We start from the raw sequence: 52,337 nt of genomic DNA, 5'->3' as shown, positions 1-52,337 counted from the left end.
AGTTTTGGGGGGACACGGCCCCCCAAGACTATATGTACCTTCGCCCCTCCTGTTATCTTATAAATGGTAGCACCTTGTGGACTGTAAGCAAATTCTTACACTAGCGGGCTCACTGGCTTTAATTTCAATTGCTTTGGGCAAGGCTTTGGGGTCAGCCATTACTGAACTGGAACTGCCCAAGCAGTGGTCTGTGAAGTGGTTGTAGAATTAGCTTTTAGCCATGAATGTGTTGGGGAGAAAATACCTTGAGGAGACTCTAATGGAGTAGTACTTATGAGCAAAAGTAGAAAAAAAAAGAAAAAAAAACTCAATTGAGTAAACTTAATACAACATATAGGGATACAATTTAATCCAAAAGCTTAAGTCAATGAGTTTAGCATAAACTATGTTATATTAAGTACTCAATTTTGTTATTATTATTTAATGCAAGACTTCATTCACACGTGTATACCCAACAATAGGATCATGGGGAAGCGGGTGTTGGTGTTGGCAGCAAAATTTTGTTAATCTATCTTTGGATGAAAACTATACACAATTAGTTGATTGAAAGGTATGCAATATATCTACCATCTGTTCTCATTACAAATTTTAATTGTCAATTCATTCAAAAAGCTGGATTAGAAGGGAATGGCATACACCCAAGTTTTGTGGGGGGTAAGTTTACGGATAAATTGAAAATAATGTTGCCAATGATGTCGTGTATTATTTAATATGAATCTGGGTATGCAGAAAAAAGAGCTTCCCTGGACAATGCCTTCTATTTGTTAGGTATGTCAAAATATGAAATTATTTCAAAATATCAAAATGTTATTCTATATCATTATAAGAAAGTGAAATGGCCAAATATTGAGCTCAACAGAAATGGCTGAGATCTGAATTTTATAACTGAAAAATTGTTGCGCAGACCATAATCCAGATCTTAGCATATTGCAACAGTGAAAACATTTTTATTTGTTAGTAATATTAATTCAACTAGCCGTAAGCTCACACGATATGTGGGAAAATATAATAATATTATTTTATAAGAAAATAAAATTTTTAAGTTAAATAGTGTACGTGGTATTTAAATTTTTTTAATGTTTTTATAAGTTTTTTGTAATAGAACATATAATATATTTTGCATTCAACAACAATACATAGGGATTGAAAAAGAACAATACATAGGGATATGTGTATATATATATACATATAAATATGAAAATTTTAATTTAATAAAAAGATTTAAATTACATAAGGATAATATTGTTTGTATAACTGGAGAAGATGTTATTAAAATGGCTTTTTTTTTAATATACCATAATCGGTTGACAAATTTGTACATATCCAAGAATATTAAAAAAAAAATTCAAAAAAACGTACACTCCAATTTCCTGGAACACATGTAACATGTTACATTAAATTTAAATTATTATATAAGTATAGAATTGTAACATTTTTTTTTTTTTCTAAATATATGTACGAATACCTATATTATTAAAACTTGAATTTTAATGTAATCTTATGAGTATTTATCATTTTTATTATTTTTTTAGAGTCCATATCTCTAATTTCTAATACCTATTTTGTTTATATTTTAGCCAAAAACCAAAGAGTTTGGACCTAAAAAGTAAGAAAAAAAATTGAAAAAACAACTTACAAAAAGAAAAAATTTAAGGCTCAATTAGTTTAAAATTGACCGAATAAACCAAAATAGATTGAAATGGACCAAGACTAGTGGACCTAAATGTTACGTAGCTTATTAGAAGTCTAACAATGTTACGTTTTAACTTTTAGATATTAATAGATATAGATATTCCATTCATGATTTGTTTGCATTCTTGCTCCACATTTCTTTTGAAGTAGATTAATTCAAGCAAGATCTCAAGAAAAGGGAAGGAAAAAAAAGTGCTCAATGCCAACTTTTCTATGCTTTCATCCACTCTATGAAATTCTTCAAATTTTTATGAGAGCCACCACCTTCTTTGATACTAGCCATGACTATATTCTTGAGGTCCAATGCGCTTGCTTTTAATTTTCCATTGCCTAGCAGTTGCTCCACCTTACTTTTGATTTCTCCTCGTGTTATGATGCCACTTTCATTTCTGTCTAAACCCAGCCCAACCTTCCAAACATCACAAATATAGCTCCGGTTAAGGAACTGATCAGCAAAGTATGGCCAGCACAAGAAGGGGATCCCATTGCTTACACCTTCCATGGTGGAGTTCCAACCACAATGGCTGAGGAAGCAAGCGACTGATGGATGTCTCAGAACCTGCTGTTGTGGTGCCCAGCCCACCATCCTCCCACGAGTTGCTACTCTGTCTAGAAATTCTTTTGGGTATGCATTATTTGTCCCATCTGCGATATCTGGCCGCACAACCCACAGGAATGGTCTGTTGCAGAGTTCAAGCCCCAAAGCCAATTCTTGGAACTGAGTTTGGTCAAAAATTGTGTAGCTTCCAAATGCAACATATATCACTGAGCGTGATGGCTGTTGATTCAGCCATTTCAAACAAGTTGCATCCTCCGGCCAGAAGTTTCCTCCTGAGTCTCCTAGCCTGTTGTTTGCCAAAAGTGGACCTATGGGTAGAATATTTGGAGCCAAGGTAAATGCAGCAGGCTCAAGATCATAAGTAGAGTTGCATAGCAGCCACTCAATCACCTCCACAGACTGGTTATTTCTTACCAGAAGTTCAAAAATATGTTTCTGCATAGTCAGGTTGCCAACGCTGGTCCACACAAAGTTTTCTGGGCTCATGGCAGGCATTCCTGGTGAGAGATGAATTATCTGTTTTTTCACGGGAGTTCCTGCGAGGAGAATTTCAATTGAAGGTTGAGACCATATGGCCTACCGTTAACATTGGTATGTATCACTACTACTGTTGCTTTGTAGTTTTTTTATGACTAGGTTAGATAAATGAGGGGTTACCATTTAAAAGGGTCCGTACTCTAACTTATTTTCAGCAGTATTTGTTAGACGTATGCGGTAAAATAATTAAGTTTACTATATTCTAATAATTTAAACTTTTAGAACAATCAGTAATTTAACAATTTTCATAAAAAAAAAAAGGGTTAATAGTTGGTAACATAGGAACTCACCATCATCGGTGATAATTCCATCTTCAATCAAATTTGGGATGCTAAATACCATGACCAATTGTGCAGCTGCTGCAGGACAGAAGGCAGCTCGTCGTATTTTCTTCTTCTCTGCAATTTCTAGGGCCCATCCAATGCTCTGATCAGCAAGGACACATGTGATTTCTTCACCATTGGACCCATTAATCTGTTCAATGAGCTCCTCCAGCTTTCCAGGTAGGACCCTCAAGACTGCTTCTGATAACTTCCCTGGCTTATTTCTGTCCAACGGTTCTAATCCATCAGAAATAGAAACCATTTGGATTTGATCCCCTATTTTATCCTTCATTGCCATTGCATTCATGATTCGGTTGTGATTGTACTCTGTGTTTACAAATGTTATTCTCAAGCCATGCTCGGCTAAGCACTGTGATAGCTCTAGTAGAGGAATTATATGGCCTTGTGCTGGATATGGTATAACCAGGATATGTGGATTGCTCATTTTAGTTCTTCTTTTGCTTTGCAGATTCGTGTGTTGTTTACAATTACACTCAAGTTCATGACACTTTTATGGGTTGTAAGGAGTAAGGGGCAGGTGCTCATTGTTTTGTCTTCATGTTCAATGATTTTACTGGAATCTCAAACTGGGAATATTGCTGACTCATGACTATTTTATTTTAGTTGCCTTTACTTATGATGTCTACTGCTTACTCTTTATATATCTGGCAATTTCTATTGCAGTTTTTTTGTTTTTTTTTTGTTTTTTTTTTGTGTTTGCTCTATTAAAATTATCAGTCATTTCAGGGAAGGACATCATCTGTGAGGCTTGATTGCTCAATAAACAATATTAGATAAGAGTTTGCTGGTGTGAAAGGCCTTGTATGTGAATATTGTTGATTATTTAGGCTTAAATTTGCTATAACAATCTAAACCTGATATTTTGTAGGAAATGCAGTTCCCAATCAGATGATTCAGATGTCCTCGATAAGGAACATGTGGGAAGGTGGCATGATGATGGTTGCTCTTTCTCATCGACAAAACATCAATTCGTTTATTTTATTTTATAATTTTTATTTGTACGATACATGAACTTATTGCCTTATTCAACAACAAATGATTTTTCAATTGAGCAATTAAGATTCTACACGCTATGAAAGTTAATGCTTTTGTAAATTACTAAAACTTGTGTACGACTGTACGTTATATATATTAAGAATCATGTGGAAATTTTTTAGTGCCTAAAGAGGCCAAAACAATGGCGGCCTTGATTAGGAAAGAAATTATTATTAAGAACACCTGATATTGACAAATTCATGTAATTTAAATGGTCCCTTTGCAAGCATGCCTGTGGGATTTGCCCTCTTCCATTTTTATCATTGTTGATACCCACACTTGACAAAAGGACCCAAAGGCAGAAGAAACCTAACAATATGAAAAAGATGGAGAGAGAAAGTAGTAAAGCAAAGACCAGCAAGCTAGAATGACAGGAATAATGACCAACAAACCCACAAAAAAAAAAAATAATAAGTGGCCGGGAAGAAGCAAATGAGCTAAGGAAGTCCAAGGAATGAAGGTCGTAAACCCATGGGGGTAGTAAGAGAAGTTAATGGGGCGGGGAAACTTAAGAAATGAATTAGTAAATTCGTAAGGCAGGCATAAAGGCCAATAAGCCCAAAGATATAAGAGATAAGGATGTAGTAATTGAGTCAGGGAAGTCCAAAGAATTTAGCAAAAGCCCATGAGAGTGAAAAAATTAATGAAATTGGTTCGAGGAAGCCCAAGGAATGAAATTGGAAGAGGAAGCCCCCCTTGGCCCAAAGAATGAAATGGGCCAAGGAAACCCAAGGAATAAAATGGGTCAAGGAAGCCCAAATGATGGAATGGGCTGGCCTAGCAGGAATTCTGGGCAATAAAGTCCAAAAGAAGAAATAATATAAGAAATTGACATGGTAGTTGCTTCAACCAGTAAGCCCAGAGGTAGCAATGAAGTAAAAGGATAAGTGATATAGTTGCAGGAGTAGTGTAGTGACATGGCAAGATCACTAGCTAGCCCACGGGCACAGGGAAGAATGGAACATGGGCTAAGTAAAAGGGAGAGAGTCCACACCCAAGCAATGCCTAGTCCAAAAAGGAGATGGGATGTAGAAAACGAAGCCCAAAGGCAAATGTGGAGGCAATGGCAAATGCGTGAAAGCTAGAAAGGTAATGGACTCAAACAAAAATGCAGTATGCACACAAGGCTCAAACACCACCTACCTGTACCTAGATAATACAGAGGAGATGGGTCATTGGTCAGAGGTATGAGAGGTTGTGGTCTGGCGATGGGGAGAAGGGGGAGCCTATTTTGGGGTTCTTATCCAAGTTCTTTTGGGAGAAATGTTCTGCTGGGATGACATTTCACCCAAAAGAAGTAAACGTGAGCTGGAATCACTAGAAACATGTTATAGAGGTTGGTAAGGGAGAGGTTTAACCCTTATCTGGGTGAAAGTATTAAAAGAGGTAAGAGATAAAACCAAAGTCTTTTTCGTCTGGGAATGAGGCGTGGTGCACCCTATGCAATGTAATGGTAGTGGCTAGGTAGCTTGCAGACCAGTGGGCAGTCCTGGAAGGACACCCACAATAAGCCAAAAGCAATTAAGGGGTAAAAATGATAAATTCTGTCATGGCAGGCAGTATAAAAGGTCATAGATGTGCACAGTGAGAAGGGAGGAAGAATGGCAAAATAAAAGAAAGAAAGATAGAGAGGAAAGAAAGCAGAGTAAACAAAGAAATAAAAAAGAAATGGAAAAACATGAATGATGGGAGTAAAAGCATGCATCAATAGGCTACTCATTTCTCTCTCCATCAACAGACCCACTCTTTGATAAAACTAAGAATTCAAGGTTAATCCATTTAGGTCATTTTTCTAAAGTGTGTAACTTCTATGGCAGGAGCTCCCTCTAAGGTTTCCTACATTGGAGATCGGTTCCCTTTTTGGACTTGTGCTTGCTAAAGAGCAAAGTTCATTCCTTGGCAGACGAATCTTCTTTCTTTGTTTTAGTCGATCAATGACTAACTTATTATCTTACTGCTAAACTTTTTTGTGACCTTGCCATTCGTAATCACCTTGCTCATCCCTTTTTATTGTGTTATTCATGTATTATTGTTATTAGTAGAAGTGTTTTAGTTATCCTGCTGCATTGTGCTTCCTGCTATAAGATCTGTAACAATTTTTCCTGTCGTGAGCAAGCGATATGTTCAAGGTTCTTGCCAGGACGCGTCTATATAGGGATGGCCCAACTTGCGCACAAGCTGGCCCAAGATGTGTTTCAGTTAGGCCAGTTCCAACTTTCTTACCTCAGAATCACGGGTCATGGTTCAATAGGAGAAATCAAGGCCAAAACACCAAAAAAAAAAAAAAAAAAAAAGGCCCACCACAGTCATTAACTGTGATTTTTATTTTATTTGGGGTGCAAAAATAAGAGAAATAAAACATTTAAGTATAAAAAGTATAGCTCTAAATTTGAAATACTATAGATATAGAGCGAAGTGTTAGGATTTGGAAGAACCAGCATAGCCTACAAACAAAATGGATATGGACTGGAGGCAGATTGTGTCCGTGTAACTACGAGAAATGCAACCGATTTTACAACTTGATTGCTGCAAATTACAGAACAAGATGTAGATTGCATACTTCTATGTTGCATGGTCTATGTAAGTTCACCTAGTATTTGAAGATGCTGTGTCTTGACTTTGATTGGTAAGGTAGACATGTACACAAATTTGAGCAAATTACTAGAGTCCTTTTTTTTAATGGCGACTTTGCTAGAGGAAATTCTACAATATACAGACTTTTTGTTTTGTTTTGGTTTTTGTGTGGGTATGATACCTACACTAATCACATGATTAAGTATAACAGTAATTTTGTTACATCCGTTGATAACTAGCATCATACTATGAAGTAATCATGCATTTTAAAAACATTTTTAGTTTAATTTATTTTATTTTCATGTCAGAATATAATGGGAGAGGCTTAGGTCCAATGCACAAGACACCAGACCCAAGTTGTGTCCCTATAATAGGGTTAAATAAGATAGTTTCTACATGAAATCCAATGGTAAACTATGACATGTCACTTGGTAACACATTTTTTTTTCTTCTTTTTTGATCTAATTTTTTATTATTATTTTGGATAGACTAGTTTACACTAATTATTTTATGAGAAATGATATGTCCACAACAATTTTACAACAAATCCTAAATGACAGGATGTTACTGGTTGTTATTGTTGGAGCAAAAAAGTAATCTTAGTGTTAGGTTCAAATTTGAACCAATAACAACTAACCACCTATGATTTGTTGTAAAAATGTTGTAAAAATGTTGTGAACGTAGCACCTCTCTTATTTTATTGAAGATTCATAACTGACCTAAAAAAAAATTGGAATAAAGGCTTTGATTGTTGTTGTTAGATCATTTTGGACAGTCACACATGACAGTACAATCACATTCATTTATATCTCAAGTTACATTGAACAATAATAGTACCTACAAAACATTGGAGGTACCGTAAAAGAATCCTCATGTAAAATTTATAGTCACAATAGTTATGACTTTTTACCGGTAAATATCCTTATGTACTACTTATTAGTAAAAAAAAAAAAATTATACAAAAAAAAAAATCACTAAGCACCTGATCGTCAGTACTCAATACTATTATCCAAAAAGAAAAAAAAAAAAAAATGTTATTGATAGTAATATATCTCATCTTCCAGTACTCAATACTAATTTTGTCTAAATATTAAAGTGAAAAAAAAAAAAAAAAAATTAGGATGCCAAAGCTAATTTAGAATTTTCCTGCTAGCCTAAGCTTGGCCCATGTATTTTCGTTTGTAGTTCTTCTGTCTATGCTCGGTGACGTAGCCCATGGGCTGATGGGCTTCAATATTTATTTATAGACAGATGTTTGTTTAATTTACAAAACCTGATCTGCCTTTTAAAACTCTAAAAATATTGGCCAAAACCTGTCGCATATACTCTATTTGGAGACATTGGAGAGCCCAACCTCCATGTCCTCATCTGCTTGTTTTGTTTTAAGTTGCTTAGTTTTTTTTTTTTAACAAGATAGAAATTTTACTCTAACTTAATCTAAGAGGGCGTTTGGATAAACTTATTCCTGCGTCTGCGTTTTAAGTTTTTTTTTTTTTTTTCCTCCAGCCGCAAGTGTTGACTAAATCTTCTGTGAACAGTGCATTCGTGCTGTTCGGACCCACAAATTTCACTTTTCAGCAACTTTTTCATTAAAAATGGGTCTCGCGGTACTATTCACACATTTTAAAATTATTTTGCTACAGTGTTTTCAGTTTTCAGTTTTCAGCAATAAGTTCTATCCAAACGGACCCTAAGTGTATATGTGTACGAAGTTCCTTTTGGGAAACTTTAATTCTGGCACTTGCTCTCTTCACCCCACAAAAATTTCGTATTTATGAAGTAATCATCACACCAAATGTACGCAGTGGTTAAGTTATTTAGTTTAGAAGGGTCAAATCTCGTTATATCTTGTTAGTATTAATTATTGTCTTTTTAATGAGGTGGCACATCCTAGTTTTAGATTTATTCAAATAAATTCTAACCATAAAATGGATTTTATCCATTTTAAAGTGAAATGAAGAAAATCCTTATCTCAATACAATGGATTTATTATTTACTTTTGTGAATACCACAAATGAGACTCAGTATTATAGTTCAAGCAGAATGTGATACTTCAATGTTACTTTTCTTGTGAATGCTTGATGAATGCTTGATTGGGGATTGTTGCACTCATGTTCTCTTTCTAATTGCAAGAATAGCTTCTATTTATAGAGAGAATTGGGCTCTCTCCCCCATGAACCTAGGGGATGCAATGATGAAACAAGTCCCATCCCCACTGTCACCATCCACACTAAAAGGGTGTCCCTAGGTTTATTGCTCTTTGTTGTTGTTGTTGTCCAATCTAGTTAACCAATATTTAATGTGGATATGATAGCAGATTTGAGAGGAGTAGTTCTAGTGACACAACTTGTGCCACAACTCGCCTATGTGGCAAGTTGTGGTTGGTGGAGGGGTGTCCCTACATGGACCCACCATCACCCCTCCATCAACCATAACTCGCCATATGGGCATGACACAAGTTGTGGCACCAGACTTTTTCGATTTGGGAGATGTGCTTTTTTAGAGCCAAGTCGAGATCAAGATCATTATTTTATGTGTCTCCTTAATAGATTACTATATTTCCTCAGTCCTGCTATGATTCTCATTTAGACAAACCTTGATTGGGGCTTGACTTAGGCTCAAATGGGCAAGAGAATCTCAATAATCCACCATCATCCTTGAGTATATGACTAAGCCTCCACAATAGGGTTTACCCGAGCTTATTGCAAGTGTTAGTCTTTTTCTTGCAATTTTGGGTAGAGGAAAATTCTATAATGTCCTTACTTTTTTGTGTGTGTAAACGATACCTCCAATAGTAGAGATGGCTTGATATTACAATAATTTTGTCACATTTGCAATAACTAATGCTATTGAGTAATAACCCTTTCAAAAGCCAGATTATCTAGTTTACTTTATAAGAAGAATCTCAAATAGCATTCTCGCACTTGTTGTAACTATTAGATTATCAAACAAAAAAAAGTAGGAACTTATCACATTAAACAATAAATCCACAGAAAGTAGCTGACAAATATTAGATATTTTATAAAAGAACCTTTGTGTAGACTCCAAGACACAATAGTTTTGACTTTGTTAATGAATATTCTTATTTATCACTCACTAATAAATAAAATTAATAAAATCACCAAGCATATATTAAGTTACTTACCACACTCCCTCCCCCCTTCACCCTCAAAGTCAATTTAGAAATTTCCTCCTAGTATAGGATTGGATTGTTGGTTTCAATGGTCCAATGGTATTGGAAATGGATGGCTAAAATAGTTGGGTTAAATTTGGCCCATCTACCTTTGTTTCTGCCTATGGTAGATCACATGGGCAGATGGGCTTCAATATTTAAAAACTTTATAAACAGATTAATGTTGCTTAATTTTTTACCACCTCTAGTCCTCACTCCTCATCATAAACCCCATTTTCCTAATCCTAATTTTATACAATACTGTTATATATATATGGGTTCAAGTTACACCTGATGTAATTCTTATAAACTTACACATTTTTTACACCATAGATTTCTAAGAGATCTAACGGTTAAAAAAACATCATTAAATGCTATTGTTTTCCACCTTATTATCTAATTAATACTACCATTCTCTATCTCCTTATTTATTGCTTTCCACCCTATAATATTTTCTTCAACACAATCCAACAAAACAAAATTGAAAAATAATCTCATAATCGTTGATTTCACAAAACTACCTATATATATATATATATATACACACACACACATATATATATAAGGAGTTAGAGACTTTGGGGTGAGTCTGGATTGAAAAAACTACTAAACTGAATCTGGCCAAATTTGGATTGGGTTGAGTCATTTTAGTTGAGTTGGTGAGTTGTATTAATAGAAGTTGTCCTAAGGTAAAGCATCTTTATCTTGGATGGTTTAATATATTTAATATTATAATAAAAAAAAAGACATGAACAAATCAATAAAAAAATGTTAATACAGTCAATGATGTGGTTTCATTAAGAACGTAACAACATTAAATACTATGCCGTGACTTTAATGAAAAATTTATTTGTTTGATTTTATTTTATTTGTACATTGTTCACAATTAAATATCCACAAAATCCTTCATTTTTTCTCATCGTGGATTATAATTGAAGGAAAATGGTCATGTGCAGCACACATTACCACTTTTTTATAAGACAATTTATTTTAAATAAAATTGAATAAAAATCTAAAAATTGAAAAAGAAATAACCTCCTTTGGTTATTCGATTTAGAAAAAAATTTCATTGAAAATATAAATTCTCTAATCCAATACATAGCAATTCAAAAATTATATATGTATACTTTTAATCACATGACTTATACAATAATCATATAACCTGTTTAAATGATTTAATAAATCACATGATTGATTGAATAAATAAAAAAATCATGTAATTTATTACATGTTGATGGTAATAATGGATTTGAGAAAAACCTTTTCCTATTTTTCTTTTCGCCCCATCCTCTCTTCAATTCTTTCCCTTGCCGTTATCTTCTTCTTCCCTCTCTTTCTCTCTCTCCGTAACACAACTAGCCACCTCAAACTGACTTTACCCCAAGACCCATATACCCTCACCACCACCAATCAGGCCAAGACCCACCATTCACTCCCATTTATTTTCTTTTTAACTAAACACTTTCCTGGAGCGCAAAGCGAAACAAAGGATCAATTTGATCAATTACAATATCTTTATAGGTCTAAAAATTTAAAATTGATAGTACAGGAGATGTGTTTGAAAACAACCCAAATCCCAAGTGTGTTTTTGCAATTTGCCCAAAAATATTTTAAGTCAATTTTTGCACTCAATTAAACCTTAATTCCAGGAATAAGCGCACCAATGTCTATTGTTTTCTAACCTTCCCTTTCTTCATTTTTTTTCGCTTTAGCACCAAAGAATGACTAATACTGCTCACTCTAGAAGCTAGGTCCAAGGATATGCAGGGACATAATTCATGTGAAAAAGAAAAGAGCAAACACAAGTATCCAACTAGATAAAGGAGGACTGATAAATTAACATCCCAAATGTTTGAAAAAAAAAATCCAAATATATGAATGCGTATTTATTAAGGGATCTTCTTTCTATTGCTTTAATACAAATTATCGTGAGAGCCTCTTATCAAAAAAAAAAAAAAAAAATCGCAAGAGCCTGTAACATGACTGAATATAGTCCTGATGAGGGTACCTCCCACATTACAAGTGTGGAGCTTCAGCGATCGGCAAGTTCAATAAGCTGATCAACCACATTTGGATCTGCAAGTGTGCTAGTGTCCCCAAGCTCATCCAACTGCCTGGAAGCAATTTTTCTCAAAATTCTCCTCATTATCTTTCCACTCCTTGTCTTTGGAAGACCAGGTGCCCAGTGTATTTTGTCAGGTGCTGCAAAGGCTCCTATCTGAAAGGTTGAACAAGCATGAAACTTAGAAAGCATAATTATGAATTTATATATTTGTTGGACTGGAGTTCAGGTCTTGATTCGTTTTCATGTTCTAATTTTTTAGATCTGCTTGATCTTTGTAATTTACGAGCTTGATGTGATGCTATGCATATACACTTCCGGTGTACCTTGGGTATTTTGATTAATGAACTTTTGCTATTTATCCCAAAAAAAAAAAAAATGAATTTATATATTTGAATGCATCTGTCTCTGGTTCATGAAAAATGCCTCTAGTAAGTAACTTAGATGGATGTCATTGATGGAAAATGGGATTAACTTAATTATATGGTTTGCGCTCAGCCTTAAATCAGCCAATTTACATGTAAGAGTGCTGAGATCAGATGGGGAAAAACAAATCAGTTCCTATTTTTAGTTTTTTCTACCTCACTGCTAAATGCTGAATAACTACAGAATTCCATGAAGCCCATAGATAACGAGGAAACAAATTCTTTTAATTATTTATTTATTTATTATAACGTAGGAAGCCTTTCTAAAGAAGATTCATTTGGACTTGCCTCGAGCCAGTTAAGCCTATGGGCAATTGAACCTATCACTAGTTTCAATTGCTGAGTAATCTAAGGGCATTCAACTTGATGAGCTAAGCAACAAGGAAACATTTTCTATTATCAAGATTCTAGAAAGTACAAAATCTATATGCAACTGCTTACCATTCACAGTAACACAGAAAACTAATGGAGGGAAATCCATAAATCAGATCTCTAAAAGATATCAAGAATACAAACAAGGATGTTGGGAGCTGGGTTTGAACTTGAGATACTTCTGAATAATTTACATGCTGTGACAAATGATACCATTAACTGAAACAAGAGCTCTTAAGCCAGTTTCCTGATGGAGGGCAAAATGCAAGACGAAAATTAAAGTACAGAAAATTAGAGAGGCTACCTAGGAGTCAGCACCTATACTTGCTTGGAGTTAGCACCAAGCAAAACAGAAAACCTTTTGGCAGAACCTAGTGTTGGTTGGAGTCAACACTAAACCATTGGAAAATTCCAAAAAAAAAAAAAATGTTCATTAATCAATCAAATTATCAAATCTCCACAGGAGCACAATAGTCTGTTTAAATAAACTACTAAAACTAAACCTGAATTCTACTTAACTTAGGAAACCCTAATTCTAATTGACAGTAGGAAATAAAATAAAAATAATAAATAACCTAATTGATTACTAAAGACCTAAAATACCAACAAAAACACAATTGACTTCCAAAATTTTTTATTTTTTATTTTTTATTTTTTTTGTGCTTTTAGCATCAGTTCCTTTCTGGTTGTTTGATGACCACAGATCATGCCATCTGAGGGCAGAATTCCCCTTAAATTATAATAGAATTTGTGTATTGACCTCACACGTTTGAGATCGATTCACTCAATGCAATGGAAGCCATCCAGCTGCTACATCACAAATAGCTGAATGCTATTCTAAGTAATTGGAAGGTGTAATTAGTTTTATGACTCTCAGCACAGTTTCTGTTCTTTCTTACATGATCTACTGAGTGCACTATATGCAGTATTGAGTAAGATTAATGTTTGACTATTTTGTTGTCATAAGAAAGAAGTACATTGGACTAGATACAGACCTGATTCCGGACTGAGAGTATGAGGCTTTTCCGGAGTTCTTCACTGTATTCAACACCCTCCACAAGAGTAACAAATGCATAGATACCCTGTCCTTTAACCTACAGCAGCAAATATGGTAGTTTGTAGTTTGGTCAGACATACTTGGTACGGGCAATTTAGTTGTAAAATCACCACCAGATGCCTCTCCCACACACGCACATTCAAGCTCAAAGGTATACCTCATGGTCAACACCAACCACGGCAGCTTCTGCACATTGGGGATGAGAGACTAGAGCAGATTCAACTTCTGCTGTGCCAATACGATGTCCACTGCAATATTTTCCAAATATCAAAGCCAATGAAGAAAACTAGTATAATTTTCTTCCTAACAACAGAATGCCATAAATTTTGAGAGACAAAGAGATGCATAGCTTTAATGAAGTGTGTAAAAATCAATAAGTTTATGATCCTACATATGTCTATGTGTGTTGACATAACATAAGCATAAGGCCCGGAACTTAATTCTAATAATACAGGGAGTTTGGTGGAGCTGAGTTCAGGCTATGGCTGAACCCGCTTGAGGGAGCACCTGCAGCTCCCTTACCGTCTAGGATCCTCAAGCATTGGTCATCAGTGGGTAGATGCTGCTGTGGCCGTGCATAGGTAGGGCCTTCCACGGACTAATCACCTTTTTTTTATTCTTTTTTATTTTTTATATTATTTTTGATAAGTAATAAGATTTATTGATATAAAAAAAATAGATACCCTAGCACAAAGGAAGTGTACATGGATCAACAAATCAAGTACAAAATTTAAATCAAGAAAAGAAGAGAATAATTGGTTTCACAGGGCAGACAACCAATCCACTAAGGTTCTAAAGAAAAATAACTTGAGATTTGATATGGATCTCTCATTATTTTTAAAACACCTACTATTTCTTTCCCTCCAAAGATACCACATTAAACAATGGGGAACAATTGTCCATATATGACCATTTCAATGAGCTATTCTTTTTTTATTTTTTTAAGCTATATATATCTGTGTGGGGGCATTAAAAGAGGAAAAGATTATGAAATCTAAAAGATACCTAACATTGATAACATCGTCAACCCTTCCAGTAAGCCAGTGGTATCCATCCTTGTCCCTGAAACATAGATGTAGATAGCTTAACACAATTCAAGTCCAAGACACTATATCAAGATCCTTAACACAAAATATTATCATGTAGACTGTTAACATGACAATTGACAGTAATAACTTACCTACTGCAGCCATCACCACTGAAATAATAGCCAGGGAATGGCTTGAAGTACGTCGTTTCATATCTTTCATGGTCACCATAAAGTGTACGGAATGCCCCTGGCCATGAGCCCTTCACACATAGATACCCACTGCATTCACCGTCAATCTCAACACCCTTCTCATCCACTATGACAGGCTGCAATTTCACCCCAATAAGATAACTATGCAGAAGTAATTTAAAAAAAAATAGAGATCGATGAAAGACTAAATTAATATGTTTTTTTCTATAAGTAAAAAAGATTAAACTAATATGCTAGATGATTGCATCCATATAAAAGTTCAGTATGAAAGACCTGAATCCCAAAGAAAGGAAAAGTAGCAGAACCAGGCTTCTGAGGCCAAGCACCCGGTAATGGAGTAATCTGCCAGGTAAAAGTTGTGAACCATTGATAATAGTCTCAACAGAAAAGGATGGCATTATCAATTATAAACATGTCAAAGTAAAATCTCAAAGTTCATTCATATATATATATATATATTTATATATATATATATATATATATATTTTGATAGGTAATAAGACTTTTCTGCTGGCATCACAATAAGAAAGACATAAAGAAAAGAATTAAGATACCATGAAGCCACCAGTTTCAGTCTGCCACCAGGTGTCAGATATAGGGCACCTTGAATCTCCAACTACATTGTAAAACCACCTGAGAGAAACTGGAATGTCTTAAGTTGTCCTGTTATTAAAAAAGAAAAGAATTTTGGATTACTACAATAAACAAGCACTGATAACTAAACCTCCATGCACTTGGATTAATAGGCTCGCCAACACTTCCAAGGACCCGTAAGGATTTCCTTGAGTAACGTTTAACATACTGCAAAATTGAAAAAATTTCTCATTAGTACATTCATTATGAAAATTAATCACATCAGAGCATGTGAGTTTCGGAGCCCTCTCTCCCCTCTCTCTCTTTCCCTTGTTATGTAATAAACACAAAACTCCAGACACCAGCAAAAATCCTGAATGGTGAGCTGGGAACGACATTATAACTTGCAGTTTACAAAATTAATTTTAGATTTGAAATTATTACTCCCTCCATCCCAGTTTGAATGTCATGGTTCGAAATGATATAATTTTGAATAGAAAGCTAAATATATAAAGATCTTCTTAAAATATTCTTTACTTTATATTAGAGATGGCACAACTTAATAATAGTCTTTTTTGCTTTTCTAGAGAAAAAAAAAAAAAAAAAAAAAGAATAACATGGGAAATTGAAGTAACTTCCACTTTTAAAAAGTGGAAACGCATTTTTAGATGTCCCAAAAAGGAAGGCAAAACATTTAAAATGGAAATAAAGGAAGTGTAATTTAACCTCTTTAGTCATCATATCCAATAAAATCTTCTAAAAGCACATGATATAAAGCCTCACAATCTTCTAAAGAGGTTATCAGGAGGAAGAATCCTTATATTGTATTAAATGTTCAAATCCCTTTTTTTTTTTAATAAGTAACAAAATTTTATTAATAAGAGATTAAGGGCATAGCCCAAATACACAATAAGTATACAACAGGTACACCAACAATTAAGCTCTATAATTACAATGATCAATCAAATCTAATAAGTTTCAAAATGATAATAATCTTGACACTATCATCCATTCAAACAATCTGAGAAAAAAAAACAATTTTAGATCTAAAATAGGTCTTTCAAACCCTTTTAAGCTTCTAGAATTCCTCTCTCTCCAAATGCACCTCATCAAACACTAAGGTATCCCAAATATTTTTATCAAGAGATATGACTACTGGAATTGAAAGGAATGTATTTGAAAACTAAAGAATGTATTATCCCAAACACTAAGGTATCCCAAATCTTTCTTCCAATAAATTTTTAGGTCTCTGAACGTGAAAAGAATGTATTTGTAGTAAGCTTGACTACTAAACAAGTAATAAATATATTTCTAGGTAAAGGTTTAAGGGGATCTGACTCCCGGATGTGCCCCATCATTCAGGTGGATGTGCGGCGTGTGCCAGTTGGCCAAAGCTTATATACACGTAGTAACCAAAAAAAAACAATCAAGTCTTGGGCTAATGCAACCTCAATTCCAGAGTGCCTTTAAATTATACCATATTTTTTCGACTTCTAAAATTATAGAACTTATTTATTAGAATAATAGTTAGCTGATTAAATTTGTCATTTCCTAACTATATAAGCTTTTGGTATCATGTGGTAATTTATCATGTGTTGCACCCCACTTATTAAGGGTATTCTGGGTCCACACATGAGGGGGAGTGTTAGAATAATAGTTAAAAACAATTAAATTTACCACCTCGTAATAGTTTAAGCTTTTGGGATCAAGGGTAGTTTATCATTAATGAAAGTAAAACTAGCACCATATAAACTTAAAGAAAGCATAACATGAGAATAGGTTCTTTAATCCTGCTTCTCTTCTGCATCAGAAACTATGAACCTAGATCAACTAAAATGACAAATGGCAATGTTGAAGCAATTCCACATAACTGGGAAAAGGCATAACTGAGTTGTATCATACTCTTGATTAACAAAATATTTATATAAATCATTTCATCCACAGAGACGTGGCTCAGGTCAGACATGTAGCTTACTTGATCACCATCACGCATGAGGGACCGCACCAATGTGGGTGCGGTATAGAATAAAGTCACCTTGTATTTGTCAACAATATCCCAACAGCGTCCAGAATCAGGATAATTTGGAGCCTGCAGGTAATACACAGACACTTGGCCATAAATGGGAAAACTGAAAATACAGTATGATTGCCTCTCATTGTATTTCATAAGGTATGGCTTCTTAAACTTAATATTTCAGAAAAATGATATCAAGATGAATCTTTTTTTTTTATATAAGTATATCAAGATGAATCTTTAGAACATTTACATCAAATTTTTTTTAAAAAAAATTGATGGTTCCAATTTCCATACAATCTTCTACCTTTTCTTCTTGACAATGAGTTATGAGGGCCAAAATAACATCATGAATGCACTCAACGCTCAGCCCATTCAAAAATGTTGGCTTGGACCATCTAATATATTGCTCATGAGGTTCTTGAGCATCTTCCACACAACAATACAGCCAATTGGTGTTTCAAATCAAACTGTATAATTCAAACTATTTTCTTTTTGTGTAAGTGACAATTAAGTTTCATAAAACAGTATGATGTAATTAGCCAAATTATATTCATATATGACATTTAAACCCACATATGTATATATGGTTCTTAAAAAGAGATAAAGAACAGATAATTTTAGTTTAGATGCCAAGTTCTGGAGTCTCCATTTGGTATTCCAAAGCTAGCCGTTCCTTAAATTTCCAATCCTAAGGTCAAAACTGAATGTATTGGTTGATCTCTATGCACCAATATAATTAATGTTTGAATGTGTAAGTTGTTTTCTAATCTTGAATGCTATTCCATGACCATGACAACAGAAACTACAATAGAAGTTCTCAATTCAAGTACCCCTTCGTAGACAACAACTGACGCTCCATTTAGCAGTGGTCCGTAAGTAACATAGCTGTGCCCAGTAATCCAACCACAGTCAGCTGTACACCTGAAATTGGGAAAAAGACAAATTAAGAAACAACAAATGTTAGTAGTATATATTATCAAAAAAAAAAAAAAAAACTAATGTTAGTAGTATAGAATTTCTTCTATGTGAGAGAATTTGTAACGACATGAAGGCTGAATTTCAAGTATACCAGTAGACATCGGACGGTTTGTAGTCAAATGCATACTTGAACGTTGTTGCGGAATACACCATATATCCTCCGGTTGTATGGAGAACACCCTTCAAAAACTTACATGAGAACAAAACAAATGGAAAGGGAGAACATATATTAATAAGACCGTGTTATATAACTACCTTTGGCTTTCCGGTGCTCCCACTAGTATAGAGCAGAAAAAGTGGATCCTCTGCATCTACCCATTCCACGTCGCAAGTAGTTGGATACTTAGGAACAACATCCTGAAAGAGAGTTGCAAATCATCAATGCCCCAAAAATTAACTATCCTAAATCTGTAATTGCTATCAATTAATAAACTATATGCCATAAATATCCAATTCCGTCCAGCAACATGTACAAAATTGTACAGTAAGCCTCTTGATATAGAGACCAGGCATGCATTTAAAATACACAAGGAATTTTTTGATAAGTTAAAATACGCAAGGAATTAGACTTCTACATTAATATAGTACCATTCTCTTCTTTCTAGGCATATCACGAAGGAATTGATACCAGAAGGATAGGGAATACAACATGCACATTACAAGTACAAGCACCATATCTTTCATGAGAATCCGTTTATAAGAAGAGGTTCCAAAAACTAACCTGCCACCATATATCTCTTCCTTCTTGCCAATTAGTACTTTCCCTATTCATGGCTGATTGGTTTTCATAGGTTAAGCACACATCTGCAAGAAAAAGGAAACAAATATGTCAATGTGGAGGGAAAAAAATATTTTGTCCCAATATTTAGTTGTACAATACTGAACATAGGGTAAAATTTTGGCAAGTCAAGTAGGTCTTAGAACAATCTGAACCCAATGCTGAGATTAACTAAAGCTGGTTGGGGCCTGATATAGATCCCAATCCTAAACAGTAGATGTTTTACCTCAGATAAAGCTCAATGAACCTTTGGCATATGTTGTCCCCATTCGACATGGGACTCAATATTCATGAAATTTCATGGTCACAACTCCAATAGATTGAACATACTTAATGTATCACTAAATGAAAGAATAATGGAAGAGACTTAGATCAACAAAAAACTTAGGAAAACAAAATGGACTGTTGAGACCCAGAATACCATCCTAAAGGAGTAGCAGCTCTAACTCAGGTAAGTGCAACGCAGTTCATTTATGCCATTCAATTGTGTCAATCATGAGAAGAAAATGTTGACTAAAAAGGTGTATGACCCTTTACAGAGACATATTTTCAAAGACTAAACAATATTGTGCTTAAATCATAACCAGTTATTTCCCCACCTACAGATATTCCATTTCGGGCTGATTCAGTTAGGCCAGCGTCAACTATGCCTTTGAGGGTGATAACCTTAGAACCCCTTTTAACAGCATTGCAAGTAATCACAACTTTAGGTTTGCAGTCTACAATTCTTTGGGCAAGAGATTCAGCAGAAAATCCAGCAAATACAACCTGAGGATAACAAAAGCTATCAGAGATTTATTTGTAAACATATGAAAAAATGTGGAATTTGGAATAAAAATAGATGGAAGAGGTGGAAGTAATGAAGGTATGCCATACCGAGTGAACGGCACCAATGCGAGCACATGCCAGCATTGCAATTGGAAGTTCCATTAGCATTGGCAAATAAATCACAACTGCATCACCTTTTTTAACCCCAGCATCCTTTAAGTAGTTTGCAAGCTGTAGAAGGAAAAATAAAATAAAATCAATCACATTCATTTAGCCATTCTGCTAATTGCAGATTGAAAACCCAACATCTTCTTTTATAATTTTTGTTATTTGCTCACACCCACATTTCAAATTCAATTTCTTGAGTTTGAGTCTATTATACATGAGTGTGTTTGTTTGTGTGCATGGATAGCATGAGAGAGAGCTTAGTAAATGACCTGGCAAACACTGTGAAGAAGCTGAGTGTATGTCAAAGTGCCATCAACACCAAGCTCATTGCCTTCCCAGTAAAGGGCAATTTTGTCCCCATTTCCAGCTTCAACATTTCTATCCAAGCAATTGTAGCAAATATTGGTCACACCACCTTTGAACCACTGAGGAAAAAAAAAATACAGACCAAAAAAAGACTCAGAATAAAGAGCCAAATTAACTCTTTTTTTTTTATAAAAAAAAGTACAATAAAACAAAACAAATAAAAGTACCTCAATATTAATGTTGCCTTTCCGGACATCAAGATTCTCAGAAAACACTTGCTGTCCCCATTTCTCTTTCCAGTAAAACTCTGACCACGCAATATCGGACCAAAATCCAGCAGGGTCCTCAACTGATCTCTTATACATCTCCATATACTAACAAATCAATACATACAAACACATTAGTCACATCTTTGCTATTCCTCAAAACGAATACTACTCTAATCACAATTAATAAAAACCCATATCAACCCAGTATATGCTCTGCTCGACTTTAACACATCCCACGCAACACACACACACACACACAGTCAATCAATATTCAACCGAATCTCTCAACATCAGAGGCTTTACCTTTTCGGGTGATGGGACGAGAGCCTGAGAAGAGAATTGGTCATTGGGAAAGACGAGATCATTCTCTTCAGAAGCCAAGGATTCACCCAAGATGGCGGCGTTCAAATGCGATATCTTGCCAGCACCCGACGGCAGAATCTTCATTGATTCCACATGCCGCAGATGATGATGCTGCTGCGAGGTCTTCATAGGCGAAGAAGAAGCCATTCTCCTCCTCACACTCTCACCTCCACCGCTTGATCTGCTGTTGCTATCAGATCTGGACCGCCAATATTTGCCGCGACAATAGCTATTGGACTTAGAAGAGAACGGTACTGAATTTTGGTGGAACGAGCTGGCTACCGTAGTAGGAGGAAGAGAAGACGCTCCCACACTCAAAACGTTATTATAATAAAACTGTGCTGGTGGGCCCATCTTCTGATTTGACTTTGATAAATATTTTTTTAATATATATATACTAAATTAACAAATTTTTTAGTGAGAGAAAACAAAAAAAAATAGAATTCTGTTTAATATACGGTACAAAATTAGAGAGATAAGTTTTCTATTTTTTTTTGGCAAGCAAGAGAAAAATATGAGAAAAACTAGTTTTGGGGGGTTTGGATTTTGAGGACTTTTATCTTTTGTAGTCTATTGTACCATCACATTCAATATCATTATCCGTATATGGATGGCTTTCGCTGGCGGCTACAATAAATATATAGGAATTTGATCAATCGTGCAAACCTTTGAAAGTCAAATAACATGGCAGTGGAGAGCCTGGAGACTTGGTTTTAGTTGAAATTGTTGAAAAGGACATTTACACTGCCCAATTAGGCGGTATAGCTTTCAGACTATTTTGTGTTTTTTTTTTTTTTTCATTTTAATTATAAATGAATGAAAAACATGGCATTTTGTTATTGTTGATTGACCATGGAAGATATACGTAGCTACCTACCTCGCAGGCTAACAACCCACTCTCACCCAAAGGGTCAAAGACGCCAAGAAAGAACCCAATTAATTAACGCCTGTGAGTGAGTTTGAAATTTCAATAAAAGCAGAAAAGAGCAAAAAGAAAAAAGGGAGAGAAAGAGGTACAGTACCGGTATGAGAGAGACCCAGTAAGTAGCGGTGGGTCTGGGGAATGCTATATTTTCTTGACATGTCCATCAGCTTTTGTCTTCATGCTCTCTCTCTGTGATCTTGGTTTTCACTGTCTGCGATTCATCCTCCAGATTTTTAACAGCCAGTTGATCAGACCGACGCTAATTGCACAATTTTTAGCAGAATATAAAAAGCAATACTCAACCTCTGCCTTTTTATTTATTTATTTATTTATTTATTATTAGTATTTTTATAATTATAAAAAGCAATGCTCAACCTCTGCCTTTTATTTATTTATTTATTATTATTTTATTTTATAAATTGATAGGATTCGTCCTCTTCAGCCATCACTTTTATACAAAAACATTAATTAGTATTGAATTCTAGTTAATTCAACGAGTGTTTTAGAATTCGTGCTCTTCAGTCTTTAGTCAATTCAACGAGTTCTGGTCAATTTTTTCTCCTCAGTCATCAATAATTACCATGTAATCTCTCGTATATATTCACTGATACATTTAAAAAAAATCATAATTATATATATATAATTTAAAATTTAATTAGATTTAGACTTTTTATTTACATTCAATAATTTACTTGTTATAAAAATTAAAAAAATTAGATGAAACACATGCGCAAAATTGAACTCCAATTAAAATTTAATTTAGAATCTAATTAAATTTAGACTCTTTAATATTTGCACTTAATAATTTACTTGACACACAAATTTAAAAATGAGGTGAAGCACGTGGCACAAAATTAGACTTCGGTTTAAAATTTAATTAGATTTTCTCTTAACTTTGGCTATTAATATATATATATATATATATATATATATATATATATATATATGACTTATAAGCTTATGTTGTTTTTAGTTATACAAAAAAATGCTCATAAATATTAAATCATTTAAAAATTATATTTTTTATGGTTTACTTATATTGGGCTTCTCGTTTTTCACACTAAATTAACTCATTTGACACAAAAATTTAAAAACTTAAATTAAATGAGACAAATGACACAAAATTAAACTTCAATTGAAATCCAATTTTTATATGGAATTAACTTATTTGGCACAAAAATTTAAAAATTTAGATTAGATGGGACACATAATGTAAAATTAAACTCTAATTTAATTCCAATTTAAAATCTAATTGGATTTTCTCTTAACTTTACCTATTATTATATATATATAGATTATCCTTCTTTTATAATTTTTATGTTAATAATAAATCTAACTCTCCTTTTGTTTTAGTTTATTTTTTGTTATTACTTAATTTGACTTTTGTTAAATCCATGATAAAATCATGATCAAACTTACCACCCACGTGTGTATTACTCTTTTTTGTTTTCGTGTTTTTTTTAAGGCCTTTCTTATGAGTCCTAAAAGCAATTTTAGATCCATGAAATCCATTATATAAACCTCTATAAATATTTATAATTTTCTCTATTTATTATTTAAGAATTCTTAGGATAGAAACAACAATTTTTGTTCTCATTAATATCTCATCTACGTCTTTATCAGTTTTTTTTTTTTTTTTGGGATAATAAAACATAAAAGTTTTACAAGATAGCTAAACTTTAAGTTAGGGAGGCAGCTTTACTGTTGGCTGTGTGCGACAATTTCAACCTCTAACTTTTCTACTATTTAGTTGCTAAGATTTTTTTTTTTTTTTTGTTGTTGGTAAGAACAGAATTGTATTTGTTTAGATTTTTTAAAGGGTAGGGTTGTTTAATTTGGATAAAATTGGCTAATTGAGATTAATTTTTTTAGTTTTATTATTGGTAATTTTTGTTGTTGAGCTATTTTTTTGGAGTTGTATATTTTATTTTAGATTTTAGATTTATCAACTTTTTTTATGGTTACTAAAATGAGGAAAATGCTAGAGCTATAAGCTTTTTTTTATAAATTACTGATATGATAAGTGGTTACTAGTAAGTAAAAAAAATGATGTGAGTAGTAGGCTCATTATGCGAACTAATAAGGATTTGCTACCAAAATAATTTGTAAAAACGTTATAAAAAAGTTTGTAAATATAGCATTATGATTAAAAGAATCAATGATATTATTTAAAGGAAACAAAGTGTAATTTTATAAAACAAAATTGCTAAAATTAATACACATATATATAATAAATTTTTTTTTAAATGGCCCTAGTCTAATAATAGCTATATGGGTTTGGCTTACCTCTAGTATTTTTTTAACATGACATATCATTTTGTATTAAATATATTATGACAAGTACTAGTGCGTTTTAATCTCCACATTTTATTTAGTTAGTTGATGATGTGACAGTTTATCATTAAAATAAAAGGAGATTCTAGTTTAAAAAAAAAGTATTAAAGGTAAATCAAACCCTAGGTTCGTCCCTGTCTACTACCCTATCCTAAACTAACGCATATGTACGGTTTTTTAATCAATGTAGATTTCCTTTTTGTGTTTTTTTTTTTCCTGTGTTTGTTTTTTTCCTAATAATTCTCCTTTTATAATTCCTAAATTGATTACAAATCTAACTTTCTTACAATTAAAAATTCTCTCTCTCTCTCTCTCTCTCTCTCTCTCTCTCTCTCTCTATATATATATATATAGTGAGGTACAGGAAATCCAATAAGGTAATTGCAACATGTGTCATACCTATGGCCGAGAAGGGCCATTATCATGCCGAGAATGCCACACCCTCGGGCAATAAGGTCACGTCAAAAGCACGTTACTAGAGAAGATCATACTGTAGAAAAATAGCTTTAAGGAAGGGGTTAGCACTAATATGACTGAAGGGATGGTGACTGCCACTACATTTAATGCATCCCACCAAACCTCCTGGCTACATTTATGTAGAGAAGACCCCTGAACAGTGCTGTATTAGTTGCTGCAACTCATAAGGGGCTTGGGGAAGGTATTGGATAGGACAAGCACTCAAGTAGTGGCCTAGGTGATCAACAAATGGAGGGCCAAGATCATCTAGGGGAGCTATATAATGTAAGGGACCCTCCAAGGATAAGGGGGTGAGAAAATCGGGAAAGAAAACACTGTAATAGGAAGGACTGTAGTAAGGTCTGAATTTAAGGGATATATAGGCCAGGATCATTCTCCTCGGATGTTATCGAGGAGGGCTTCTTTTGCTTAAGTTCTTGTTTTCCTGCTATCTTTTATTCACTGTGTGTATATTTTTAGATCCATTAAAGCTTAGTTTTTATGTCCACTCTTTACAAATTCATTGTACCAGGATCTTTGGGGCTTAATCTATTTATCTTTGGGCTTAAGAACCAACTCCCGCCCTTGTATATATATATATATATAGCTGCTTAGCCTATTTATTCCTAGGCACATATTCTTCTTTTTATGGCTTCTTCTTTTTATTTTTATTTTATAGAAACACTACTTACTGTTCTATTCAATTTTTTCTCTTCTCCATTATCAATAATTCTCATTCTCTTATAATTTCTATGTTGATAATAAATCTAACACTCTTTTTATTTTATTTTGTTTTTTTGTTATTACTTAAGCCTTAAGGTAATTTGAATTTTGTAAAATCCACAATAAAATGCTTTATCAAACCTAAGATCCACGTGTAAAATCCACATATTACTCTTCTTTGTTTTTGTGTATTTTTTTAAGGTCTTTCTTATGAGTCATAAAGACAATTTTAAATCCATGAAATCCATTATATAAATCTCTATAAATATTTATAGCTTTATCTATTTATTATTTAAGAATTATCAAATTTTGTATTCTATCCTACAACAAAGGTTTCATCTTTTTTAGTTATGGGTTGTATTTGTGTTATGTTTATATGTGTGTTATTAGATTAAATTAATTTTCTTGAATAGTAAAATTTTTATGTTACTATTTCTCATTTATATATTTGTTGTTAGTAATGTTATATACGTGTGGAAGAGATTGTCTAACGTTATAGGCATGCAACTTAAAAAAAAAAAAAAACCATTGTTATTATTATTATTGGTTTTACAAATATCAATATTTATACCTATATTTAGAACCCACTAGATATTTGAATAATATTGGTGGAAAAAAAAAATCTAAAACATAGTATGTTATGAATATCAACAACATATTCCTTAACAAGATTGCTATAACCAAGTAACATTAAATCAACATCATGAAAAAGAATGCTTGTGCTAATAAATTTCTTTAATAGTTGTCTATATCCTTTTTCTTCCTTAGGACTCTTTTAATATTAAATTTTTGGACTCTCCACTCATCCTTAAGGAGATCTTATTTAGATAAAAGAGACCATTAGTATATCAAAGCATAACTCTAAATAAAGGTTTTAAAATAAATAAATAAATATATATATATATATTATGTAGCTTATGCTCTGTGAGTGCATAACACAATTCAGATATAACTAGAAATGTCATTATAAGCCAATCCATTAGTTAGAAGATAATTATGTTTTATTTTATTTTTTAGCAAATGAAAAACCTCGGATTAAGTTTCCTTAGATTTTTAATTATAAAATTTAGGATTTTTTTTTTCATATAAATATGTTGTGTGATTGCTTGAAGCCTTAATGAATAGTGCTTTAAATATAATTTATATGATTTAGACTCAAGTGATTATTAATTTAGTATTTCTCAATAAAATTATTGTAAAAGTTTAAAAAATTCAATTAGATTTTAGATTGAATTTCAATTGAAGTTTAATTTTGCGTCAAGTGTCCGAGTTAAGATTTTCAATTTTTGTGCCAAGTTAATTAATTATCCATTAAAATAACAAAGAGTCTAATATTAAATGATCCATATAAAAAAAAAACCAATCATACATCTAATCTAATCTTCTTATTCTTCTTCTTCTTTTGTATAAATACCTATGATCTAAACCACCTTAAAGTTGAACTTGGGGTATTAGAGCATCCGTAGCAGATGTTGCAAATGTGTCAAATGCTAAATATTTGACACATTTGGCACACTAAACACAAAAACGGAGCATTATTAGATGTATCAAATGTGCCACATCTATGCAACAGTGAACAGTACCATTGCATTTTTGCCACGGTACGGACGGATGTGGCAAATGAGTTTATTATTTTTTTATTGACTTTTCTCTCTCCTCTCAGTTATTTAATTATTTTTTCTCTCTCCTCACAATCTGTCTCTCTCTCTCTCTCTCTCTCTCCCAACTGGTCTCTCTCTCCCTCTTCAGATCAAATCAGCTCCTCCCTCAAATCAAACCCAAAAATCTTCCCTACTGATCTCGATCTCGCCGATCTCGGTCTCGATCTCGATCCCTGCCGGTCTCGATCTCGATCTCGCCTCTGTCAGCTCCTCCCTGCTGATCTCAATCTCGCCGCCTCACTTTCCAGTCCTCGCCGCCGATCTCGCTAGTCCTCGTCACTGATCTCGCCGCCTCATGCTCCAGTGCTCGCCACCGACATCCACAGCCCTCACCACCGACCTTCAGATCGTTGTTTGAGTTTGGGTCTGTTTGAGATTTTTTTCCCCCTCTTTTTTGAGGTTTTTGAATTTGGAATTTTCCGGTGTTGTTGCTGTTGATGTTGTTGGTTTGTTGGTGTTGTTGCTGTTGTTGTTGTCGATGTTGTTGTTATTGATCGGCGTTGATGTAGTTGCTGTCATTGATGATAATAGGTAGAGATAATATATTATTTTATTGTGTAGTAAATATTAATTTAATGTATAGAATTGAATTTTACAACGTCTGATAAATGAGATATTATAAAATGATGTGGTAAAATAATAAAGTATGGTTTTGGTGTTGCAAAATGGCATTTTTTTTGCAACATCTGCTATGGATGCTCTTATGTGGCAGTTTATGGACTATGTGCCTTGACAGAAGCACTATGTGGGCAACTTAGAAGTTTCGATTTAGTACCCAACAAAATGATAAATATTTTTTATTGACCAAATTTTCAAAGTATATACATGTTAATTAGGATCAAAACTCCCCCTTTAAATTGTATAATAGAATATTATTTTAACAAAAAATTATATGAAATTATCATGGTTTAAGTTAAATATAAGCTATAGTTAAAAGAAACTTAAAATAAAAAATACAATGTAGAAATATTAAAATACTATAGCTAAACATATGATCTACAAACAAGAGAACTTACAGCTAAGTAAAAACCCATCCTCTACATCTTAAATTTCTTATTTGCATAGTTGGAGACGGAGAAAAAAAATATGTGAATGAAACATCCAACTAAATTGAACTTAGTAAATTAATCAAAGGCAATATTGTTAGGACAAATAAAAACCCCTTTTATTGACATATATTTACATCTTTTTAGTGTGCATTTGGGAGGGGCTGAAACGCCCAGCGCCTGCATTTCAGCCCCTTCCCTTTTTTTTTTTCTTCACTGGGACGCGCATTGTGTACTGTTCATGGCCCATGAACAGTGATTTTAGGCCAATGAACAGTAATTTTAAATGTGAACAGTATTTTTTACACGTTAAAAAATTATTTTGCTACAGTGTTTTTCAGTTTCAGCTACATCTAAACGGACCCTTACCAACAAAAAAATCTTTAATTTTCTAGAAAATGTTACCCTTCAAATTAGAAAATGTTACCTATGAGGGAAGAAGAGTCAGAATATGTTTTTGGACATTGGGCTTGATCTGAGGGTATTAACTTGTACGAGGAGGGTTTAGTGGTAATAACTATATCAAACTTAAAAGCTCACAAGCAAACTATTGCGAAAGAGGTTGGTGGAAATAGTCCGAGGAGGGGGATCTCCTCAGTTGTATGAAATAAATACTATGCTATGCGCCATGATGTTTATAAGGAAATTCTAGGAGGTCTGGTGGATGAAGATGTGTTCCACAAGGATACAGAGATAATGAGCGAATGAGAAATATCTTTAAAAAAGCTGTTACCACCACATTAAAGACTCTGTACCTACCTCTCTGGCCGCATTAATGAAGAAATGATCTCTGAATAGTAGCGATCAACCTTACAGCTATTATTTGAGCCATACGTGGAAGATAGAGGGAAGAAAGAGGATGATATAAAAGGAAGAAAAATGCATTCAAGCGGGGGGATCGGAGAAGAAAGAGAAAAATAATGTACACACCACCTTCAATTGTAACCTATTTTTAAAAGCAAGGAAAATCAATACAAGTCATTCTCGGCTTACATCCGAGGAGAGTTTCTATTACATAATCAATTTATCACATATAAATTGGGAATCTAACCCATCATTTTTGTTATCCAACATCCATAGAACCTAGGTTTCAAACCCACACTCTACAAATTTCATTGTAAAGGGTTTTTTGGGCCTGCACCCTTCATACTGTTGGGTTCGGGTGCGAATTGTGACCTTACATTACCCTTCAAATTAGTTTAGAGAAAAACTCTTTAAACTCCTCCTATATCATTTTATTGGATGTAAATTTTGAAAATCTAACTATTGAATTGCATGTTCTTATTATATCCTCCATACTTGCAGAATTTCAAAAAAATTAAATATCAATAGCTATGTCACCAGTGACTTATTTAAATTTCAAGTTTTTATGGTAAAAAATTTTGTATAAAAAATAAGTTTATAATCAAATAGTAAATAACATCTTTGAACCGAATTTGACATGTATGTTAAGAATATAAAGAAAATGCAATCCAGCGGTTAGATTTTTAAAATTCACATTCAGTAAAAAGATATAAAAGGAGTTTGAAGGATTTCTCTCCAAACTAGTTTGAAGAGAAACCTTGTTTTTTCCATTTCCAATTTACTCCAAAAGTTCTCTTCCATTGTTTTTCCCATTCTAGCTCCTCATTAGGCTCCAATTTTTTTAGCGATAGAAACTATCTTTTACAAGAGATTAAAAGTAGTTAAAAGGTAGAAGCAAAGTGAGATCCATGGTTACTGCTTATACATGAATAATGTGAAAGCATACTGGGTACAACTATGAACAGAGTTTGAAGAAGAACTGAGCTTGAGTTCTTTGCGGATAACAATAATACGCTTAAATAAGAACTAGATCATTTCATTTCAATAAAAAAATATGTCTCACCCTATATTATTTTAAAGTTACTGCATTTAAAACTAACATGGATATGGGGTACAATGGCGTAGGATATTCTGTTTCAGTTTATTACCAGCTTTTTTTTACCCACTTGGTTAGAGATTTGAATAGCCAAAACTTGATTCTTTCAACCCTATCCATGATCTAAGACCAGAGGAAGCTAGAGCTATACACATATACGTACCGGTTAAAAAAAATTATAAACTCATTGAAAGGTAATAGATTGAATATACATACATTGAAATATATAACCCCTTTGAGTGAGAATGGAACCACCTTGGCATGAAGCTTGCCCTTTTTGTGGCTTAAAGTATGGTCATGCAAATACCTTTTATCTGCCTAGCACAAAATCAACCTGCATCCCACTTGGAGACCTGAAGCCAATTTCGCTGCAAAGAGTTTGCATCGACTGTTGAGAAATCTAACTTCCCATATAAGAATTTCTCCATATTAACAATACCATAGACTTTACTTGAGTGCAACAATGCTGGCAGTATATTGTCATTTGGCTCTGATGGCATGGCATTTACTAATTTGCAGTCCTCATCTAACATACCAGCACGGCTATAGAGTTCAGTCATGCAGATTAAATGTTCTGGAATAGGTGTGATGCCATAATGTTCACCCATATATTTGAAGTACCTCTGACCCTCTTCCAAGTTATTTGTCTGTACACAAGCACATAGAAGACCTACAAAAGTGATAGCATCTGGCTGTACATTGCCCCTCTCCATCTCTGCAAAAATAGAAATAGCTTCCTCTCCGCACCCATGCACACCCAAGCTAGTGATCATAGAATTCCAAGTAGCCAAACTCTTTACTTGCATCTTATCAAACACTTTTCTTGCATCCTCTAAACTACCACATTTGCTATACATGTCAATAAGAGCCGTCCCAAGAAAAATACCAAGTTTGAACCCATTCTTGAGAGCAAAGTCATGAATCCATCTACCCAATTTGAGGCTCCCCATCTCAGTGCAAGCTTTTAACAAGCTAACTAAAGTAAATTCATTGGGCCTCACATTATCAAGCTGCATTCTCCAGAATAATTCAAAAGCTTCTTCGGGTTGATTTCTAGCGTATCCATTAATCAATGCTGTCCATGAAACAACATTTTTGCCTGGCATTTTCTCAAAAACCCCTCGGGCAGCATCCAATTCATCACAACTAACAAGTCCAGAAATCATGGTAGTCCACGAAACCACACTGCGGACACGCATTTTTTCAAATATCTTACACCCAAAATCTACCTTCCCACACTTGAAGTAAAGATCCATTAAAGTGTTCAGCACAAACAAATCTCCTACAAAACCAGTTTTGATAGCTAGCCCATGAACCACTTTCCCCATCTCAATTGCAGAAGCAGCACTGCAAGCTTTGATAACAAATGGAAAGGTAAACTTATCGGGTGGAATACCTTGGGATATCATAAGGTTAAACAGAAGAAGGGCTTGTTTTGAGCAATCATTGATGGTATAAGATCTAATCATTAGGTTCCAAGTAAAGGTAAGAGGGCCCTGAATTTGATGGAATACAAGAGTAGCAAAGTCCATTTTCCCATAAGAAGAGCAAAGACTAAGAAGTCTCCTAATAAGTAACTGATCATGAGAGAGACCGTGGCGAATTATCTTTGCATAGACTCGCTTAAGATGTTTGAAATTGGTGCACTTGTGGAGTGATAGAAGAGCTTCTTGTGAACCAAATTGTGGTTTAGAAAACGGGAATGGGTTTGTTCTGGGAAATGCATCAGGAGTGCATGAAAGGCATGCAACCATTATATATATAACCAGGCCTCCACCAAGCTGAGCGTGTTCTTCAACAACTAACCACAGTATCGCCAATGCCAAGTTAATAACTATTAACACAAGAAAATACTAAGGTACAACACCTAAAGAACTGTGCTAATTTTAGCGGAAAAAGGCGTATCAACAATTATAAACAAGAAGATATGGAACTAATCTTAATACTTTTCCACTCTTTGCATCTAGAAAGGAACACATTCAGATATAAAGTAAAGAACTTTGTGAGCAATTGTCAACCTTCACATAATTGTTTTATTGCTAGCATTAGCACATGACATAACTTGTTATGGAAATGATGAGATACAGTCACTGCCACACCTTTTTTTAGATAGATGCTGCGAATTAAAAAAGAAAAAAAGAAAAAGAAGGAAAAGGGTTTTACCTCGGACTTAGTCTGTTGACACTACCAGCACACCACAGCCACTGAGGAGAGTGAGAGATAAGAGAGGAATAACTTGAATTGAAGAGTAAGGTGTACAGGGATGGGATTGATTGAAAAGTCCAAGCCCCTTCAAACTGTGCTTAATTCTCTGTTTGTGTTGCCGTTTTGAGATTATGCTTATGAACCCCCCTAATTCCTCCGCTTCTTCTTCAAATTCTGCTTCTGCTTTGGAAATGAAATAAAGAAAAGGGAAAATAAAGCTAAAAAAAGAAAGATGATAAGGGTTCGGGCTTGAAAAGCAAGTACACACTTAAACGGGCTAATCCTAACCATCCATGACCCAACCAAAAAAAAAAAAAACTATATAATAGGGAATTTTATTGTTTTTCTTTTATTCTATTTTGTTATACTAGATAGAAACTGTGTAGACCTATATGTATTTCCACAATTGTTTTCAAACAACAATTTTCAAGTTGTTAGCTAAGAGCCATCTCATGCGGAGAGTTTCTCTGACCTAGAGTCTTGGCCGTGCTAGACTCCCTGTCAGTAGAATCTAGTTCCTCTTGTAGGACTTAGTTCCCTTACGTAACAACGTTACGATAAGGGCTTATGGGTATTCCTTTTACGTGGGGTCAGGGAAACAGTGTAAAACATGAATTCTTTAACCAAAGTTTGGAGTCGTTTGTCTCTTTCAGAACAGGAGGGGGACACATTTGACTTTGAGGACCAAGACCTCAAGCCAGGAAGCATGTTAGTAGGAAAATTTTTCACAAAACACGCACTAACTATAGAAGTGGTGGCTCGGACCCTACGATTACTATGGAAGACTAAGCATAAATTTCGTATCAAAGACATCGGCAACCACCGTATTCTTTTCACCTTACCTTTGAGGACAATTTGGATGTGAAACGAATTCTTCTTGGTGCACCGTGGAGTTTCGACAAATATTTGATTGCTCTATGCCGATATGAAACCAATCAATCCATCAAAGAGATTCGATTTGATACGGCAGCATTCTGGGTCCAAATACATGATCTCTCGGCGCGACGAATGACGATAGAAGCGGCAGAAGGAATATGTCAATCTCTTAAGCGTGTCATCCACTGCAGCAATGAGGTCGAAACTAATGGAGGGGAGTTTATGTGAGTGCGTATAGAGGTGGACATCACAAAGCCTCTAAGCTGAGGGAGACGGGTACAATTTGGACCTGATAGTGAAGGCTGGGTTTCCTTTCGGTATGAATGCCTCCCGGTGTTCTGCTACTGGTGTGGGAGGCTAACGCATGACGCAAAAGAATGCAATATCTGGATTCGCAGCAAAGGCACACTCAACGCTCAAGACCAACCTTACGGCGACTGGTTGCGAGCGTCTCAAATCAATCCATCACGACGGAAAGTGATCTCGGTGGCTGGGTAGGAAGAATAGAGAAGAGGCGACTATCGGGATAACGGCAGTACACCTAAGTCACGTCCTACTCAGATGACAGCAGACGGTGGCCCACCAACGGAGTCTCGGGAGACACGCATCACGAGAATGGAAAGTGCGGATTTCTAGGAAATTCCAAAATCCGGAGATGCGACAAAATTTACGGAGATTCTCAAGGACAATGATAAATTTCAGGCGCACATTAAGGAGATTGATAATGATCTTAATAATGATTTGGATCCCAGTTTTCAGTTTTTAGCAATAAGTTCTATCCAAACAGACTCTAGGTATCTGAAATCATCAAATACAGTAAATTTGATGCGGCTTGGCATAGGTTTGGCCGGCCTGAGACTTTTATTTATTACCAACAAAGCGATTTTCTGTATAGAAGCCAAGCTCATGTCACTATAAGCTATAAAGTTGAAATCTGAATTCCTAAAGAACAAGTATTAAGTTTAAGCAAACATAGGAAACAAGAATGTAAAAAGCTAAGGGAGTGTTTGATAGATGCACTTAAAAACTAAAAACATGTATTTGAAAATATGTATAGAAATACGTGTGGGTGAAAAAATGTGTAGAAATACATGTAATGTTGTTTAAAAACTAAAAACATGTATTCGAGTGGATGTACCGGGCCTAAGCCATTGAACAAGACAGCAATAAAAGACCAAAGAAATGAATCAGACAAATGGCAAATAAGTCAATAACAAAAATACAAAGAAACGGAAAGACCTGAAGAGAAAAAACAGTAGTAGATTCCCCAGCTTTGAGATCAAAATAAACATCCAGGCACATGAAGACAGGTCAGTGCATAAAAAAGAGCACCAAAATCCATGAGATCAAGTCCTTAACAAAACGACAAAGATCAAGAAAGTCCTGAAGTGAATAAAACAGAAGCAGATTCCCCAACTCTGATATCAAACAAATACCAGCGCCCTTGAAGATAACACTTCAAGCATTGCCTCCATCGCCACAACTCCCCCGATCACTATAAATATGACATGGATTTGGTTTTAGAATCTACATTTATGTTACAGCTAAATAGGGAAAGAGTAAAACACAATAAATGGAAAATCCTCATATCTTAGCTATACCTTATCCAGCACAAGGCCATGTAATTCCACTGATGGAGTTCTCACAATTCTTAGTCAAACATGGCTTCAAAGTCACGTTTGTGAACACACAGTATAATCACGCGCGGGTAGTGAATGCGTTGGCAGAAAAGAATGATTTAGGAGATAAAATTCATCTAGTTTCAATCCCAGATGGAATGAATCCCTGGGATGATAGAAATGATCTAGGGATTCTAAGTAAAGCAATTGTTCGGGTCATGCCTGATAAGCTGGAGGAGCTCATAGAAGACATCAACAGAGTGGAAGGTGAGAATATCACTTGTGTGATTTCTGATGAAAGTACCGGGTGGGCTCTAGAAGTAGCAGAGAAGCTGAAAATCCGGCGCGCTGCCTTCTGGCCTGCTGCATCTGCACTACTGGCCTTGGGATTTATGGCCTGTTTGGGAGTTTAGAGAAGGAGGAGAGTAGAGGGGAGTAGAGGGGAGGGGAGTAGTGGGGAGGAGAGTAGAGGAGAATGATTACCCTCCACCTTGTTTGGATGTTTTTATAATTAGTAAGGGGGAAGGGAGTAATTAGCCCTTCTCTTTGTTTTTAACATTGTAATTTTATAAATATAATAAGGGCAAATTAAATAATTTACTTTATCAATAATTTTATGTGCTCTACTCTCCCTCCAAATCTCTCCAATTTGGGGGAATTAAAAATGAGGGGTTGGAAGTAGTTGAAACTCCTTCAAACCCCTCCCCCTCCTTCCTTAAAAAACTCCCAAACAAGGTAATTGAATTACTCCCCTTCCCTCTACTCTACTCCCCTCCTTTTTTAAACATCCAAACAGGCCATTAGTATTCCAAAGCTGATTGAAAGTGGAATCATCAACAACGATGGTAAGATATCTTCCCCTAACTGTTGACCCTTCACAATGACAAAGATGAGATCAACAATGATAATAACTATACTGTTTTACGATATAGTATCAGCAATGATGCGTCATCAGTGCATGAAAAATTAAAAAAAGCTTTACTCAATGATGAAACTCATCATCTAATAACAGTGTTGGTAAAGGCATGAGGCGCATTTAAGTGCAAAGGCCTCTTGGAGTTTAGGCACAAATCACAAGCACAAGCACGTGATTGATTGAAGTGAAGTGCACATTTTTTTTTTAATTTAGTAAATTTGAAAATAATTATTATTGGGAAATACAATAATCAAGCGATCAAATAATATCATAACTTGAAATGAAACATTTTATAATTTATATCTATATTTATATATTACTAAAAGTTAAAGCGTGACATTTAAAGTCTTATTTTCTTTTAGTTGCTTCAATCTCTATCCCCTCCTTTATACACACACACAAAAGCTCTTAATTGGAATGGATACTAAGAAATAAAAAGACATCGATAGTAATGACAATTTTCTTCCACCCCAAAAGATACAACATTATTTTGGAATCAATCCAAAGAGGCAACTTTAAGGCCCCAAAACGTTATATAAGGCTCTATTGTTGTTGTCCTTACTCGTATGCTAGACAAGTTGGCATCATACCTACGATTCATTATTTTAGTGTGAATACATAATAATGGAGCTACATGCATCATGTACCCCACAAGAAATCACTAAGTTTAGGGAAGATTGAAAATGTTGGGAAAATTTAAATAAAAAAAAAAGGTAGAAAGATTTTAATCTTTCGAAAATCATCTTCCGTTGATGTAAAACATGCTAAAGGGTGCTAGCATCTTATTAACCGCATCTTTTTCTACCTTTTGGAATGTATACATACCATATTCCTGCCTAAAACTTTCATGCCATGGCCCCTCATAACAGTGACCAGGAGCAAAGTGATAGATGCCAAATACATGGATATCATTTGTCACAATCATTATATTTGATAATGAGTTCTGGGCACCCAAACAAATGGTAAATGGAAGACCAATTTAACAGGATAGACATATATGTCTACGTCTGAAATGGATACCAAAATAACGCAAAGTATTATGTAATGGGTAGGTAGTCAAGGTGTCATCATAGAAAATTACTAAAACTGTATGATCAATATAAGGTACATGGACATTAACTATGTTAAATGGCCTTTAACATAGATCTGCAACTAGTGTTTTGGACATATGTTATGCTTTGAAATTTGAACCAAGAATCACTAATTTTCTAAGGTCAGTGTCATATTAGAAATCTGTCCAAGTCTAAAATCCCTCCATAGTGCAAGTTGTGCCAACACAAAAGAATGATCTCAAGATTAAGCATCTAGTTTTGTGAGAGTGTCAACACAAAAGCATTTACCATAAACCCAAATAACAAAATCCAACCTTAAAGTGTATTTACATCGAATCCAACTTCCCTTTGATTAGGCTCTACACAAAAACATTATGGTCTTCTATGAGAGTTTCCCCAACTTCAATCACATTCTCATAAAGATGTGCAAAGTCTATGTGACAATACCCAACTGACTATGTCTTTTTACAGCTTCTCCATTGCTCTTCCATGATCCAAGTCCAATAGCTGGAATTCTAGTTCTTGTATTAATACAAAGTAACATTCTGGTATTCCACTAATTCCTTTTATTTCCTCAAACTTTTCAGATTGAATAAATGGCCAAAATGGATAGCTATAACGATCCAATTGCCCCAAATCACAAATGTCCAGTAATCAACTTCTAATTCCAACAAGTCAAGCTAGCTATTTACATAGATGGTATATTAAATAATATAATGAAATACATCTCCAATCCAAGATCTTCATAATGGAATTTTGATATGAAAGGAGGAGTCTCCTTTCACCCACCAAATTTGAAATTAAAAAAAAAAAAAAAGCAAACCTGTAATCGCATATATTGCTCCAATAATCCAACAAAGAAATAGAGAACAATACCAGTGAAATTAGGGTTTTGTTATTTTAATTTTTACCTTTAACAATAGTCAAAACGATTTTGATCTTTTTGAAAAACCTTCAATGATGGGTATATCAACGGGATATTGAGAGGAGATTGATGAACACAAGAACGAATCTGAGAGAAGTTGAACATGAGAGAGGAACACATTTGATTTTTTTTTTTTCGTTTTTTTTGTTTTTATACTTGACCTGCTAAACCGGTAATTGGTACACACAAAAGTTAAATAAACGGTCAAGATTAAAACTCTAAAAATTTAAGAGAAATGATATGTCCATAACATTTTTACAACATTTTTACAACAAATCCTAAGTGGCAGGATGTTACTGGTTATTATTGTTGGGGCAAAAAAGTAATCTTAGTGTTAGGTTCAAATTTGAACCAATAACAACTAACCACCTATGATTTGTTGTAAAAATGTTGTGGACGTAGCACCTCTCAAGTTATGATTTGAGTGGGTATTATATCCGCTAAAAAAGTGAGGTACCATAGAATGACCCATAATGAGAATATATGTTGTCAAAAGAGTTGAATATTCAATTTCCATTCCATACTTGAAAATTAAAAAGGAAAATGTCAATTAATGACCTGAATCAAATCATTCTTTTTTATATACTGAATTTAAATTTTTTTTTTTAAATCAAAATCAAAACCTCTGAAATAGTAGAACTCCATCCATGTTCTTAAAGAAAATAAAGTCAAAAACCAGAATTTATAATCAAACAAAGAAAGACATAACTAAAGATGAAAATTGTTTAAAAGAAAAGAATGTTTGTTTTTGTTTATTTTTTAAATATTCACCACATAATTAACTTAGACCACGATATTCTAATTCTCAAAAGAGAATTATTGATAAGGACGAAGAAATGAGAAAAAGACGCATACAGATAGGGAATCATGACAAAAGAGTGGTATGAAAAAGTTGTTTATGGTCACTGCAATTGGCAAGTATTTAATTCAATAAGCTCTAGACTAACTATATTTTCTCTTCTCATCTCATGCATACGATTTCTTTCATGGTGCATGTTTATGCTTGAGCATGAAAAAGAGAAAGGGAGAGTTTTGCTTTGGAAATCAAATTCCTGGTGTGAATATTATGTAATTTTATGATAATCGTGTCACTAACTTGTTATTAGTTTCCTCCAATATTTCAATAATTTTTCTTGTAAAAAATTGTAATATTTTGTATTTTATTTATAGATAAAATAGAAAAATAATAAGAATGATATAGTGATTTGGTCATTCTATTTACAAATTAAATTACATGATATAGTGACTGATTTATATAGGCATATATGTTTCATGCCTATTCAAGAATGCATGTATTATTGTATCAAAAAAAAAAAAGAATGCATGTATTATTTTAATAAAATAAAAATGTAATATCCTTCAATTATTTTTTTATAGTCTTGATTGTATATTATTAAATTTAATTATTTTTCTTCTGTTGGACTTTATTTTATTCGTTGCAAAAACAACTAAATTTGGGCAAAATACCATCCATATAAATCTTATAAAAATAACATGTAAAAAATTTATTATACTTATATAATTAATATGCCACTTAAAATAAATAAATAAATTTTTAAATTTTTAATAATAATAATAATAATAAATTTTATAAATTTTTAATACGCAACTAAACATGAGAGAAATTTTCATATGATTATTATTATTATTATTATTATTATTATTATTATTATTATTATTATTATTATTATTATTATTGATGGGGTATTGATTTTGCCTATCTCCAAGTCGTCCATAAAGGTCGTCCGTAACCCGTCTGGAATTGTAAACACCCTTCGGAACCCACCTGCAACTACCTCGTCCAAGCAAGAAGAGCTCTGGACGAGGTAAGCACCACCAGAGTGATGCACTCGTCCAGAGTGATGCACTCGTCCAGAGTGCCGACAACCTCGTCTTGAAAGAATTTTCCTATTAGACGAGACAACCCCTGCGTGTGTACCAAAGCACACTCAACTAAGGAACTCCAGGACGAGGGTATCATACTTAGGAAAATCTCTGAATATGACGTGATAATCCCTTATCCCACGCATAACCGCCTGATATCCGTTGTGGAACAGAAGCATAACTTCTAAACGGTTATGCAAGTTACGGTTGATTTCTACCTCTCCTTGAATCTAGGAGAAGTTCTAGTTTTGATAACCGCCTATAAGAACACTATACAAAGGCTGTTTCAGACGAGGCCAAGGTATGTTCATTTTTCACTCCAAAAAAGTTGGAACTTAGATAACATAGAGAGAAAAACTAACTTTGCCATCGGAGGGTTTTCGGCCGGCAGCCCCGGTCGCCTTTGATTCGCTTTTCTTTCTTTTTTCAGGCCGCAGAGAGAACCAGTAGTCCTTTCAAGTCCGAAGCATCCAGCCTACTGATCTTCTTTGCATCATCAATTATTATTCCAAATAAAATAGTTTCTTGCATAAAATTTATAAAAATAATCATATAAATAATTAATGCACAAATATAGATGATAAATATATGTAATTACTCCATTAGCTAATTTAATGAACTAACGCTTTGATATGAATGCAAACTTTATTGAGGTGGAAATCTAAATAATACAAAAATCTTAAAAAATACACCACCTAGCAAAAACTCATGCCCTCTCACATGATTCATGCAAATTTTAATTGCAATTGTGTACTTCATAGTCTATTGTAGAGCCAAAATGTTTTACAAGCAACTGAGTCATGCAAATTTTTAGTCACATAAAATATTATGGTTGCATTTGATGAGTGAGATCATTTTTGCACCCCTAACTTATGGATAGATTCGACTTTTTTTTCCCTTGCAAAAGAAAACAAAAATTAATCCTATACTAAGAAAGGCATTTCAATGTATACCTTTTGAAGCCAAGAGACATCAAATCCTCCCTCTTTATTGTTATAATTATCAAATTATATATATATATATATATATATATATATATATATATATATATATATATATATTGTAAGTGGACAATCTGTACCCGGTCCAATCGCTAGGCGGACTCAGGCCTAAAGAACCTTATACAATGAAATTTGTAAAGTGTGAGCTTGAAATCTAGGTTGTGGATATTGGACAGAAAGTAAACAGACTAGATTGCCATTAGCCACGTATCCAATAGACAAAAATAGCAAAGAAACCCTCCTCGAACGAAAGTCGAGGACCACTTGTATTGCCTTTCTTTCTTTAAGAAAAATGTTGTAATTATCGTTTTTTTTTTCTCTCCCCCCCTCTGGTGCCTCTCTTGACCTCTTATACCCATCTTCTTCTTCCTTTCTTCTTCCACGTGTGACACAGATTTTCCCCTTAGATACTTGTCCCATGCAGCACCTTCTTGAAGTCTTCAAAGACCAGCTGGAAGGCTGAACATTACTGTTTAGATGTCATTTCTCCATTAATGCGGCCAGGAAGGTAGGTACAAGTTCTTTAATGTGGTGGTAGCAGCCTGATCCCCTTTGATATTTATCATACGCTCTTACTTCCAATAACCGAGTGGATCATGTCTTTACCCAACAGATCTTCCGAAGTTCTCCCTCCAAACACCTTAGCATGTCCTATGACCTTTACTTGACCCATCCGAGGAGATACTCCTCCTCGGACAGCTCCTCCAACCCTTATAGCATGAACTAGTTTGCGGGCCTTAAAGACTATGCTTGAACAGGCTTTCTCTACCAAATCAGGCCCAAGGCCCAAATACATATTTTAATAATTTTACCCCTCATATATATGTGTGTGTGTGTGTGTGTACGCATGCACTCTTTTACCATTGCTTTTTTACATAAGCAACAGATCTAAAATATAGGTTTCACCATCCAAAACAAAGGATCAACCCTGGAAATTCAACATTTTTTGTTGTATTGTAGAACAAGCATAAGAAAATATAATTTAAAATTCCTGTGTAGCAGAGAAGTCTATTATCCGTCCAACCATATACCATTTAGCTAGCATAGGTAGAATAATTAACAAATATGAACAACAACGGCATCCCTTAAGGTCAACATGAATTGATGAAATCCAATGAGAATCAAATCATCAGAGCAAACCCAAAATCTTTAAAAAAAATGTCTCATCTTATAAACAAAATTCGTTACTTTCTCTAAGATAAACAAGAATTTTCCAACAACTTAATTATTATAAACTAGTTTGTATGCACGGACATACAAAATATTTTTACCGAATAAGTAATAAAATATTCACATTTATAGTATTATGTAGAAGTGTAATAAATTTAAATTTTTCAATATATTTTTTCCAAGTTAGATGCAAAAAAAAAAAAAACAATTTTCAAGGAGAAAGAAACTGTAAAACATAATCTAGTCTTAATTAGATGTTGACATGTTTTTTTTTATTATTTAATCCCATGCGTTACAATGGCAAAAAATATTAACTCCATGGATCTTTTTTTATTTTTAATACAAGATAGAAATTATATTTTACCTTAATCTAAGTGTATATGTGTTTAAAGCTTCTTTCTAGAAACTTGAACCTCAATTCTTACCAAGGAAGTCAATACCGTACCGGAGGCTATACCGGTTTGGCTAGCGGTACGATATATTTCGGATACCGGTCAATACCGGTATACCGTTTCGGGTTTACCACTATTTTTTACTATTTTATACAATATACAAAATTATAATGATTTTTTATAAACATTTAGTTATAATGATTATTTTATTGGTATGTTTATTGTTTTATATAATACTTTAAAGTAAATAAAGAGAGGTTTTTTTTTAGAAAAAAAAAAGTAAATAAATAATAATTTTCAAAAAATTATATGGAAAAGTAAAAATACAAAATTGTCACCCCTTTAAAATCAATTCACTATTACATCATCTAGGGTCCTAGGCCAAGCATTGGCCTTTTAAGTTTAAACTAAAGGAAATTTAAATAAATAATAAAAAGTGTTATATTCACAATATTTTTCGCAATACTTTCACAAGAATCACATCAAAATCTTATGTGGAAAGTTGTTACTAGTTCTAATTTGAACTCACCGCTGAAATTATTTTTTTACTCACCATTATTAGCTAATTACTTAAAATTTATTGTGAAAATATTATAGTAGTGTTTCTAAGTGGTCATTTCCTATTCTATTCCTTTCTTTCATCCATATCCATACGTTTCCTTTTCTTCTTTTTTTTTCTTTTTTCACTTATTTTTTCTCCACCACACACCTGCGTCCTGACCTATACCCATATATCTCATCCTCTCATTTCTTATCTCTACTTTCCAGAACCTGCCTCTCTCTTTCTCCTCTGTATCTGTGATTCCTTTTTTCTTTTTCTTTTTTCCTTTCCTCTTTGGCTCACTTCACACACATAGGTGACACAGCCAACCATGATCTTTTGACTTCTCCTCTATGTTTGCATTTTTGTTTTTTATTTTCTTTCTTCTTCATCTCACTTCACTCGCACACACAGTCGGCAGAGAGATTGGCCTTCGTCTGTTTTTTTTTTTTTCTTCCTTCTTTCTTGTTCTGATTCACTTTGTTGTTACAATGGAGCTTAGAAAGACTTTCATGTTCTTAATCTGATGTTTTTATTTTGATTTTAGATTTATTGTTCTAATTAAATTTGTATTTTTTCTTGTTCTTGATCTGTTGTTTCTAAAATTTAGATTGTGTTTGTGTTTTGATTGGGTTACCGTTTGAGAGAGAGACAGATGAACAAAGAAGAGAGGAGGATTGTGTTTGTGTTTTCTTGGTCACTCAGATTTTTATTTCGTGTTTCGGCCTTGTATCCATTTATCGGCAGAAACAGCTGGATTTCGCTGGTACGGCCGGTATGTGGCCGGAACAACAGGTATTTTTTTCGGTACGAAACAGAGGGTGTACCTGTACCGATGCACTGGCCGGTACGGTATTTTCCGGCCGTACCGGCCGGTACGGTACGGTATCACCCACACTGGTTCTTACCCCCACATCTCACCAACATTTATACTTATAGAGTAATCATCGCACCAAGGGTGTGCGCTCGTTCTGTGGATCTTTAACATCATAAATTTGTTTACAAATCATGTTGTAGATATGTGGCAATAAAGAATGTTCTGAAGTCATCTTTAGCAAATATTCTTGTAAGAATATTCATGGATAAAATTAACAAACTAATAAAATTCTCATAATAATAGAAATATCTCGTATTATGCTTAGGAGGTCCATAGAACCACTTGCCTCTTTGAAAATTGAAATTACAAAACAAACATACCAATTTTTATATGCTCTTTAATTATTGAACTTATGAAATAAAAAATAGAGGACATTTTGTTAAGGCCAAATTAGTACAAACCTTGGACTTTGATTGAAATTTTGGATGAAAATTTTCAATTGAACCAAATAGCAGAGGCAAACTATTCATATATAGGGAAATTATTGTATACTCTCAGAACATCATAAATGCGTAATCCCTCATTTCACATGAATGGTAGGTCTCACTAATTAAATCCATGGTGGGACCCACCATTTATGTGAGAGGAGGAAGTACGCATTTATGGTACTCCGAGAGTACCTAATAATTTTCTTCATATATAATGAAATGTAAGCATATGCTGTATATCATAAGGCATAATACAAACATGTTCACGCAACACAACATCCTGAATGGCAGTTTTAACGTCACTAGCATATTCAACACAAGTATCGAGTGGCTAGAAGATGCATTCGGAACATGTACTGCACTTTTGTACGCTTCATAAAAAATATTGGAGTCAGATCCTTAGTAAACTGGGTCAAAGACTCAAAGTGCTTATGTTCATTTTCATCAATGTCATAGCATCAAATCTTCCTACCAAAAAAAAGATGATAGATGATCGAAAAAGAAAATGCCACAAGACATGGAAGTCAAAGAAGTGTGTATATGACCATAGTCTAGCCAAAACAGGCAAGATTGTTTAGCGCACTTTTGTAATCCAATTTCCAATGGCATCACAAGGATAGCATGCCATGTTAACAGATTTATAAAAAATTAGCAATTCACAGGAGGATACGAAGTTCGTGGCTCGAGAGTTTATAAGCCAATATGAATCCAAATTACATATCAACACAAAAAGTTAGAGATGATATACGCCCTTTTTTAGTGTTTCTGGAAATATCGGGAGAATTATTTAAGTATTTATTAATATGCAACACAAAATTCATGTATAGCAGAGCCATGCATTATGAAACCTTGCTTTAGAACCCAAGAAGTGGTACCAATATATGATGGAATAAAAACAAATCATGAACCGTATTATTAGAATAAACTGAATTATGATTTGAGCTAAATAAAAATAAGTTGAAAAATAAAAGACGGTTTCTACAATTGAATTAAAGTCATGAAATCTAAAAATCATTCCAAAATAGTATATTGCCTAAAGATGATGTGCATAGCTGTAAAAAACAGAAAACAAAAAGATTGACAATAAAAATATGCATATATTGACTAAGAATTTAAGCTTATAGTCTAGAATTAATTCAGATAAGCCAAAACATTTAGAAGGTGGTCATCTCCAAGGGAATTGCGTATAAAGAATGCTTCATATATCCTTGATCACATATATCCACATATTAACTTATTTAGTTGGGTGGTGCACATGCTTCATCCTTGTCTCCAAACACGCAGTGCCACTTCGTCAAATCTCACTCAAATTAACGGTAGTTAAACTGGGCAAGGCTCTCATGGTGGTGGCCCTTAGATTTCTCATTCTCTGTCAATCTAAGTTTTTTTTGTGTGTGTGTGTGTGTGTTAATCTAGCATTAGAGAGTGGGATGGTGTTTCACTTTTAACTTATTTTTCACGAGACTCCTCGATTATATCGTTGTTGTAAATAATTGCAACAAAATTAAGAAAATTGATTCCTCCTCTCTTGCAACAAATAACTCTTTTGGCACAAAAAAATTTAAAAAATTAGATACAAAAAGTGACGCAAAATTGATGATAATCTAATTAAAATCTAGTTAAATTTTCTCTTAGTTTTAGCTATTAACATATATATAAATTATAAATGTCTCATCTTAAGGCGTGCTATTTTCTTCAATCCAATTTATCTTCCTTCCATCTATACATTATCTCTTTCTCTCTTTATTTTATTTTATTTTAATTTATTTATTATCTCTCTGTTATTAAAGAAGAGAAAACTCATGAAATAGAAAAGGAAAAAGTTTAATTCCAAACTTCCTCAATCTTGACCATGTGTTAGTTGAAGGACCATTCATGTGAACTTTTAGTCATGTGACTCATCACATGAACTTTTTAATGTGTCATGCGACTTGTTATAACACAAGTACATAGTTTTATAAATTATCATTAGATGAGATTTATCCAAACTGGTTTAATGGAAAATTATGTTCAATGGATTGCTCTAACCTATTTGGTAATTGAAAACTGGAAGGAAAATAGGAAGAAAATATCCAATGAGAATCCGCAAAGCAAATCTAACATCTATAAAAATGGGATTTGGTTTACCTTTGGTACTTGTAGGGGCATTGGGCCCAGTAATTTATCAAGGATGGCCCAACGAAGTCTTTTGGGCTAGAAACCCAAATCTGAAGACATCAAAATGATCTTGGAGTATCTAAATGTCCAATTACGTCCGAGGAGTTGATTTTGTCCTCAGATTGTTAGGCCGAGGACATAGGAAGAGAAGTTTAGTGTCCCCGGGTTATGTTATAAAGAATCCTACGACTACGGGAATACACAGTACACGTGGAGGACAATAGAAAGAGCGGTGGAATATCTAAAGTAAAGTTGCTACCACCGCCCATACATTAAAAGCTCTGTGATTGATACGCTGACTGCATAGATGGAAGGATGGGACCTGAGCATGGAGTTTGGAACTTGGTCCCTAACCCCAGCGGACTTCAGGGAAGAATTGATGGGACAAGTATCCAAAATCAAGATTGCAACCATGAGGTGGAAGATGATGAAGAGAAGAAAAGAAGTATAAATAAAGGGGAAGACATACGAAGAAAGGAGAGGCTTTTTCAGTAAGAAAAATGGCCAATAATATACGATAATCAAGAATTGTATCCAAACTTTAGGAAATACTATTATAAACTATCCTCGGGTTTTTGTCCGAGGAGGAATTTTCGGTCTTACTCTTGCAAACAACTCTTTACTTTGTGCCATTGGGCCCAAAGCCCGTTCCTTTCCTCATTATCTAAACCATCCTTGAAATCTAGATTACAAACCCATCATCTACAAATTTAATTGTAAAAGAGGGTCTTTCAAAGCCCAATTCCTTCCAGTCATAGTTTGGGAATTTGAATTGTGTCCTTACAGTACTTTTTTTAATTGGACATATCATTTTGTTTTAAATAACAATGGTAAGTGGTAATGGGTTTTAATTTTTATATTTTATTTAGTTAGTGGGTAATATGACAATTTTCCATTAAAAAAAAAAGGATATTTCAATTAAAAAAGTATTAGAAGTAAGTCCAACTCTAAAAAATGTTGACAAAATTTGTTACTTTCTCAAAGATAAACATGAATTATCCTTAACATAATGGAAAAATGTTCATAAGGCTATTTCCAACAAAAATGGAAATGGTTCCAGTAATTAATTGAGAGCTTATACTTGATTACGTTATATATAGAGAAAAGAAATGGGCAATGAGAGGATTTTTTTTTTTTTTTGGGAGAAAAAAATGAGAGTATCTAAATATCAAGAACAATCTCCATGCACTTCGTCAATGCACTCACCTAGATAAATATAAAAAGCGAAGTTTTTTTTTAAAATTTTAAAAAAGCTGCAATTTCCCATAGGAAAAGAAAATCGTTTTATTCACTTTTTTCTAAAAAAATAAATATTACTACTAGATTCAAAAGAATGGGAAAAACTTAGGTTGGGTTGCTTAATTAGCTATTCATCACATCCAATGAGTGTGTGTCAACCTTCTCAAAAAAAAAATGTGTGTCAAGATTTCTAAATAAATTTTCAGATATTTGATAATTGTTCTACTTAATGAGACAAATTACTTCGTAAAGATAACTACAAGTAACTAATTCATGAAAACAATTTGCTTATAAACTACTTTTTGAGAAGATAAGAACACCCACAAAAATAAATAAAGAGGAGGATTGTATTCAAACTATCATATGATTATTAATCCCAAAAAAAAAACTCATATGATACAAAACAAATTATCATATGAGTATTTCAGCCGATTTTTATATACCTAAACAAACGACCTAATGCGCATATTTACACGTACGTACTCGTACAAGGCACTGATTTAGCCCCTAGGTATAGGGACCAAGCTTTCCTCAAAAGGACAAAATACTACAGTAAAACCTGGGGTATTTAGACCATTAATGTTACCAATTTCTACAGCTTCAAGGACTTTACTTTTGATGTCATAAAAAACCCATTCTCCTTCTCCAATCTGCCGAAGCATTAATTTCCCTTGGTTGAGGCATGAGAATCTAATAGAATATGAGCCTGCAATATCATATGGTTGAACATCAAACGGTTGAACATCCTCGAAAAGGACTCTATGCCGAAATACCCATCGATGATCTTGTAGCATGATATATAGGTCTAAACACTTCCTAGGGTGCTGGATGAAGCCAACCAGACACAACCTACCTTCATATATTTCTAAACACTTCCATGATTCCAATTGATCACAAAGGTTTGAAGGAGGATTGATTCTTCGAAATGTTTCATCACTAACATCAAATGCCATAATAATAACCGATTCAATCCCGTAGAAATTCAACCAATATACAGTGCCATCCAAATAAATTGTATTTCTCCAAATAGTAGATTTGTCATATAGAGTCCCATCCAAAAAGATTATATCTCTCCAAATAGATTTGTCATTGTTGATTGGAGTTTCAACAATCCTCCATGAATTAGAAGATCCCACTGTTAGTACTGCTGCTTTGACTTTAGGAAATACCTTCCCTTTATAAGACTCTCCGAAGAGTTTGATAACTTTATATTGCTTTGTTACAGAAGCATATCCAAATCCAGTTACGTAAGTGACCCTCTTTCGACCAACAGGACCAGAATCACAACGTGGGAGAGTAACAATCTCTCCAATGAAGGGATTACACAAATGAACATTATCTTTGGCATCACATAAACCGATCAAACCGTTAATGGATTCTAGCAGGTAGAGTCTTGTATCCAATGAAGTGGTACTGGTATTTATGAATTTTGTCATCAAAATTTTAAAACCACCTCCAATTTGTAACGAATTTATGCGAAGGAAAAACTTACCACGACGTCCATCAACACCAAAATAGTTATCATAACAGTAGCAATAACTAATGATTCCAAGAGAGGTTTCCCTTGAGAGCTTCAAGTATGCCTCCGCTGATTCAGTGATTAGCACATACCAGGACTTGCACACGAACCTTAATCTGAGCAAACTATGAAGTGGAAGCGTGAGGAGTGTCAGTGAGAATATGTAGAGGATGATCTCACGTGGGATAGAATCAAAATTGCTGCCTCTTAGACCTACTAGTCCTCCATCCATTATCGCTTGTTTTTTTTTTTTTTCCTTTTCTTTCTTTCAGCTTGTGAGACTAGATCTAATACGTGCGTGCACCATCTGTTCTATTGATGCATATGTATGTATATACAGAGATTATTTTTAGGGTTACAAGGCAGACGAGGGAAAGTCGGTAATGTTATTTTTTATATTTTATTGATAAGCATATATATTAAGTAGAGGGGAATGACTCATCAAAAAAAAAAAAGTAGAGTGGTGTGGGGAAGGTCGGTAAAGTTTCTCGAAGCCCAATCAGTTTTTAAAATAGAAATATTGAAGCCCATGGGCTATGTGACCCGGCGTAGACAAAACTTATGCCATGGTTCTAAATTTTAAGTTTTAACCCAACAATCCTATGCTAGCAGGGGAAATCTGAATTGACTTGGGCCTCCTAACCTTTTTTTTCTTTTTCTATTTTTACTGAATATTTAGACAAAACTAGAAGTTTAAGGGCTTTTTTTTGGCCTTATAGTAATTATCTCGTTTTTTATATTTGGTAATTACGATAGTGGGGAAGAGAATTTGAACTTTAATTCTTCTAATTAATTGGTAACCAATGCAATTCACGAGAAAGTTTCACATAATCTTTTTTCTTTTCTTTTCTTTTTTTTTTCGTCTAATATTAAAAATTGATAATTATGGTAGTTCTTAATGGACATCTTTTTAAAGAAGAAACAAGCATTTATTACGATTGTGTTTGTATATAGAATTTTAATGGAGGTTTCAAAAATGAAATAGACTTGTGCGTTCTAATTAGTTCTGGTTGAATAAGAGATCTGAAACTCAGTTTCTGCCTATATCACAAAAGCGGACACTACAAATTGAAAATCTCTCAAAAAAATGAAATAGACTTTAAATATATATAAACACACACACAAGATTTTTATGCAACCCACTACATAGTGGTTAAAAAAATATATCCACATGTATTGTTTAAGTCACATGACTCATTGAGCTAGACTAACGTCACAATTAATTTTTATGTGAGAATGAAGGAATAGCTCATGATGGGAAGCCCAAGAGGACCAAACTCAAAAACAAGATGGTTGAGTTGATATAGGACCCAAAAACACTCACCTATGAGACTACCTAAGTTAGTTTCTTCCTCAAGCACGTACCTACATGCAACAATGGAGAACTAGTAGGTTTCTCTCTAGTCTCTAGTTTCTCTCCCTCAACCTACTTTTTATTGACCCTATCTCCCATCACCCCTTCTCCTCTTTATCCTAATGTAATAAGTAGTGGGCTTGTAATGATAGGAGCCCTACCCTGTCAGACATCATACTCCATTTTTGGAATCAAAGTGGAAGTACGTGTCTAGCTTATTGCTTATACTGGTCACTTTAGTAATTAATGCAAAGACCCCCATTGTCTCTCTCTGACACCGCCACTATAATTGTTCCTCGTAATGAATGTCATATCTTGAGGAATGTGCTTGGTCGTGAAGTGTTCCCAAGCATTGTAGTTCCTCGACCATATACTTCGGTCAAGTTCTCCTTGACAAGACCATTTCAGATGAAATTCCCCTTGACGAGTGACATTGGGCCAAGTGAAGCTCTTGGTATAATATGGGTTGGGCCCAAGTGGGCCCTTTTCATCAGCTAGGCCTCCTTTATCTTTCATTGGGTTGTGGCTTAATGGTCCTATATATGTGCAATTGTGAGACCTAAAAAGATTATGTGCCACGATATTATGAGGTCAACCTATCAAATATCTTTAGTTTTATATAAATGATAGATTATAAATAAATAAATAAAAGCAGTAATAGAATTCATTTTCATATTCAATGATGATGGTAGGTTAATCTTATAGGGTAAGGCTTGGCTCTAGTGTACTAGAGCTGACACTATATGAACACGTGGCAAGTATTGAATGTGTTTGCATCATGTTGGCTCTAGTGCATTGGAGGTAAGTCATGTCTAATTACATAATGGTGTTCAGGAGTTTGGAACCAATTTGACAAAATTAGCTAAGTAGGAGGTACAGTTCATGCTTCCATGTATTTGATGAAAAACATTAATATTTTTTAATATAAAAGAATACTATAATTAATAAAACAAATGATGAAAAATTTTCTTGAGGTGAAACACTAAATGGAAAAGTATTCCTCTTAAAAAATGGAATATTTTATTTCATTCTCAAGGAATGTGCCACATGTCAAAAACTTCAAATAGCTCATATTCGAAAACTTATATTTTGAAGATTTATCAACCAACATGTTACTTTATATACTTGGCATTTACATATTGGCAAGTCATTTATGTTGCACAATAACATTATTTATTTTGGAAATTTTTTAAACAAACTACCACGCACCCTTGGTGCAGTGGTCATTCCACATATATAAGTGTTTGTGAGGTGTGGGGGGCAATGGTCGGGATTCAAGTCTCTAAGAGGGAACTTCACATACATATATACTTAAATTAGGCTAGAGTAGAAATTCTATTTTGTATAAAAAATAAAAAAATTGAAACAAAAGTGTGTGTGTGTATATTCAAAGTTATATCTTAAAATCTATAGCTACACCAAGTGGCTCTATGTTTGTTTTGCATGTCATCCTGTTGGTTTTGATCCCGTGACTTATTAATTATTAAAATAATTCTCAATAAAAAAATATTTGACTTATAAAAAATGGATAATAAATACAACTTAACTATTATAAAAAAAATTAAATTAAATTAAATTACGGTACACTATTTTCTATTGTCCAATTTATCTTACTTCCATCTATACGTTATTTCTTCTTTTTTTCTTTTCTTTTTTTAATTTATACATTATCTCTTTGTTATTAAAGAATAGGAAACTCATGAAATAGAAAACTTCCTCCAACTGACCACACAATAGTTGAATGATCATTCAAGTGTAGTTTTAGTCACATGACCTTTATAACAAGTCATGTGACTTATTTAAATAATATGTGTGCATAGTTTTATAAATTATCATTGGAGAAGATTT

At 33.9% G+C, this 52,337-nt stretch overlaps 5 protein-coding genes across 6 annotated transcripts; 1 reads left to right on the top strand and 4 right to left on the bottom strand.

Annotated features, from left to right (window-relative positions):
- Positions 1-1,903: 1,903 nt before the first annotated feature.
- On the bottom strand, positions 1,904-3,601 carry LOC142622941 (UDP-glycosyltransferase 83A1-like). Its single transcript, XM_075796511.1, has 2 exons — positions 3,079-3,601; positions 1,904-2,787 (listed from the first exon to the last, which is right to left on the bottom strand). The coding sequence occupies exons 1-2, from the start codon at positions 3,554-3,556 to the stop codon at positions 1,904-1,906; spliced, it is 1,362 nt and encodes a 453-aa protein (XP_075652626.1). The 5' UTR covers positions 3,557-3,601.
- Positions 3,602-11,710: 8,109 nt separating this feature from the next.
- On the bottom strand, positions 11,711-21,913 carry LOC142643871 (acetyl-coenzyme A synthetase, chloroplastic/glyoxysomal). The gene is made up of 18 exons (XM_075818602.1): positions 21,230-21,913; positions 20,885-21,031; positions 20,621-20,776; positions 20,292-20,414; positions 20,015-20,183; positions 19,359-19,441; positions 18,893-18,994; positions 18,729-18,817; positions 18,490-18,580; positions 17,618-17,731; positions 15,794-15,870; positions 15,624-15,702; positions 15,343-15,411; positions 15,010-15,185; positions 14,835-14,891; positions 13,987-14,077; positions 13,768-13,866; positions 11,711-12,131 (listed from the first exon to the last, which is right to left on the bottom strand). The coding sequence occupies exons 1-18, from the start codon at positions 21,641-21,643 to the stop codon at positions 11,946-11,948; spliced, it is 2,322 nt and encodes a 773-aa protein (XP_075674717.1). The 5' UTR covers positions 21,644-21,913; the 3' UTR covers positions 11,711-11,945.
- A 152-nt stretch (positions 21,914-22,065) lies between these two features.
- On the bottom strand, positions 22,066-32,775 carry LOC142643881 (pentatricopeptide repeat-containing protein At3g26630, chloroplastic). Of its 2 annotated transcripts, XR_012845927.1 has the most exons (4): positions 32,498-32,775; positions 30,551-32,135; positions 22,312-22,473; positions 22,066-22,236 (listed from the first exon to the last, which is right to left on the bottom strand). XR_012845927.1 is itself a non-coding variant. In XM_075818611.1 (2 exons), exon 2 carries the CDS (start codon positions 32,086-32,088, stop codon positions 30,664-30,666), a length of 1,425 nt encoding a protein of 474 aa, XP_075674726.1. In that variant the 5' UTR covers positions 32,089-32,135; positions 32,498-32,774; the 3' UTR covers positions 30,500-30,663. The 2 variants fall into 2 exon arrangements, 1 of the variants encoding a protein (XP_075674726.1); XM_075818611.1 differs by lacking the exons at positions 22,066-22,236; positions 22,312-22,473 and having other exon boundaries at positions 30,500-32,135; positions 32,498-32,774.
- Positions 32,776-34,988: 2,213 nt separating this feature from the next.
- LOC142631409 (UDP-glycosyltransferase 83A1-like) lies at positions 34,989-35,447 on the top strand. The gene has a single exon (XM_075805580.1). The coding sequence runs from the start codon at positions 34,989-34,991 to the stop codon at positions 35,445-35,447; it is 459 nt and encodes a 152-aa protein (XP_075661695.1).
- A 12,669-nt stretch (positions 35,448-48,116) lies between these two features.
- LOC142631400 (putative F-box protein At4g09190) lies at positions 48,117-49,367 on the bottom strand. Its single transcript, XM_075805570.1, has one exon. It carries the CDS (start codon positions 49,365-49,367, stop codon positions 48,117-48,119), a length of 1,251 nt encoding a protein of 416 aa, XP_075661685.1.
- Between the last annotated feature and the right edge of the window lie 2,970 nt (positions 49,368-52,337).

The sequence above is a fragment of the Castanea sativa genome, chromosome 1 (assembly GCF_040712315.1).
Source record: "Castanea sativa cultivar Marrone di Chiusa Pesio chromosome 1, ASM4071231v1".
NCBI lineage: Eukaryota > Viridiplantae > Streptophyta > Magnoliopsida > Fagales > Fagaceae > Castanea > Castanea sativa.
This window is presented reverse-complemented; position numbering and strand designations above follow the sequence as displayed.

Bases quoted from the DNA above. Each gene is read 5' to 3' on its own strand.
- LOC142622941 (XM_075796511.1), bottom strand. From the start codon at position 3,556: ATGAGCAATCCACATATCCTGGTTATACCATATCCAGCACAAGGCCAT. The intron at 2,788-3,078 runs GTGAGTTCCTAT...TTCTCCTCGCAG, and splicing joins TGGAATTATCACCGATGATG to GAACTCCCGTGAAAAAACAG.
- LOC142643871 (XM_075818602.1), bottom strand. From the start codon at position 21,643: ATGGGCCCACCAGCACAGTTTTATTATAATAACGTTTTGAGTGTGGGA. The intron at 21,032-21,229 runs GTAAAGCCTCTG...TTGATTTGTTAG, and splicing joins TCGTCCCATCACCCGAAAAG to TATATGGAGATGTATAAGAG. The intron at 12,132-13,767 runs GTCTGTATCTAG...TCAACCTTTCAG, and splicing joins TACTCTCAGTCCGGAATCAG to ATAGGAGCCTTTGCAGCACC.
- LOC142643881 (XM_075818611.1), bottom strand. From the start codon at position 32,088: ATGGTTGCATGCCTTTCATGCACTCCTGATGCATTTCCCAGAACAAAC.
- LOC142631409 (XM_075805580.1), top strand. From the start codon at position 34,989: ATGGAAAATCCTCATATCTTAGCTATACCTTATCCAGCACAAGGCCAT.
- LOC142631400 (XM_075805570.1), bottom strand. From the start codon at position 49,367: ATGGATGGAGGACTAGTAGGTCTAAGAGGCAGCAATTTTGATTCTATC.